At 39.2% G+C, this 62,646-nt stretch overlaps 3 protein-coding genes across 3 annotated transcripts in view; all 3 read left to right on the top strand.

Moving 5' to 3' along the window:
• Nucleotides 1-1,988: 1,988 nt before the first annotated feature.
• On the top strand, nt 1,989-28,323 carry LOC139720543 (low-density lipoprotein receptor-related protein 12-like). The gene is made up of 10 exons (XM_071631895.1): nt 1,989-2,043; nt 2,525-2,681; nt 13,353-13,561; nt 15,814-15,957; nt 16,538-16,908; nt 21,639-21,801; nt 22,601-22,717; nt 24,462-24,560; nt 25,267-25,413; nt 26,424-28,323. The coding sequence occupies exons 1-10, from the start codon at nt 1,998-2,000 to the stop codon at nt 27,629-27,631; spliced, it is 2,661 nt and encodes an 886-aa protein (XP_071487996.1). The 5' UTR covers nt 1,989-1,997; the 3' UTR covers nt 27,632-28,323.
• Nucleotides 28,324-45,971: 17,648 nt separating this feature from the next.
• Nucleotides 45,972-55,514, top strand: LOC139720514 (adenosine receptor A2b-like). Its single transcript, XM_071631867.1, has 2 exons — nt 45,972-46,275; nt 54,535-55,514. The coding sequence occupies exons 1-2, from the start codon at nt 45,972-45,974 to the stop codon at nt 55,512-55,514; spliced, it is 1,284 nt and encodes a 427-aa protein (XP_071487968.1).
• A 3,050-nt stretch (nt 55,515-58,564) lies between these two features.
• LOC139720431 (coactosin-like protein) overlaps nt 58,565-62,646 on the top strand; it is a 24,184-nt gene continuing 20,102 nt past the window's right edge. Inside the window, exon 1 of the mRNA XM_071631792.1 lies at nt 58,565-58,997. Coding sequence (XP_071487893.1) covers nt 58,915-58,997 — 83 coding nt within the window. The 5' untranslated portion in view covers nt 58,565-58,914. The remainder of the gene's footprint in view (nt 58,998-62,646) is intronic.

Genomic DNA, 62,646 nt, shown 5'->3' with positions numbered 1-62,646 from the left:
CAACAACGCAAACTTTAGTGGTTGTTCTTTGAGTTTGACTTAGAATTGCACTGTCTTGCAGGTTAATTATTTGACATTTGTAAGCAAGCTCTTGTCTGGTCTAATGTTAGGGAGATAAATTTATGTATATTTAATAATTTTTGTCGACTCAGTCTAGCACAAGCCTTATGCATGTAATTATTAAGTAGACAACAAATTAAATGTTTCGGTGGTATAAACACACAAAAGAAACAAAGCTTTAAATTATGGTTGTACTTCTACATGAAGTGGAATTGAATGGGCTATCGATTGCATGATATGACCTTGTTTGAAATAGCTGTGGTGTCCGGACTCCTCTGTCAAGTTCTGTTCTGAACATGCAGCTCAAGTGTGGGTCCATGTCCTGTTCAACTACAGTACTGGTAGGCCTTCTGCAATACTGCTCGCCATTGCATTGGTGTTGAGGATTGCATGCACAATTGGCAGTTTCACTTGTGAATATTAACTGGCATTAACTAGAATTAGAATTGGCTGAATTGAAGAGGCTTCAGCACGGTGCTTACGAAAGGTTTTCCGCAAGCGAAGTGTTACAGCTCGCTGCCCCTCGACAACAACGCAGTGATAGCTTCAAGAACTTCCAAGAAGTGTGATAGCAGTGCCACCATTGTCGTAGTTTATCTTATTTCCAGCAACCAGTTACTAACTTCGCAAGCCCTCCAGAATGATGGCCATTTTCATGGACAGCTTTCGATTACCCATCTCTGTGAGAGGTTGCGGCCAGTGTTGTACACGTAAGTAATAGTGTTTAGTAGAGTCTATAATAGTTGAGTCGAGTCTAAAGAAGAGAGAAAATTGATATATTTTATTTACAGCATTTTCTCCCAGCACCATCTGCCTGTGGAATTCTGTACCCATCTCGGCTCCATCTATTGACTCTTTCTGGAGCTTCCTAGTACCACTCATCTTTTGTTAACTCTCCAGTTGAGATGCTTTTTACTTGCACTGTAGTTTGTTCTTTATACTGCACCCAGTGCAGTGTGATGTCATGACTGTTCTTGTGGTTCTGGCCTCGCCAATTCATGTACAGCAATACTCTACAAAGAAGCTGTGCAGTATACAGAAGAAGAAGAAAAAGTACCGTTGGTACAGTACATGGATTCTGGAACAATTACTACACCACAAGAATAAACATCTAAAACAATCATTTTCATGTAAAGTCTATACAAACTTACAACTTTGTAAACTGTGGACTATAAACACAGATGTTACAATATGTAAACCATCAATGACCTCCACTTCATGGTGTGTGTAATCACACATACAACTCCATAGGATATATTCTGCACTTGTACTTTTTGCATCAATTGTCCCATGTATAAACGTTGATGTTTGCAGGTTTAGAGCTTATGGCTTCTGACAAGATTATACTTGTACTTAATGTAAACTTCTGTCTAGAATTCCTGATCCAGCTAATCTTGAGTGTTATTTCTTGCTGGTTACTCCAGTACTACCCTTAGCTTAATTTTCATACATATATTTCCATGTGTATCTCCATTTTTACAAAAGAAAAAAAGAGGCATTTGACAGTGTCTCAAAAATTATTTTCAAGTTACCAAAACTTAATTTGTAGAGGGTTAGAGAAATGAAGTCCTTGGACCAAAGCAGGCTTCATTGCTAGTAATTGCAGATTCCATCATAAATACCAGCTCGCCTTTTGATTCTATTTCTGTCCCCTAGGAAGGCAAGCTACAACGTAGTCTGCATCTGGAGTCTCCCTGAACTTTGATTAAATTAATGTTAATAATAAACATTCACATCTAGACAATTGAACGAATTGTACTGCTGCGAATTGTTGATCAGAAGAATTTCTAGCATTTCAGATATAAACAGACAATGAAGTGAGTTTCAAGCATAATACAATACAACTCTTTGTCTTTTAGTCATTCTTGAAAATAGAATGTTCGATTCATGTACAGGATTAACTTTATTGTTGTGCTCTATCAACAGGACTGTATCAGATGATTGTGTGCCAGCTCCTTATTACATCAATTCTTTGCCTGTCGGGTGAGTTTGACCTTCTTTAGCTTATCAGTTCAAGTTTCAGTATGCGCACCGTCCTGTCACATGCTTGTATTGTTTTGACCACAAAGGAAACCTTTAGTGGTCCAGGGAATAGAAATTAACAAAGCTGACAATGTTCAGATCTTGTGTACAGTGTAGGCGATGTCTCTTTTATTTTTCCCCCTTCTCACAACAATAGATGTACATTTGATTGTATGTTGTATCTGGTGCTGACAGATGTCTATTTTACTACTTAGATCCATATCATCCTTTTAATGACATCATTATTATTGTTTTTATTATCATTATTATTATTATTATTATTATTATTATTATTAATGATAATGATGTTATTATTACTGTTGTTTTTTTGCCATGAGTCACCTATGTGTGTCTTGATCAATGCAAGGTCATCTATCGTCTTCATAATGTTATGTTTGCACTGTACACCTGACCTGTTTGTATTGTTTGATTGTTTTTTCAGTGCCTGGCCAGCCTTCAGTCGAAACCCTGTGTTCCACTGATGGCCGCTACGAGGACGAGGGTCAAATCAGCAGTCCAAACTTCCCTGACTCCTACCCGAACGATATCAACTGCAAATGGCATATCTATCATGAGTCGAATGAGATGATAACCATAAGGTACTGTACCACTCTCATTATATATCCTGGCCATAGTGCCATCACCTGAAAAGTACAGCTTTGACTTAAAGAGGTGCATAGACAAACAAACAAACGAACAAATAGACAAACACAGCGCTTCACTTTTATATTGGAGTCATGAATTAAGAAATAAAAAAGAAACTCAAGTATCTCATGAGTAATTAAGGTTTGCATGAACTGAAAATAACCATATGAAAATCTTAAACTGAATTTTGAAAATGACACAGGTGTATTTCTAATTGCTGTTTCAGCATACCTAGGAACTGTAAAACGAATGTTCGCGTGCCTTTTAATTTTACGAAATTCAAGATTCGCAAAATTAAAATGTACACGAAATTTCTTGTTTACATTATATGCATTGAACGCCAGAGGCAATTCGCGAAAATTTCATGCCACACAAAAGGCCGTGGGCTCCATTCGCGAAAATTTCGTGCCGCGAATATATCGTGTTTTACAGTATATATGTTGCTGTATTCATCACACATATTTACTGTGGCAAAGACTTTACACTGTGCCATAAGGTCATCAAATTTCTAGTCCTCATAATTCAGAATTGATGATGCTTTGCGTCCAACACTGTTGAATTTGAGCAACAAAAACTTACTGGAGACTACAGACTGTAAATTTCCCAGCTATTCTGCATCTTGCTGAACAAGTTTATTTGCTGCAATTCTTCTCTTGAAACCAGTAAAAACTATCCACAAATCTGTCTGATGCATTTATTTCACCATGGCTTACCATACATTGTAAGTGTAACACAGAAGCAATTTGTGGTCTGGTTTTGTTTTTGTTGGTTTATTCTTTAAGTGTTTATTTAGTTGTTGCTTATATACATTGTAGCATCAGTAAACATAACAAAATCACACACAAAATAAATAGTGGTTTGTAGTGTTTCCAATAATGGTATATAAGTCCTTTGTTGTGGTCTGGGAAGGCTTTTAATGCTACTTGCTGTAAAATGAGAAATGTTTGTGTGCATTTTAATTTCGCGAATTTCGCGAGTGTGAAGATTCGTGAAATTAAAATGCATGCGAAAGTTCTTTTGTACACTATATGCACTGAATGCCAGTGGCATTTCGCGAAAATTTCATGCCGCAAAAAAGGCAGTCGGCTCCAATTCGCGAAAAATTCATGCCGCGAATATATCATGTTTTACAGTATTTTAAAGTCTGTCTTTTGTTACCTTAGTTTCTCACCTTTGCAAGAGGAAAAGGGGGACAAATACATTCATATTGTTTAGGACAGTGCACAACCCTGGACAGGTGTTCTTGGATTTTGACAATTCAATGTACAGGTTACAGTACTTACATCAGTTATTTAGCTCTCAAGAGCCAGTTCAGGCTCGGCGATATGGTGCAATTAACTCTCCAAAAGCTTTTGCCCTCACTGACTAATTTGCATAAAGTAAACAACTTGTGTTGGCCAAACTGTAAGAGAAGTATTGCAGGACAATCACAATATCCTCACTTCAGAACATCAAATGATATAATCTATACAACAAATTGAAGGAGAAACAACTCATTAACTCGCAATGTTAGTTATTTTGGGTCTTATTGGGGATAAATCTGTGAAAATAATGTTGAAAATTAGCTTACAAAAAAAGAAAAATTTCGTCGGTAAGAAAAGCATTATTTTCTCACATTTTCTTTATTGCTCCAAAATGAATGACTTGTAGTATGTCCATTCCCTGTTCCAAATGTCTTTTCTGTAATTTGTGTCGCACAGTTACATGTATGTCAGGAAAAAAAATCAAGATTACGGTCAATCCTGACCTATCAAATCTTCGCGCTATGTACACGTAAAATCCATGGCATAAATGCATGCAACAGTTGGCACATTGCAGGGTTCTTCTCAACTCCCTGACAGAACCCAATCACTGAACCTGACAGCACTGATTGGCTGAGCGTGAGCTAATTAACAGCAGGCCTCGAATTAACCGACGGCCACCGACGGCCATGGCCGTCGGTGCCCCTCTCGTTGGCCGCAATGCCTTTTGTTTTTTGATCAAAGTTACGGCCAAAAAAAATGTGCCCTTTTTCTTGGGGCCGTGGTGCCCTTTTAGAATGGAAGTTATTATTTATGACGTATGATATGCCCTTTCTCAAAGTCTCTTTAATAAGCTTGAACAACTTTCCTGATCTCAAATATCATACCTTCAGTTCACTCGCGTCCCGATGTATCTGATTTAAACTCAAAGTATCTTTCCGAGCTACGAGACGACGTGTACGTACATGTACGCCCGACCGGCTTTTACCGTCCCGACTGCCTCCGCAGCGCAGCGGCCGCGAGTATGTACTAGCTAGGCAGCGCATATTCAGATAGAGTAGTAAAGAGTGAACTCCAAGTTCACCAAGAAAAAAGAAAAATCCCACGATGCCAAGGTGTGCCAGACTAGGGAATGGGGAGGGGTGGAGAGAGAGAGAGACCAATCAACAGAAGAAACCGTGCGTACTGGCGCATTCTTGGAGGTCATGAACTGTCTGTCACAGAATAATCATAGCAATCTACACGCGCACGCAAATTCCTTTGCCTTGTGGTTTTGCCAGCCAGCTGTCGGAATGTGCTTTGAAGTTTCATGGCAGCCTGGCTGGCCTGAAAGGGTGTCGAGTTTCAATCAATACCTACTGTTGTTTTATTCCTGTTTTAAAAAATGTTGTTTCACCTGATAGAAACGCGGAGATCGGGAATGTGTTACAGCTGTAGGGAAGAGGTTTTTGTTGTGTGTTGCACTTTGTGTGTGTGTGTTTGTTTGTTTTTCTCGGTTTGTTTTTCTTCTTTCTTTTTTCATAAACACCAAACATGCCCTTTCCAATGTGGCCTTGGTGCCCCTCTGACTGACTTAAGTGCCCTGGCCTCTTGGAAAAAGTGCCCTTTTCTAAATGGCCTTGCCCCTCCAAAATCCTATTTCGAGGCCTGTAACAGAGAATGCATGCATAGACGGAAAATCTAGGTGTGCATATCCAGTATTTTCTCATAAACTTAGTTGTCTGTCTGTTCTGATTATGACCTAACTACTAATTGCGCAAACACAAAATTTTGCAGGTTGTGAGTCTGGGCTATACGGACTAGCAGATACATCAACATTTTTGCCAAAAATTCATATGGAGGATGAAATATCCATATTGGTTATGTGTGAAGTTTCAAGGGATTTGATGGTAAAGTAAGGGAGATACGCAGAGGTGAACTGTTGGAATGTTTTCTCCTTTGCTTCGCACAGTGCTTTGATGACCATTATGGATCTAAAAGCTTTTGCGTCTTATCGCAGAGTTAGACCCCGTTTACAGTGCGAGGCTCTGCCACGGCTCGGCCGTGGCCGAGCCAACCTTCATTTCAGTGTAAACACACAAAAGGCCAAATGCGAGACCAAAATTAGCCGCGCATTTGGCCACGCTCTGGAGGTGGTCTCGGCCGTGGCCAAGCCGTGGCCGAGCCCGGCCTTTTCTCAGTGTAAACGCAAACTGGGCCAAATGTACGGCCAATTTTAGTCTGGCTTCCACACCCTCTGCCTGTACTGTTTCGCTATTCAGGATATTAACCCCTCAACATCGAAAACTAGTATAATTTAAAGTGGTTTTGTCCTGCAAAGGATTTTTTCCTTCGGCAAAGGCCTTTGCCTGAACGGCGACTTCGTCGCCACGGAATTCAGTTGGCAAAGGGTCTGAAAACCAGACAATACAAAATTGTGTTTGTTTACAAGCAGAGCGCCACTACGACAAAATATTGAAAGGTTTGAATCAAAAGCGTGGCCGAGCCCGGCAGTGTAAACGGACAAAATTGCGGGGCTCGGCCTTGCAATTGAGGTTGGGCTCGGCCGCGGCTCGGCCGCGGCTCGGCCCAGCCCTGCACTGTAAACGGGGTCTTAATTGCACCCTATCACTGAGCCTGAAGTGGCTCAGGTGACCTGTTGGCGATTGTTTATCATTTCCTGTGTGCATTATGTTTCACTTTCATTGTTGTTGGGAAAAGTGACATCTGGCTTTTGACTGAGATTGGTTGGAATCATCATAGGCCCAGACCAAATACCCCACATTATCAAATTTTGGTCATGATTTTTGACATTTTCATCTTGAAGAAAAGTGGCTGGAGTTTGACCAGATTTGACAGGAATCATCAATAGGGGAAGGGGATTATAGTTTGTACAAATGGTGGCTTTGCCCAAATACCCAAAATTAGTTCATTTTCATTTTTTTTTTTAACGCATTTTCTTCTTCTTAAAAATTGGTAGATAGATATTGACCAAGCTTATCTGGAATCTTGAAAAGGGAGGAGGGGATTATAGTTTTGTTTTTGTTTTGTTTTTTGTTTTTGTTTTTGTTTTTGTTTTTTGTTTTTTGTTTTTGTATCAATGGTGGTGAGGGCCCAAATGTCTGAAGTTAAGGAGTTGTTGCCCAAGGGGCATGCAGCAATTCCCAAATCTCTAAATTTTTGCAATTAGTTTGCCTTGCAGTACTGTACATATATGTACAATGATGTAGGTGGAGTGCCAAGAAGGCAAAGTGCACTGCTCTGGTGAATGGTAAACCTGAGGATCTCTTCGTTTCTCATAGTTTTAGTTTTCTCATCATTTAAGTTGTGTTTTAAGAGTGTACAAGTACATGTATATCTTACTTTTGTTCTGCATACATTGTAGGTCTTCAGTAGTTGTTTTGCTTTGTTTTGTTTTGTTTTTACAAATAGTGTGTATCAATGAACATGTATAGTATTTTTGTTCAAACAAAATTAAGTGGGTTGTCCAGATATTACAACATTCAACAAGGTAAATAGTGCAGGAAGCAGTATTTGGCTATTTAAATACTGACAGATCAGAGCTAAACAAACACATGAGGTGGTAAGAGGGTCCAGAAGTTTACTTGATTTACAAGTCCTTTGACAACAGTATCAGTTTGAAACATCTATGCACTGGGTGGCACTGGAGTAGATAGGAGACTCACGCCCCCTATCCTACTCAAAAGATATTACAGTATTAAAGCTGAGTTTGTTTGAATAAAGGGACAACAGTAGACAGTATACGCAGTTGGTGTTATGACAGAGTGAATTATGATTGGTTATGAGTATGGGACAGAGATATGCCATGTCAACATAGAGCCACAGCGCACGCGTCTATTGTCTGTCATCAGTCTAGATATGATACACAGCTACGACAGAGACACACTTTTGATATTGTCCTGTGACAGATCATCTCCTTCTTTTGTTTCTTATTAGTGTTTAATTTCATGAGCCTTTATTGCATGCCATGAAAAGTTACCGGTACGAGTATTATATGTGATATACTTCTGTGCAGGTCCCATTCAAGTACTCAGTGTGTAGAACAGTTGAAGTTTCATTCTATCATAAACAGTATATATTTGTCAGGGTAATTCCCGACAAAAATTTGAGCTGTAGATGGATGCAGCCATTCTGTCCCCGTGTCGTGTGCAAGTGGTAGTTAAGTGCTATGCTGTTGGAGAGAACTTGCCTAAAATGGCTTGGTGTGGGACCATTTCTCTGTGAACAATATTATGCAGTGCCCTAAGCACAGGAGTGCGCAAATTTATGCACTCTGTTTGTGTACAATGTTTTCTCCAAAGTTTTGTGCATAGTACAGTCTACCATCAGAGGAAAGAACATGAATGCAGGAAACCCTCACCCCCCCCCCCCCCCATAGTGTACATCTGCCTGTCTATTATGATGTCTTATCAATTTATTTCTCAGTTTCTCGTATTTTGTGGCTGCTGATCCAGAAATAGATTCTTTGTATTATTGTAATACAGGATTTTGTAGGCTTGACTCACATGTCAGGGAAGTAACACTCCAGCAATTTCATTGTTGTGCCACGCCATACATGTAGATTCAACTTCATTTGTATGGCTTATGTGGGCTGTATGGATCAAAGTCCAGTGCCATGCCAGCATTGGTAAAACACAAATGAAACATGAAGACTATAAACCTCTGTCACAAAAGGAAAAAAAAAAGGCTGTGTCATGCATAGTTGATTTGTATAAAAATGGAATATATATGTCATACCCTTCAAACTGTTTTCTTTCTTTTTCAGTCTTTTCAAAGATTGACTACTTGTGTATATTTGTATACTAGTTGCTCTAAAGAAAATTAAAGGACAAGTTCACCTTCATAAACATAAGGATTGAGAAAATGCAACAATATTAGTTGAACACATCAGTGAAAGTTTGAGGAAAATTGGACAATCGATGCAAAAGTTATGAATTTTTTAAATTTTTGTGTTGGAACCGCTGGATGAGGAGACTACTACAGCTTGTGAGTCATATGCGTACAACAGTATAAAGAAAATATAAAAGAAAATTCAACATATTTTCACTTTTTTCGCATAATAAAAGAGCAATTGACTTGCCTCTTTCTAAAGGCAGGGGGAATAATATTACCCATAACATTTATCGGTAACGAGTCAGGGGAATGTGTACTTTTTTCAAAAGATGGAATTTTGTGAAATTCTCTTTATATTTTCCTTATATTGTTGTACGCATGTGACATCTAAGTTATTCATACACTGCAGTAGTCTTCTCATCCAGCGGGTACTGCACAAAAACTTCAAAAATTCATAACTTTTGAACGGATTGTCTGATTTTCCTCAAACTTTCAATGATGTGTTCTACTAATATTGCTACATTCTCTCAATCCTTATGTTTATGAAGGTGAACTTGTCCTTTAAGTAGTCTTTCAGTGCTGTATTTCCTCTGTAGTGTTTGATTCTGTCCTTTCCATGGGCCAAAGACTAGATATACTTCTTTCGTGTGCATTTTATTCAAATACAGTCTGTGAGAGTGTAATGTGCTAAACATTTTGGAAGGTGTATTTCATGTATTAAAGTTCATAGCTTTTGTTACAGGGATGTGTAGGAGTTTCAGCTGTACTCTGTAGGTAGAATTCCAACTACAGTTCGACCTCGATTATGCGGCCATGTCAGGACCGGCGCTCATCCGGATAAGCGAATTGGCCGGATATGGGAGACACAATGTTAATTGTATTTAATATATAGCTGCTGTCCAAGCTGCCGTCCCAGTGCACTGGCAGCTAGGCAGGTAGCGCACCCGCAAACGGTGGTGTTATCTGTGCTAGCCTGTGCAAAATTGTCGTCCCTTCTTCACAAAAATAAAGTATATCTTTATGTTAGTTCTGTCAGGAATATTGTAGGTAAATCCTGTGAGTTTTGTAGAAATTTTAATTGAGTTTAAAGTCACTGTTTTTTCTCAATTTTTGGATGAAAAAAAAAAGTCCTTCACTGCGTGAACGCATCCAGATAATAGAGATGGATAAAAGGAGGCAGGATAATCAAGGTCGAACTGTATTTGATATTGTATGTTGGCCCAAAAGCTCTGACTGGTCCAGATTTTTCTCATTGGAGAGGCAGAGAACGTTGACCGGCTGAGCGATGGCCAGATGGACAGCCCTTGCAGTTCTTTGTGGTTGAAGCTGCACAAACTGAATCTGACAATGTTAGACTTGGAAAAGCCGTCAGTTTCATGCACATTTTTTAAAGAAACGCATGATGTCTGTGTGTGTACATTTCTATTTGAGTGGGGTTGTGGATATATGGAAATGCATAGATCTTTGAATATGATTGAAGTATGGGCTTGTGATCTCACTTTACTATGTATCTGTAGAGCCAAGTTTTGAAAAAACTTTGGCATCAAGCACGAGGGAGGCCCAATGGTGATCATGTCTATTTGTTAACATCACAGGTAATTGAAACCGAATCAAAACAAGATACAGAAACTGGGAATAAGTACAATGTATGAGAATCATTACATAAATGACCTGGACTTCTGAGAAGCACTTTAAAGCCTTTGATAAGGTCCATAAACAAAGAGCACTAAGCTAGGGTATGCAAGAGATTGCAGTTTTAACACTAGTAGAAGTATATCATCCAATTACATGTACACACGTACACAGAGAGGTTACATGTACTGTTGGAATAAGAGTACATATTTACAGGTCATGATAGGTCAGAGATAAAGGAGGAGTTAGCGAGAAGATAGAGCTGAAATGGAACAATGGAAGGTCACAAATCCCCTTTCAGTTCGATTGTATAGATTTCATTTATGTACATGTTTATTCATTGATTTAATATTTTTCATCCAGTATTCATCAGTCATTCGAATTTTTGAGGCCAGTGTATTGTAAAACATCACAAGTAATTGGACAAATGAGGATTTCATGCGAATGCAATATCATTTTTTTTTTTGTTCCAGTATTTACATAAGAATTTAAGGAGAACACATCAAAATTCCACAGAAAGTTTCATGCTGTTAATGCGATTGTGTCACACCTTGCAATGTGTTGAGAATAGGACTAAAAAGTGACAGATTGGATTAGCCTGCTTCTCCATGAACAATAGAGTAATTTGGGTAGTTCTTTAATTTTTCTATAGTTCAAATTGCCCTTTTCCTAGAAACTGGCTGAAAGATTTGATTTATATTTGAACTGAAATATTTCCTGTGTTAGAGACTCTGAGGAGAAGCCATCTTAAAAAGAGACAAGGCAAAATGCAGCCAAGTAATAGATGCTGCTTGAGTGTCTTATCCCCTGTTTTAATAAACCTTACCCTGACAATGTTTAGAGAACAAATATCTCTGCCTCTGGCAGGAAAACTGCAGGAGAGAGCGGGGGTACCATTTTGATAGACAATTTTGCAGAAGTTACTGTGACAATGTCTGAGCAGTGTTCAACTTTGCAGGGACCGTTTTAATAGGCATGGTAAAAAAAACAGTTGCGTGGATGCTACTTGGACGTTGTTGCGGTAATAAGGCTCTGTTAAAATGGAGTGTGTGTAAAGATGCCAGTGCGGTAACAGTATTACAGAGAATTTGTAATTCAATGATGCAAAACATGTCACTTTATAAGCTATTCGTATGTATCTCAAATGCCTCAGTTGAATAATTAGACAGAATCTATTAGCTGGTAGCATAGCAATTCGAGCGTTATTGTGACCCAGTGCCTCATGTAGGGTATAGTTTCAGAATTACAACAGGGCTGTTGATGCTTTATTATTCATTACGTTTGGCATGCAAAAAGTATACTTGTATGTACACTTTGTAGATGTGGGGAAATATGAATCGCAACTGCTGTATCATCACACACGAGTCACATGATCTCCTAATTTAATGTGAACTCACGCCCACCAGTTTTTTTTTTTTTTAAATCTTTTTTAATGTTTTTTTTAAACAACTGGCTACCACACTTCAATGCTTTCCGATTACATGTACCTCAATAGAAATAAACATATTCTATAAATGGATCATCGAAACTGAATCTGGAGCAAATGCACTGAAGAATACATTGTACATGTAGTTCCCTGCACAGCCTTGTATTATGTAGTACAACAAAAATCTTGCCATGGGGCATGATCTGTACACTTTAAATTTTTGGTGGTGTGGTGTATAAATGCAGCATTCATACTTTTGAGGGAAAGTACCCCCAGCAAGTCTCTGCCCTGCTTTGCCCTTCTGAATTAGAAATCAAATTGCTTGAGATATTACATGCAAATGTATCCAGTTTTTTATTTCTCATGCATGCAAAACAATTACTGTAAAACATGATATATTTGCGGCATGAAATTTTCGCGAATTGGAGCTGACAGCCTTTTTCGTGGCATGAAATTTTCGCGAAGTGCCACTGGCGTTCAATGCATATAGTGTAAACAAGAACTTTTGCGTGCATTTTAATTTCGCGAATCTTGGCGCTCGCGAAATTCGCGAAATTAAAGTGCACGCGAAAATTCCTCGTTTTACAGTACCTGGTAAACTCGCATTATCTATTGATGCAAGATTTATATTTCTCTGCCCAAAACATGTTTGTGATTCATCTCCTAATGTTGATACCACAAGAAATGTATTATTACCTCCGCCAAGGGAGGAGGTTATGTTTTCGTTACTATTGGTTTGTTTCTTACACTGTTAATTAGTTTGTATGTTTGTCCGTGTGCAAAATAACTCAAAAGTAGTGAACGGATTTTGACGAAACTTACAGGAAAGGTTGAGAATGACACAAGTAACAAATAATTACATTTTGGTAGTGATCCGAGAATTTTTGGGGGATTTTATGAAGGATTTTTTATATTTTGACAGGTAGAGTCAATGAACTAGGGAGTTCAAGCTGCGCATTTTGAGGTTTTCAAACGCGCACTAAAGTGCGTGCTCTAGTTTTCTGCTAGGGCGAGACGCGCGCCACGCAGCTGAAAGTTTATGATGTAACAAAGGCTTCTATACTGGGAAATCAGGCGATTTTTCAGCATGTATGCCTATGGGTGGAAATGACTGATCTCTATGGAAGAACCCAAAAAGCTTTTCTCCATTGGTGGAGAGGAGAAAAATCTCTTTGGGAAGAGCAAGACCATGGGTGGAAAGTAACTGCTTGGCGGAGGTCTGCGCTCTCAGAGTGCTTTTCTAGTTTTTTTTTTGTTTTGTTTTATTTCAAACCCTTTTGTTGAGTGCCAAGTACCACAGTTTGTCTCATGTTTGTGTCTATATCCCACAGGAATCTGTGATGTACATGTATGGCATAGTGCTCACTGTGTATGGTACATCATTGGATCCATATTTGGTCACAATTGTCAAATTCATAAATCTGTGAATATGACGGAAAGAATCAAATAACTTGATTCATCAATTCTATCTGTATCTGCTTTGTTTTGTCCAGCTTCACGTCATTTGACATTGAAGGGCAAGATGGTACAGAGTGCACAGCCGATGTTTTAACGATAACGGACAAGCAGTCCAAGGCATACTGTGGCGATTCTCTGCCTACCCCCTACATTTCAACTCTGTCGGAGAACAAGCGTCTCCGCATCAGTTTCGAGTCGGACAGTTCAAACACACGCAAAGGCTTCCAGCTAACATACTTTAAAGGTGAGAGTGTGTTTTCTTGTTTTATGGTGGGCTTGATCAGAAGAAAATGCTTGTTCTGAATGAAAGGAGAGTCATCAGAGCAGGCATCAACCATCAGTGCAATTGTTTAAAGCGGCATTCCAGATAATCTATATAATTTCACATCAGGTAGTGCATAAATCAATAGCACCATATACAGATTTGTGGAATTCATTGTGGTCCCTGAGCAGATAAACCAGCCCCTGTACTCTGACAAACCAAAACATAATACTGAACGAGGATGATGACCTAGGAGGTTTGCACCTTCCTGTAATACAGTGTTGTTATTCCATTACAATACAATTTGCTCAACAAGTTCATCTGTGTAGAATTTATGCATGTTTTTTTATTTTGTGCTGTTTACTTGAGCACCCAATCATGCACTTGTGTGTGGAACTGCTGTTTCAGCATCATTGTGATTTGTAATGAATTTTGAAAACATTCTCTTTTTTAACTTTCACATGTTTGTACTTTGATGCACTATATCATCTTTTAAATCTCGGTGTCAGTATGTATGATTTACAAGGATTATATTCACAAGGTTGTTGTATTCATATTCCATGTCCGTTTGTACTCTTGAACCCCAAGAGGGGTCAAAAGAGATGAAATTCTACAAAGTCTACAAATCAATTCTGAAATTTTGTCCCTAATGTAACAGATTTATAGAGTTTTGATTTCAAAAGTTAACAAATTATCTAGAGGTCTCCTTTAATAGAATGGTGGGGAGATAGACATAGAATGTCGTGTAATGTTAAGTATGTATGAAGTACCAGATTGTAGGTTTTTATCTTTGTGTGCTTGTGCTTATAATACTATTCATGAATGTGCTTTATTGTTTTATAGTAAATAGGTAGAGTGAAATTTGCGTTGTGATTGGTTGGATAGTATCACGTGATCGTGCAAAAATTTTGTTATAGTGGCACGACCGTGCCACTATAACGCTTACAGTGCGTGCCTACGCTTTATGTACGAAGAGATTCGCGCAAGGCCTAGGGAGCTAGGCGGCCAATGGACGTAGTAAGACAAGGCCAAGCATTTCAACGTCATGCGCGCGTAGAGCTCTGCCAGCAGGACGCAGAATGTAGGAGTTTATAACCAAGTCTGCTCTGTGATGTGCAATATGCATACACGGCTGTACTAGCGTCGCACGCTGTGTACAGTTTGTACGTAAACTACGGTAGGTTGCGGTTGTTAACTCTGCGTGCAACAAGTGCAGTGCCGGCGGTACGGTGAGTCTTGTTAGATGTAAATTAGGGCCTAGACCTACGGAAATACATGTAGATCGAGGGACCTATTTACTATAATAATTAGTGCATGTTCTATTGATGCACCAGTACTGGACTATAGAACTCCAAATACTGAATTATCCCTCGTGCAGTTCTATTCACCTCAGCCTGCGGCCTCGGTGAAACAAAACAGCACTCGGGATAATTTAGTATTTGTCGTTCTCTAATCCAGTATAGTGCATCATAGAGCATGCACTATTTATATAATATGAAAGTCTGCTGCCAATTTATCTTCATTGCATGTTGTGGAAATCTTGTGCTACATGTATGAGGAGTTCAATAAGCTATGGCAGCTACCCAATGTGTATTGAATCGGCAGTCCTGTGCATATATCGGGAGAGCAGGAAGGAAAAAAAATCTTGTGTGATCACTTTTGTGCAGTTTGTGAAATGTAAAAAAAGAAAGGGGAAAACCCCTGATAGCACCCTTCACTAGCATAGTACCAGTACCACTGATGTTCTGCCGTTGATGTTTGCAAATCATGTGTTCGTACAAGGTGTTATGCGATACAAAACTCGACATTGTAGGTACACTGTACACATTATGTATCTCTATTCTTTATGTATATTTTTCAGTGTGTTACATGACACAAAGCAAATTAAAAGATGTTGTGATGCCCATTATGGCACCTAGGTGCATTTTCTCTCCATTCTTGCAACCTATAATATTTATGTTCTCAGGAGGAAGTTCAAACTGTATTTTGGTTGGCCTTCACATGCCTGGAATTTGCCATAAAATGACAGCATCGCTTGAATGCTTGGATTGAGAGGCAGTGGACTGACAGTCTTGGATGTAATTATTCAGCACACATAAGTGTCATGAAATGGTGGAAAGGCCCATCAAAAAAAAACAAACAAACAAACAAACTTTTTTTTTCAATGTACATAAAGGCATACATTGTAAATGTCTGTTATGTTGTTTTCTTTCTGCTACTATTAAATTCCACAGGTGTCTTTCCTGCGGAATCCTGCGACATCGAAACCCAGTTCTTGTGTCGAACTATAGAGAAATGTATCCCCCGCAAGTGGCTGTGCAATGGTCAAGATGAATGTGGTGATCGAAGTGACGAATCTGTCATGGAGTGTCATCAAGGTAGGGCATTTTTTTGTCAGTTTCAATTAATGAGTTGCCATGATTTCTATAACGGCTAATATCATAAAAATCTTAACACTTTGTTATGCATTATATTGCTCTCTCAGTTTTAATGCAATTTAGTTGAAATTGGGCACATGCGATCAGTGTAATGTGTAATTATGCAAGACACTCTTTTTGTGAGTGTCAACTGTGTTGCCATGGCAACAGCAATCACTCACCCCACCAGAGCCAAGGAAAGCTCTCTATTAGATAGAAGCACTTGCTATTTTTTTTTAATGCAACACAACATGAAATGATGAAATTCTACAGTGTTTTGAAAGCATGATCATTTCTGTGTCTTTCCTATGCCTTTGAGGAACAAACAACAACAACAACAAACAGTTGTACATGTATATTGAGGACCACTGAATGTGTTTGGTTAACACATACATGTAGATTGGTAATTAGGAAGTAGAGCACTTTGTATTAAAGGGCTATCAAAGTACACACTCTGTGCCTACCGGTACATGTTATATTGTGCCCTTGAGAGAGCTTCAGGTGCTTATGTTCTTGTTCTTTTTCTAATTCCAATCTTTAGAGCCGTCACAGAGTCCAGCTACAGGCTCCACGACGGCGGCTGATTGTCCACCACATACCATGTCCTGCCTTGACCAGACCGGTCATCACCAGTGCCTGCCCGAGGACAAGAAATGCGACGGCAGCCAGGACTGCCGGAGCGGCAAGGACGAGCACGACTGCGAGACCGTGTGCGATCACCAGCTCAGCAACGACATCGGCTTCTTCACGTCCCCGAATTTCCCGGAGTCCTATCCCAACGACCTGGAGTGCAGGTGGACCATCGTGGTCTCTGCGGGCAACATCGTTCAACTGCGCTTCGTCAGGTTCGACCTAGAGCAGGGTTACCACACTGACTATGTCTCTGTGTACGATGGCAGCTCCGACAATGCTGTGAGTGGAAAGTGTGAAATTTTGTTTCCTGATTGACTGATTTTTCAGGAAATCATTTTAGTAGACAGGAGTTTGATTCCAGTGATGTATAGCCGATGATGCAAAAACTGTTCCTATCTGAGTTTTGGGGGGTCATTTTTACGCCACACAGCTGGATTGTTAGTGCATGAATGTGAGCTGCCGCTCAATTACATCTTCATTCCAAGTTGGTAATGCGACACTTCTCATACTACCAGCACATCCCTCTATGTAGTGTATGTGTGTGTGTGGGAGGGGGGATGGGTGGGTGTGTATGACCACTCAAATGATGTGCAGTATTGTGTGTGTAGCTTCTCAGGTCAACAGGTCCTCTCAGGCAGCTGCACAACATGCTATGGGAGTGTCTAACTCTTCACAATTTCAAATCATGCCTTGTAATACACCTGATGAGAATCATGTACATTTTGTAAATATTGTATGTGAAGACTTCATAAATTGCTCAATTATGTTTAGATTTATTGTGGTCAATTTATTCATTACATGGAAATCTGTACTTTGTTATTCCTATCAGTTTGTCAGTTTCCTGTTATCGTACATCATGAGTGGTACTCAGAAGTGGTTACTTGAAAGTAACCACTTCTTACCCAGGGCTGCACACTGGCGCCGGTCCGACGGTCAAAGACCGGTAAAAGTCACGGTAACTTTTCAGGAAATCCACAAGTTACCGGTCCGACATGACCAGTAAAAAAAAAAAAAAAAAACATTGGTGGGGTCAGTAGAAAGAAAAAGAGCAGCCCCGATCAGGGAGAAACAGAATGCAAGATATCGCACTGTTCAACAAGTTTTACACAAGCTTTCGTTTATGTCTGATATACCGGTAATTTGTGCAATTTGTACAGTAAACGGGATTAGTTTTGAGCACTAGCAGTCAACCAGTTATTCGCGCTAGCTTGCGCATTTGGCGCTGCTCACGCACTGCATGCAATGCAATACATGCAAAGCATGTACAGTGTAACTGCTTTTTGTTTGCTTGCGATAGGCGGTCATGCCAGACAAGAAGCATGGATAGAAGCGCACGCATTTCTAGGTCATTTTACTCATGATTTTTAACGCATGATCGATCCGATCCCGGCTTCGCTGCAGCGTGGCAGTTATGTTAGAGGTAATTTACTGGTGTCGATTTTTAGAAAAAGTAAAACACATTCGATATTCAGCGATACAGTAAATGGATCTGACTGCGTTTATTTTCATTTTACACAGTCATTTCACAAATGAATATTTTCATTCGCTCAGAATGGTCTCATAATGAAGATAGGCGCAAAAAAGGATCACGAAATCGGCCCTTCCGTGAACTTTTTAAGAACGCATGCACAAAATGTGAAGAGATAATACTAGGGAGAAAAAAAAAATCATGAAATCATGGCAGTCCCGCTTACATATTTGAGGTAGAAATCGTCCCAAAAAGGATCATGAATTCGACCGGCCGCGTCGTATCTTTCAAAAGCTTATGATGTACGAAATGCGAAGTATATAGAGGAGAAAAAAAAATAAAGGAAACATTTTGGTGAGTGCATCATAAAAGATTACAGCCGAATAACAATTCATGAAATCAACGCAATCCCGTTGAAATTTGAGGAAATAATGGGCGCAAAAAGGATCTTGAATTCAGTCCTGCATGCCGTGTTGTTCATCAAAAACGCATGCACAAATGCGACGAGATTGTCGGGAGAAAAATAAAAAACAAATTTTTACCCTTCTGGTGCATGCATTACAAAAGATTACATCCGAAGTAATTCATGAAATCGCCACAATCCCGCTGATATGTGAGGTAGAAATAGGCGCAAAAAGGATCTTGAATTCGGCCATGTCGTATACCTTTTAAGAACGCATGTACGCGAAATGGGAAAGATTAGCGGGGGAAAAATAAAGGACACATTTTCACCCCTTTTGGCGATTGCATCATATAGATTACAGCCGAATAGTAATTCATGAAAATTTCGCAATCCCGTTGGAATTTGAGTAAACAATAATAGGCGCAAAAAGAATATCGAATTCGGCCCTGCATGCAATGTATAATTTTGAAAACGCATGCACAAATGCGAAGAAATTATCGGGAGAAAAAAAAAGAACGTATTTTCAACCCTTCTGGTGAATGTATCACAAAAGATAATAGCCGAAATAATTAATGACATATCGCAATCCCGCTGATATTTGATGTAGAAATAGGCGCTAAAAGGATCGTGAATTCGGCCGTGACGTATAGGCATGTACGCAATGCGAAGTGATTATTGGGTGAAAAATACAAGACACATTTTCAACCCCTTTTGGCCCGTGCATCATAAAGATTAGAGCCGAATAATAATTCATAAAATCATCGCGATCCCGTTGAAGTTTGAGGAAACGATAGGCGCAAAAGAATCATGATTTTTGGCCGTGTCGTGTATATTTTAAGAACGCATTTACGAAATGCGAAGAGTTTATCGGGGAAAAATAAAGGACACATTTTCAACCCCTTTTGGCGCGTGTATCATAAAAGATTGCATCCGAAGTTATACATGTAATCATCGCAATCTCGCTGATATTTGAGGTAGAAATAGGCGCAAAAAGGATCGTGAATTCGGCCGTGTCGTATACCTTTCAAGAACGCATGTACGGAATGCGAAGAGATTATGGGGAGAAAAATAAAGAACGCATTTTCAACCATTCTAGTTGGTGCGCGCATCACAAAAGATTACATCTGAAGTAATTCATGAAATTGCCACAATTCGGCTGATATTCAGTGTGGAAATAGGCGATAAAAGGATCGTGAATTCGGCCGTGTCGTATACGCAAGTACGAAATGCGAAGAGATTATTGGGAGAAAATAAAGGACACATTTACAACCCCTTTTGGCCCGTGCATCATAAAGATTACAGCCGAATAATAATTCATGAAATCATCGCAATCCCGTTGAAGTTTGAGGAAACAATAGGCGCAAAAAGAATCATGATTTTTGGCCGTGTCGTATATCTTTTAAGAACGCATTTACGAAATGCGAAGAGTTCATCCGGGAAAAATAAAGGACACATTTTCAACCCATTTTGGCGCGTTATCATAAAAGATGACAGCCGAAGTTATTCATAAAATCATCGCAATCCCGCTGATATTTGAGGTAGAAATAGGCGCAAAAAGGATCGTGAATTCGGCCGTGTCGTATACCTTTCAAGAACGCATGTACGGAATGCGAAGAGATTATGAGGAGAAAAATAAAGATCGCATTTTCAACCATTCTAGCCGGTGCGTGCATCACAAAAAGTTACATCCGAAGTAATTCATGAAATCGCCACAATTCCGCTGATATTTGAGGTAGAAATAGGCGCAAAAAGTATCATGAATTCGGCTGTGTGGAACATCTTTGAGAACGCACTTACGAAATTCGAAGAGTTTATCGGGAAAAAGTAAAGGACACATTTTCAACCCCTTTTGGCGCGTGCATCATAAAAGATTACAGCCGAAGTAATTTATGAAATCGTCACAATCCCGCTGATTATTTGAGGTAGAAATAGGCGCAAAAAGTATCATGAATTCGGCCATGTGGTGCATCTTTTTAAGAACGCACTTACGTAATTCGAAGAGTTTATCGGGAAAAAATAAAGGACACATTTTCAACCCATTTTGGCGCGTTATCATAAAAGATTACAGCCAAAGTAATTTATGAAATCGTCACAATCCCGCTAATATTTGAGGTGGAAATGGGCGCAAGAAGGATTGCAAATTCGGCCCTGCATGTCGTGTGCCTTTCAAGAACGCATGCACAAATGCGAATAGATTATCGGGAGAAAAATAAAGAACTCCTTGGAGCGCGTGCATCAGAAAATTTCACAGCTAAATAATTCATTAAATCGTCGCAATCCAACTGACCACAAAGAGCAGGTTATTACGCAGCAAGTTCGTGCGCCGATGTTTAGAAAAAGTCACAAACGCATTTGATACAGTCTAATTTTGTTCACTATCATTTTACACTGTAATTCACAAACAAACATTCTAGTTTTTCCTATCTTTTTTTTTAAATTTCTTGTGCAATAGATAATGCAAGTTTTAAAAAAAATTAATCTGTAAAATGTACATGGGTAGGGGGGGGGGTACGTCCATAAAAAACAAGAAAATAAGTTTTTTTTTAAGGTTGTCGTTGTTGACCGGTAAATTTTCTGTTCAGACCGGTAAAAAATGTTAAAACGGGGCATTTACCGGTCCGACAGAGACAGGTTGGACCGGCAGAAAAAATGGGTTAGTGTGCAGCCCTGTCTTACCAATGAAAGTATAAACAGAAAGGGGAAATATTAGGAAAATGTGTGCTGTGTGGGATGCATGCAGTTGGCATACTTACCTCTTGTGTGCAAACACACAAGGGATTTTGGCTGAAATGTTTGCAACTTTTTGTGTGTGTTTGAACTCTCAAAGTTTGTTTGAACCTTATAAACAAGTGTCATATACACAGAAATTTATGTTATCAATCGTAAAGTTCCTAGTTGGAGTCCTGCGGCGGCAGCTGTTGTGTCCATAGGCAAGGCTTTTCTCTTCATTGCATAGTCCTGTGGAAGAGACCTGCAAATGTTGATTATGTGGTTACTTGCTTTAAAACGAACATCCGTTTTTTTCCTCAGTAGCCATTTCACCCAAATCATAAATTCATTTCAGTTCAATTTGCGTCAGTGTGAGACCCATGCCCTGCAGTGTAAATATCTGACTGTCCTTTCTCTGCGATACTGCAGGACCTCATTGGCACGTACTACGGTTACAAATCCAGCACTGATAGCACCAGCACACACTACCCCCCTGCTGTCATAGAGGGCACAGGCAACCGCCTTCACATTGTCTTCATCACCGACGGTTCTGCCCCAAACACAGGCTTTAATGCAACCTACCAGACCAAAGGTGAGATACGTAGTGATTGTTAGAGACATACTATAATGCAAAAAAAGGTAGTTGTTGATGTCTTGCTTTGTTCCTGTTTCCTTCTGTGGTTTCCGTATTTGTGTCTTTCCAATTCTGCTCGTCTTTTCTTTATCTCTATACCTGAAGGGCGCAGGAGGCATGATGTTTTTAGGTTGTTCATCCATCCATCCCACAGCTCGTTATTGTGATGGTGGAGAAACCACAGTTATGGATTTAATGGTTCTCCCCCCCCCCCCCCCAAATACGGTATGCTACATGAAATGTAGATGGACTGATTGGATTTAGGGCAAAAATCCCTCAAGGTCAGAGGTCAAAGGTCTCAGAACTTTGGCAAAATTAACATTTCAGCTTCCACTTCATGTAGAAATGTCCAGTAGTAGTATAATTTGGCATTAAAGGTAGAAATGAAAAGGCATTCGCTTCTGTAAAATTGTAATGGTGAAATGTTAAGGTCAGGGGTCACTGTACTCTTGCCAAGAAAACCTGTCATTTCCAGCCATTTTGTCAGATAGGAATGTCCAGTAATGTAAGTTGGTGGATAGGAAATGAATTACATTTTATGCTCTGTCAGCTGTTTTTTAATGCCTTGGGATCAAAAAATGAAATAGTATTTCATATTCAACAAGCAAAATATTTGTGTACTTTTATTTTCACGCTAGTGTCATGTGCGCAAAATGCCTTAAAGTTTACAAATTTCCGCTTTAACAGAAGTCTTGCCCAGTTGAATCCTTCAGCCTCTTCCATCCTCAATATGTTGTGCTTTGTTGACTTGTGATAGGTCACTGCATCGGCGAGCAGCGGCTCTGTGCAGACGATGATCTGAACTGCTATGCTCCAGACCAGCACTGTGACGGCATTCTGACCTGTCTACGAGGGGAGGATGAAATGGGCTGCAGTGAGTACCGACAAATTCCTTGTGAATTGAAAAGAGGCATTCCAGGCAATTTATATAATTTCCCATCATGTAGTACACATACGTCAATAGTGCCATGTGTAGAGTGGTGAATTTTTTTGTTGTCCTTGAGCAGATAAGCCAGTACTCTAAAACCCCCAAGACATTATACACTGAACAAGGATGATGACATAGGAGGCTCACCTATTCCAGAAATGCAGCAATGTAATTCCATTATAATAGTTGCGTTCAGACGGTGATCCTTAAGCTCGAGGATAGCTATCTTTGAAGATAAGCTCTGGCCCCCTAAATACGACACATGATCATGTTGAGTACAGTGACTACGCTTGTCTTAAAAGGTAGCTATCCTGGGCTTTATTTCATAAAAAGTTGATATGAAAGCAACTCTTGCTGGAATGGCAGTTGTCATGGTAATGACAAGAATCCAGCTTCCTGATTGGCTGTTGCTATGGGAAGTTGCATTCCAGCAAGAGTTGCTATTCATGAAATGGGGCCCTAGAGGGTAGGCTCACTGCTCCCTGTAACTCTGAGTGAGTCTTACTTCTTATCAACAAGTTCTGTCCACACGATGCTTAACTATGAGTGGGAACCCTCCCCCCCCCCCCCCCAGCTTGTTGACAGAGCGCTAATCCTGAGAGATCTTGTGGATAGCAATCTTTGAGTTAACTTCCAAGTTAGCTGTCGACAGGTGCTTCTACATGGTGCTTAATTACGAGCTTATCCTCGAAGATAGCTATCCTCGAGGTCAAGGATCACAGTCTGTGTGTAACTAGCACTGCTTGCTTTCGTTCACCTGTGTGGAATTTATGCATGCTTTGGTTTGTTTCCTTGAGCATCCAATTATGCATTCTTATGTGAAGCTGCCATGTCATCGTCCATGTTCATTGTCATTTGTTATGAATTTTGAAAACATTCATATTCCTCATCCCAATCACTGTAAGTTCTTAAATTCTGGTACCCAGTATTTATTTACTTTAACCAATTTATAGATGGTCAAATGCAGAAGTCTAAAAATCAATCTGCAGGTTTCTTTTAAGTCAGAGTATCAGCTTGGAAGACAGTGTTTGCAATTTCTTGTGAATTCAGTTTTCATGTAACAACTTAAAGATGCTGTTTAAATTTGACATGGCTTGTGTCTTGAACTTGTCAGAACTGAACTCTGCCAACTGAGCTGTATTAGAATGTTAAGATGCATGAAGAAATACTAAAGCAACAAAGGACTGATGTATGAATGTTTCTTTGAGGTTATCTGAGTATTATCTCTGATTCTTTCACCTGCTTTGTAGCTCTTGTGAATCTTGCTCATATAGACAAAAGAGATCATTCATTTTGCATTCTGTAAGTTCCTGAGTTTTGTTTTTTTTTCTAAATGCTGGTGAAGTTTCGATAAGCTTGCTTTTTGCAAAGGGAAACCATTCTTCTCATGCTATGAAAAAATTGCAGATAAATATTTATAGCTCTCGTGTGGGTGAGCGTGCTCGTCAGATATCACCCAACGTAATGTCAGGAAGTTTAGTTTTGTTACAGCTAGATTGTCGATTCCCTTTTATTTTGAAGGCCTTCCATGGTGGTTTTGATTAGGTCTATAGGAGGTGTCTTAAGATTTCCAATCAGGCAAAGTGCAGTGTGTAACTTCATTCATGGTATCTAGTCTCAGTCTGCTGTTTGTGTCACCCATCAATGTGTATCTCTCATGATTTGGTCTCTTTGCCACATTCCTCACAAGGTAACTGCCCTGCCGACAAGATACCTTGCAACCCACACGACCAGGTCATCAAGTGTTACTCCAAAAATGACCGGTGCAACGGGCAGTCACAGTGCAGTGGTAAATACTCAGCCTTTTAATGACACACATATGCATACACATGCACATGAACACTTTGAAACAAATGCGAATGTTCTATTTAGTCCACCTTATTGATGACCAGTGAATTATGCTACAGTAGATTTTAGTATTCAGAAAGAGTACCAGTAATTAAATTATAAATGGTAGGTTAGCAACTGTAAAACATGATATATTAGTGGCATGAAATTTTTGTGAATTGGAGCCGAAGGCCTTTTTGTTGGCATGAAATTTTCGTGAATTGCCAATGACGTTCAATGCATACAGTGTTGACAAGAACTTTCCCATGCATTTTATTTTCACGAATCTTGGGGCTCGCGAAATTCATGAAATTAAAATGCACACGAACATTTCGTGTTTGAATTTGCTGCATGAAATTATAAAGATCAAAACTTGTACAACATGGTTTAAAACTCAAGTTACGTTTTTAGTAATCATATGATATAGATTTGACTAGCAATAAAGGTCTAAACTGTTTGAAAATCATTTTATCAACTTTGATAAGAAACCATAGCCTACCCATGGATTTATGATCATATGTATTTAAGATTTTAATCACATTAAAGAATACTTGCCAGATATAGCTTTGGCATGTGAGAATGACTGCACACTGTTTGTGTATGCTTTAAGGAAGGAAAGTTTTGTTGATTGACTGCACTTTCTGCATGTTTTCCCATTTGCTGTGCAGAAAACTATGATGAGATGAACTGCTCAGCGACTCTGTGCAACTCCCACGTGGGGCTCTTCCTCTGCCGCAGAGGCAGGTGTATTCAGGAAAGCTGGATTTGCGACACGAACGTGGACTGTGAGGATGGCTCTGACGAACAGGGCTGCCGTGAGTAGTGAATTTATCCTGTCTCGAAAGCGCTTAAAAAGAGAGCAACTCAACACCATATTCAAGCATACCTTCACAGATAGAGTAAAATTGAAGTGACAGAATAGTACGAGTTCAAGTAATATTGGACCTGAACACAGGCAGATGTGGAATGTCAAAGTTGCATGTCTTTTCATAGTGTCATAGTGATACAGGTAGCAAACAACATATGCAAATTAAGTGAGCCAGAGGCTGAATCGTGCACAATTCAAGTACATTCACAGTAACTCGCTTTGGGGAAAAACTTTTAGGTTTGTAAACCTGGAGTGTCTGAGTTCAGCCCATCCTCCATGATTTAGACTACGGATAAATGAACAACGCAACAATTGTGGAAAAGTCCTGACTGCAGTAGGTCATATACAGTTGTACCTCTCTTATCCGGCCTCCCTTTATCCGGATCTCTCTATTATACAGACGCAATCTCGCCGTGATTTTTTTTTAAATAATTACCTGAGGAAAGGGGGATTCCCAACTCCTTGAGAACTCCTACACAAACACACATGAATTACATATTACTTCCAACATGATTAACATACATTACATCAAATTTCTTTCCAAATTGCTTACCTTCAGACATTTTAACATCCCCAAACATCCCCAAATGTAACAATGAAAAGGTTGCAGTATACACATTACTACATGTGGTACTACAATGGGCTACATCAGTACATGTGTATGTGTATGTACATGTATAAAGCATTGAGTCTCCCGTATCCGGCCAAATCCCTTATCCGGATGAGCCCCGGTCCCGACTTGTCCGGATACGAGAGGTTCAAGTGTACTTGACTGTAATGCGCATATTCATGGATGACACATTCTCATTCAGGGATGTGATGCTTCGCAACTTAAAGAGGCTTTCATAGTAACATGTCCTGTGGGCAAAGTGCAGTGTATGTGAGATACACAGTGCATCTGAACTCCGTGTGATCGCTTTGTTCTGATATCTGTTTTGTTTGTTTGTCTTTCTGTAGCTATGTCAACCAAAGTCATCACTGCAGCAGTTGTTGGTTCCATAGTCTGTGGGTTGCTCCTGGTGGCTGCCCTGAGCTGCACCTGTAAGCTGTACCAGCTCTATCACAGCGACCCCCATCCTCCGACCCACACATCGCCCCTGCGTGAGATTGAGGACGAGCTAATGAGGCGGGAGGCCCCGCCTTCCTACACTGCCACAATGTCATCACCTCACTTCGACGAGGCCCAGAGGGCTTTTATAGAGAGTTTGCAAGCAGCTGCCCAGGCGAGGCAGGCGAGGGATGCCAGGAGGACAAACCCTCATCCTCCAGGTCAGCCTTCGAGTAATGTCACTCAGCTTTTGCCAGAAAGCCAGCCACAGCCTCATGAAAGCCGTGCCAATCAAGGAAACACCACACAAGACACAGTATCTGCTGATAGTAGTGCAGTGGCCAGTCAAGGGCAAGGCAGAGACTTGCAGCAGGAGACACAAGTGGCTCCTGCGAGTGAAGACAACTCGTCTCCGTACACAGAGATCGCGGAGCTGCGCCAGCCGAATCCAGTCGCCGACACCGCCAGCAGCTGCACCACTGACACGGACTCGGACACCAATGCTGAGGCAGAGCTGGAGCAGCGGGACTTGGACATCATCCGGGCAGCGACAAATATACGCCGCATCCGGCTGGCGGGCGGGATGCAGAACCTTGTGGATAGGGTAACGGAGCAGCAGAGGGGGGATGCGAGTCAGCGGAATGGGGAGGGTGAGACCAGGAGGCGATCCAGCAGTGGCTTGCAGAACATCATGGAGAGGATAAATCGCGGCAGAGAGAACCAGACTCGAGGGGATGGTGAGCCTGAGACAACCTCAGAGGCAAATGCCAGCACCAGTCAGGAGGTCGCAAACCAGGAGAACGACGAGCCACTCGAGGGCTCACCGGAGGAGAATGAGGGGCATGAGTGCTCTGAAGATGCGGTCTTTTCATCACCGTCCCCAAGTGAGGTCACTGAGCCAGTGAGCAGCAGCGGTGGTGATAGCCAGCAAGTCCCAGATAGCAATGAGGAGCAGGCAGCTGAGGAGGCTGCGATGATCCACACCTCCGAGGAGCAGGCTACCCGTGCGAGAGCAAGCAGTGAGGACGATGCACCACTAAATCTGTCAGACTCAGACTCCATTGAATTTAGTGGCTCTGGCCTCTTTGAGGATGATGATGCGGCTCTGCTATCGTAGAACACGGATAATGTGTGATGTGAAATTAGGAAGGAGATGAACCTCAAACTTATTTTCATACAGGACAGAGACAATGCTTTCATAAAGATTGAACCATTTTGCGAATAGTTTCAGATATATACTAGTGCTTTCAAGGACAGAATAATTCATAGTGTGGAAGGAGTGTGCATGGATCATGAAAAGTTCTCACAAATTGATTATGTGTGTATCCAACATGTGTATAAGTCCATATTCTTCTGCATTTCTTTCCACCCGTCAATTAAGTTTGCTGATACTTGGATCTTTTTTCACTCACAATTTTGTGGATTGGGCACAACATACATTCTGAGCATACTCACTGCATCTTTTTTCGAATCCTGCTGTCTCGTTGTCTTCTACACGCATGTGGGTAGTCCAAAGTTTGCCTTGTGATTAGCCGTCAGAGTGAAACTCAAATGGACATGTTCTACATGTGCAGACATCCTGTAACAGTTGAAGACCTGTTTGTCAAATAGGTGTTGACTCCAGAAAAGCATGTTGTCCACACTCCTTTGTGAAAATAAGAGTCTTGAAAAAATTTTGGAGTCATTATGTTAAAGTGCATGGCTTTGTGCTTTCTCACTGTGGAACAGTCTGATCATAGGGCAGGCTTATACGTCAAAAGCTTTCGATGTTTGTTGGTGTTATTCAAGACTAACCTGTGTATTGTCATACTCATCTGACCCCACCCCGGTTTTTTTTTTTTTTTTTTTGGGGGGGGGGGGGGGAGGGGGAGGATGTTGTTTAGACTAGCGGCAAACAAGAATGAGCGATATAAGAAGATTTCATATACTGGTAGCCAATATCTCTCCCCTTTCCTATCCCCCTCCTGCCTTTCTCATGTGTTCATCATGCTAAGGAAACTCACAAGGTGGCCAGTCTTTGTTGGTATGTTTTCTGTCTTTGGAATGAAAAGGCCATAAAGACAAGGAGTGACAATCACAGAGTAGATGGAGAGATTTCTTTCATATGTTCATTTTTGCAGCACACTTAGACGTATCTGTCTTTTTAAAAACCCCTGCATAAGTGGAGGCATACAGGCCTTGCTGCCAAGAGTCATTAGTGTGAGAGAAGTGTTTATGTATATCTTTGGATAACACACTGATTATTATTTGTGATAAAGTGTAAATGATGCCATAGTATGCTTTTTCAGCAGGATATCATTTTAACTTGAGTACTAGAAAACTTTTCAAATATGTATAGTATGTATGTTTGGTACCGTTTTGGGTATGAAGAATGTTTTCTATAGCTGTCCACGAGTATAATTTCTTTTGCGCAAGAAAATGTGTAATGCTTTATAATATGTGGTGTAAAACATCAGTTTGTTTGTTTGTTAAAGCATTTGACACTGTCATAATGTTATATTATAAGCTTGTACAAGTGGGATGGGCTCATATCCACTGGTTGCCTCCTTATGCAATAGAAAGAATTTTTATCTTGCTGTATTCTCTGATGCATCTTGGCCATTTAACAATAACAAAACAAGTCCCCCCTTGGAACCTCGCGGGAATGTCTCACCCAAACTTCAGAGAAAATGCAGAGCATTTATCGAAGTAGCGGATGGAATAACAGCAAAGTGAAACTGTGGGACTCTACCATTTGCTTTGATGCCACGTTGGTAATTTGCAGCAAGGAGAAACTTTCTCTGACCCACTATTTCAGCCAACACTTGTATCTGAAACTTCCCTGCAAATATTATAAAATGCAAATCTTAATTCTACCCAGAAGTTATTTTTGTATTTATGTAGGGTGATATGTCCCACAGCTGCTTTTAAAATCAAGCACTTTCACATAGACTTTCATAAATAATAAACATGGAACACCCTTCCAGAGAAGGGTGCCAAGCAGCAAATTTTGTGGAAACAGCATCAAAGTCAGCGGAGTTTGAATGCATTGGTGCTTTTTATGATAATAGAGTACATTCTTTTGCAGGTGCTGTCACGAAGTAGTTATATTTCTCTCTAATCTGAGCTTAACCCAGAATCCTCACTTTGAAATGTGTGAGTGTGTTGTAATAAGATCTATTTTATATCCAGTTCATACCAGAAGTACTTATGCATTGACAATGTAAAAATGAGACAGCCACACATAAATCCATGAATTTTTTACAACTGTAGACTTTTTGTATGTTTAGCCTCGCATAGAAGTCATCAGTGTATAGCAATGACTTCTGGGAAGGAAAGAGAGTTTTATATTTCATGCAAGGTAGAGGTGTCAAAAACAGGTGTCAGGTGGCCGTGTAAGTGAAACAAAGTTGCTCAGGTGCCTCCTCCCTGCCCCACCCCCCCCCCCTTCCAAACTCACTTTCCAGCCACCTTGATTGATAGAAACACTGTGATCTTAGATTGTATGTCTTTACTGGTCATGTGGATCAGTAAGATATCGGCACTGGATGTAATGCGCCATGCAGAGTGGATTCCTGGGGGCATTTCATCATTCAAATGTTTGGTCAGATATTTTTTCTGACAAATTTGCTGTCAGTCAATCAGATGCAAGTATTTCTGTAGCTTATGACAGTTTGTCAGGAAAAGTTATCTCACAAAACACTTGATGAAATGCCCCCCCCCCCCCAGATACATCGTCACCCACCCACTCCTAAGTGCCCCCCCCCCCCCCCCCCCCCCCCCCCCCCCGTAAAGGGGATTGCCCCCTCCCCTACATGTTGTAGAGTGTGCACACTGCAATCTGCGGGTAGTCTATGTGAGGTGCAGTGCAGTTGTGATTAGAGCGTGCAAAGTGCCTTTCCAACTGGCAGAGGGGTTGCAGGAGGCATTCATATGAAGAATTCCAAGGAAACAAAAGGTAGTAGATTGTGTTTGTTACACTTTTAGACATTAGTGGGGTGGCTTAGTGACAAATATACTGATAATCGTGACACGCCGGACAAAAGTGTCATTTTTTCCTCAGACATTTGTGTATATATGAGGATCAAAATTAGGGGGTGCTCCAAGAAATCCGCTAACAGAAAAAATGAGAAAATGCCCTTAATTTGTACATAACAATAATGTCTGAATTCAAAGACTATACACGGGGCATTCGCCAGGTTTCTGTACAATGCAATGCAATACGATGTACATGGTTGCTAGTCTTAAAATTCAGACCCATAATACGACATATTATGTGCATGTTTACAGTAATACACCATTTTTACTGGTTTTCCTATGGTAACAGGTGGTTAGTCTGTGTTGCAGACCTGAGGGAGGTGTGTTGGAATAGTCCAGTTTTCTTAAGCACCTTTTCATTAAATAATTTGATATAATTTCTGGTAAAGGATTTTTTTTAGTACTCTCTACCTCCTGTAGAGAAATGGCAAAGAGTGACATGTGACTCTGGCTCAGATACTTTAAATCTTGGGCAATGACTGAGCCAGGTGTAGGACTATGTCACAGCTCATTTTTTCTCCCAGAACTACTAGTTTACCAGTAGAAGAGCTGCATATTCCATTGAGAACTTAAGGTTTTGGGTATTGCCCTACATATTTCCTTACAAATTTAACCCGTTTCCTCCAAGATTGTGTGAATTCCATAGGTTTAGCGCAGGGATTACCTGGTTCCCGTAAGCAATTTTTATAGTCCGCACTTCCCCTCTCTATATGTTTCTTATTTCTTATGGGGTTATTCAAATGTTTAAAAAGGTTAAAAGTCTGTTTTCATAGATGAAGTTGAATTTAGACAATTTGAATTTTTTTAAAAATATATTGATATTTGTAATTTCACTCATAAAGACTTAAAACGGTTTGAATATTTTTGGTCTAATAGCTATGTATAGACATGTTATTAAAAAGTAAAAGCAATGTTTGATTGGTTCACATTATCCAAAGAGGGTGGGATGTAGTTGGCTGGTGAACAAAGTCTATGGGGAAGTTTAAAAAGTTGATAGAAGTAAAACAAAATCGGCATAGAGCAGAATCTAAATCACAATATAATATGACAAAATTCCCGACCCCAAAGGCGGTTGATTCTATGATGCTTTATGTCAAAATACATTCCACCCAAAATACATGTGATTGATAGGAGGAAAAAGTATAGTACATTAAAAACAATATAGTTCAACTAACCCCATTAGTCCAGCAGCATAATGAAAATATGATTGTTAAGTTTTATCGCCTTGTCAATTGAAGATGATGTTACATAATGACAATTATCAAAGGCAGCTAGATCTACTAGTATATCAAGAAACTAAAAAGAAGGGGTGGGGTGGGGAGAGAAGAATGAAGTAAGTTATTAGTATCTGTAGTTTTGGTTTTCAGTATATTCATTTTAATTTCCTTAATGTCCGTTAGGTCATCATGGATTGGAGCATTTGTGTACTAGTAATCTGCCAGGAACAAACACAAGAAAAACTTAAAGGTCCTATATATACACATCTGGGAGAGTGACTTGAAAAAAATGTTCAGGATATCACATTTTATGCATAATATGTGTAGGTCTGGGGGCATTTCATGAAGCATTTTGTCCGACAAGTTGTCGGACAAATTTGCTCTCTGCCAATCAGATGCAAGGATTTCTGTAGTTTGTAACAGTTTGTCAGAAAAATATCTGACCAAACTGCTTCATGAAATGCCCCCCCTGTTGTATCACAAGACATCCTACCATATACAGTTTTTGCAATCAAAGCAAACATATAAAGAGATATCAGTATTTTTCTCATTAAAGCATAAATGCAGACGGTTTAGTCTGGAAACATGTTATCATAGAAATATTGTTCACATTTTGTGTTATTAACAATACTTAACATTGATTATACAGTTTCATTTTTTTTTACAGAGGTTCTTTCTATCCGTAACTCACACCTAAGAATAATTTTCAAGCACTAATTTTGGGTTTTTACCTTTAATTATCCACAAAAAGGAGGACTCAATGCATAAAAGATGTATGCTTTATTTTTGGAAAATGTTGAGGAGATCAGGAAAATTATATATATTGGATGTAGATTTTGGACCTGAAGGAGCAGTTGAAGCATTTTTAAGAAACAATGCCTTGTGGCATCGTTCTTATCATCAAAAATTAATAATGACAAATTCAAATGAAAATTGGAGGGGGGAAGAAAAGATGAACATAATGACATGAGACAGCTTGGTAAAGATCAAACGCTAAAATAGACAATGCAGCCTCTTTTCTCAGTTCATACTTATCCAGAGTGTGTGCTTTCTTTCCAGTACCGGTATTATTATTTAGATAGGTTAGGGGAATCCCTTTGAATTGTTTTATACATCATTTTAAAGCTTACAGTCTGCTCTTTCGGAATCTGTCCTTAAAGGACAAGTCCACCTTCATGCACACGTGGATTCAGTGAATACAACAATATTAGTAGGACACATCACAGAAAGCTTGGAAAAAATCGTACAATCCGTTCAAAAGTTATGATTTTTTAAGGTATCTGCACAGTCGCGGCTTGATGAAAAGACTACCACAGTGTATGATGTCACATGCGCACATTCTAAGGAAAATAAAATGAGAATTTCACAAAACCATACTTTTTGAATAAAGTTCACATAGTTTCTTTGACTTGCTACTGACGTATGTCAAGGGTAATATAATTCCCCCTGCCTTCTGAAAGAGAAGTCGAGTATCCTTTTGTAAGCGAAAATAATTTATGTTGAATTTTCTTTATTCATTCTTTATATCGTTGTACACATGTGACATTACAAGGTATAGTAGTCTTCTCATCCAGCCTCGACTGCATGAGCAGAAACTTCAAAAATTCATAACTTTAGAACGGATTGTCCAATTTTCCTCAAACTCTCACTGATGTGTTCTACTATTGTTGGTGCATTCACTCAACCCACATGCTATAAAGGTGACAAATCTTTGTCTGGCGACTTTTTTGTTGATCAATTATACCAACCCTGATGGAAATCTCTTCAAATTCATAAGTTCTGAAGTCTCCTTTAAGTTTAGCCAAAATCTATATATGTAGTTGCCATAGCAACATACCACTTAACACTAATGAAAAGTATTTCAAACCTCTATACATCCCGTCGATCAGTTGTACCTATTCAAATAGAATCTCTTCCAAACTGGAAAATAGCCTCCTGTAACTAACTTCAATCAAAAGCCCTAGTTTTGGGTTGCCATGGCAACGTACAAATCAACAATTATATTTAACCCCTGGTTTATACTCTTGGTACCTTCTATACAACGTTCATATCAAATTTTGTGAAAATTGAATCTTCCTACCTGGAGAAATAAACAAAAACGTGATTTTTAGAAAAAGTTCATTGACCTTTGACCTTTGACCTTTGGAAAATTCACTCCAAATTCAATCAAAATATTTTACTTGTTCTCAATATTCTTCCTGCCAAGTTTTATCCAGATTGGATATTCCTGACCTGAGAAATAGCCAAAAAACCTATTTCACAAATAAAGGTCATTGACCTTTGACCTCTGACCTCCTTCCCAGCATCAATTTTCTTGGAGCACCCTATTTTTTGAGAAGGTACATCATGAAGTACCTTTGGTGAAAAAATCATGCTTTTGTCCGCCGTGTCACGATAATTTCACTAAGCCACCCCACTACATGTTCTGCCAGTGATTGTGATACTTTACCTAATTGTGTAAAGAGCAAATTAAGACTCTGTGCTGTTACTATACGATGAGAAGGGGGGGATGTCAATGTTAGGATGCAATCGATGAATGTTTGTGCTCATAATTCTTAAGCAATAAGGTAGTGAGAGATGTTGCCTTGAGTGAATATTGCTTTATTGATAATATAAGCCTTTTTTGTACATTTTTTCCTACTAGGGGATGTCGATGGAGGGAAGTGTGGGGGTTAATATGACAAGATGACGACACAAAATGCTTGGCTATCTGTTGGGTTTGTGGAGGAAAGAAATTGTTAAGACTCTCTCATACAGCACTACATGTAGTATCTCCACAGCTTTGTGTAGTGTTAAAGATTGCACACAAATTACACTTGTATAGAAACATGGTGATGATTTTTTTTTTTAAATTGGAGGATGGTTGGGATGTTGATCATCATACTTTTAAGATGGAGGAATGTTTTAACATGGAAAGAGAATTCACATTTTCAAACACGGTATGCTTGCAACATATGTTTGACTTCCACAACCACGAGAGTGCATTCCCAAGAGATGAGAAATACGGAATGAGGAGCTTATAGTATTAGCTGGGGGCTGTTGCACTTAGCTCTAAAATCAATCCTAAGTTCAATTCAACTGATCTTGCAGACAATTTTGGGATCAGTCAGTATTCAGAAGTTGGGAACTGTTTCACTCATCCATTTGGGAACAATTTTTTTTTTTTTGTGCCCATGTTGACTCATTCTAGAATACATTGTAAATGTCTATGTATCCTCAACTAGATCTGATCTGAATCTATCCCAACTTTTGGTTCATTGCTTGGCTCGATATATGTAGTTCCCATGTTAATAGTGAAACAGGGCCCAGGTGTCCTTCCATCTATTTTTTTTTTTTTTTTTCGAAAAATGTCCTAGGCTGTGTTACTCACTAAAGCTGCCTCAGATTAAAACACACCAGTGGACTCTCATTGTACATTGCAAGGTTGTATAGTGCATGGCAGCGACCTTCTAATGTCTAAAAGCTGATGCAGAAAGTGTTGTAAGGAGTATGCAATGTGGGTTTTGACATTCATCTTCACTTTCAAAATTTATGTTTACATATATGCTTTTAAACTATTGAACATAACTTGTTATGTGTACTGAAAAAAGCAACAACACTTTTTACACTGTCTAACCAGAGCTCACATTGTATATTATTACCCCACCTCATCCCCCCCCCCCCAATAAAAATTCAAATTGTATTTACATGCTGCTTCTCCTAAGAAAGTGTACTCCAGTCATAATTTATATTACATCTTCTCAGTTACAAGTGTGATGCTGTGACCTTTTAGATTCCTCTATCTTTATTAAATTGCAGATTTTGTTTACATCGCCTATACATGCATACATTGTATATTTACTCTAATCATTAATATAATTGCATATTCTTGCATATACAACTTCCTGATCTATAGGATTCTGCTTATTCTTTTTGTGACCTGTACCTAACGTGTGGTTACCACTTTGCTCTTGATATCCTCCTAATGCAAATGTCATGATGTGGCAGTGATATTGTTGTCACGGAGGTAACTTGCATGGACGATGTTAAAACATCCTGGGGTCCGTTTCATGAGAGTCTTATGAGAGACTCACTAGTATGAGAGACTTCATTAAATGGACTTTATTTCTCTTTGAAAGTCTCTCATAGCTGCATATGAGCGACCTTGGCCATTCTGAGATTTATGTAAAGACTTTTATGTGATGACTTCATGAAATGGACCCCTGGTCATTGGAAGTCCAGAAGAACAGAAAATGTTGCTGGCTACTTGGTGTCAAAGTCCTCAAAGTGGTGCTGGTGATGAAATACATGGAAATTTGCTTTCACATTAACTCGAGGTCCAATGGAGAGGCCTCCACGCTACGTCCCAGCCATATGTGATCAACAGTACTATCCATCCGTAATTCTATTATATTTGCATGTATAGTGTAATGTACATAGCTGATTTCATATTGTGCAGATGACAGGGGGTAACAATGGATTTATATTGTTCCGTTCACTTGTGTCATTATCTTTGATAAAATATACGAGTTATGGACACTTTAGTCAAAGTACTCTGCAGATGCCAAGGAGGCCATGCAAATGTCAGTACATCTTCTCCACACTTTTTTTTGTTTTATCCCCCCAAATTCAGTATTGATATTGCTTATGCACTTCTATTACAAAGCATAATATATATCTGAATATATCCTACCTCTCAAAAATGTCCTCATCTTTTCCTCCAGATTCTCCCAAGATCTACTAGCCATCAAGGTGTGAAGTGGGTTGATTGTTGAAAAAAAAATTGAAGTAGAAATCTTGACGTATGCAAGATTTCAGTATCTCTTATTTTATGTATAGTATTTCCTGGCACGTGATTACTGAATAAATGCAGTAGTACAATGTAGTAAAGTGGGGTAATGAATTCAAAATACTGCAATTCATGGCAAAGGTTGAAATGACATGTTGTTTTTATACATTCTGTCCAGAGAAGAAGAAAAGTGATTTTGAAATGACATATTGCTTTTATACATTCTGTCCAGAGAAGAAGAAAAGTGATTTTCATTCTCCAAAATTCTTTGGCAGTACTTAATTTAGAATACAATGTCTTGGTGTAAAGTGGTTCCATGCTCAGGCATTATTATTAATTTTTCATGTTTTATTTATTTATTTTTTTTATTTTTTTTGAGGGGGGATCTAACAGGATTTGACATTGCTTGAAGTATGAATATTCATTTGTGATACACAAGATGTACAAGTCACAATTGTGTTTTCTCAATGAATCAAGTGTAGAATTGGTCTCGTCAAAAACCTACCTACCTTTTTTGTCATTAAATAGTCATATTACATGGATTTTTTTTTTTAGTCCTATTTTCAAATTCTCAGAAATGTTGACAATTTCTTCTTTTTTAAGTTAAGTCGTGGACTACCCACTTGGTTTGAATACGATGAAGGTGAAAACTACACCAGCGTGTACTTTGTGATCAACTCTCATTTACGTTTCTTTCTGAGGCTTGCGCGACTTACTTACGATCTATGCAAGTCCACCCCACCCTTACAGAGTCACAATTTCAACCCAAAGAATTCAACAGATTACCCCCTGATATTGAGGTAAACATTGATGAGTGAGAGCACAGATTGGCTCATCACTAACACTGCTTTGGAGAAAGAAACATGCACTTTGTGGGCAAGATACACAGCCTATACATCAAATGCACGCATAAACACTTCCTGGGTGGAGTTATTTTCCTGAAACGAGTTTCCTGGTCAGTGTTAAGGAGACTTAGCAGTGGATCCTTGACTCTTTTGTTTCAGTCTTCAGCAGTGTTTCTTGCCCTTGGTAGATTGTTCAAGCCTTAGATGCAGCCATTACTGAATATGGTTTTTTTTTTTCTTCTTTTTTGCACAGAATTAATTATGTGAAATTTGTGTACAACATTTCGAAAACATGATTAAACAGCAATATCAGCTACACAGTTGAGAGCATAGCATGTATTCACAATTGTTTGAAACCCATGTCTCAGCGTTATTCAGTTATCAAAATCTGCTTAACCGTTTTGGATGCTAACATTTTTTTCTTTTTTTCTTTTTTTTTTAAATCACCACTTTCATCCAGGCATCCGTTGGCAGTGATTGGGTGCTAGGGCTTTTCTGTATAATAAATGTTAGGCGACCCAAACTTTGACACACTTCTTATGTCCCTTTATGGCCAACTTTCTTCTTGAATCCATTTCCATGGTTATGTATTGATAAAAGTGACCCATTGAAAATCAGAAAGATAAAAAAAAAAAGACAGCGATGTAGTCAAATGTGATGTAGTAGAATGTAGGTCCTACAGAGTTTTACACACAGACACATAAAGATTACCCTTCTAAAAATGTGTTTATTCCCAATTCAAGTGATATACATAGTCCAGGATATCTGTGCAGCAGAACTAGAGAGTAAGAGCACTATATTGACTATCAAACAAGAATTCCAATTTCGGCAAGATATATACCAGGTGCCATTGGCATTTTCTTGACTTTGTATGATTTTATGTTATCTGCACAACTCTGAGTGAACAAATGAGGAGTTTGTTGAGATGCTGTTTATTCTTGAAGAGCTCTCTGCTTCATGTTCCATAATGTATTCTGATCAAATGGAATATGATAATGTACGTGTGTTCTTATCTCATTTGTGTAAAGCTCGCTTGATTGCTAATGATTTGCTTTGTTTTAGGTCCATCATGTTACTGAGTTTCTCTGCATAGCTATAAAGTTTGTACACATGGATGAAACTATGGGATATTGGTTCCTTTCACCAGAGGATAAAAAGAGAGTATATATTTATATATTTGCTGTAGAATATTGTGATGCATCAGTGTGATGGTCTACAGAAATAGAAAGTTTTGGAAATTTCTGTACCAATAAAACAACTTTGATTGAGATAAATTTTAAAAGACTTTTATTTTGTCTGTGTGTGTGTAGGTTTGGGTTTTTTTTTTTCATGTTAATGTGCACGTATTTCACCTTCTTTCCTTCTTCAGGTCTGTAGGCCTGTATTCCCACGTGCCCGATCATAATTAACTGTTCAATTGAAAACAAAACAAAACATACATATAAACAAATTCCAACACTTTCATGGATAACCAAATATCTTTTATGATCGAATAACAAGAAGAATTAATGTGTTTTATGAGTACAGATGCAACCCCACTGAAAAAAAGAAGACAAAGTATGTGTCTTACACAAACATGCTTTCTAAATTACTTAATTATGTATGTGAATCAGATGACTATGATATTGAAACTGGCATTAAGGCACTTGGAAAAACAATAAGAAATGCATGTACAACAATACCTCTGACATTTCATAAATACGATGGACTCATGTCTTCAGTAAAACACCCGCCCGTTTGGCTTAAATCTTTCATGATTTCTTTTCCTTGATTGAAATATGAAATCTACCACACGAATCACTCCATCTATAACAGTGAACTCTTTAAAGGGATAGTATAGTTTTGGTTGACACTTAATTTCAGGTTTCTAACATTTTTTTTTTTTTTTTTTTTGGTGAGATAATGAGAAACCTCGTATGAAATATGAAAGAGCATGTGATTCCAAGAGGAATTCAACGTTTATTTGATGAAAATTGGTTTTGAAATGGCTGAGATATCCAAAACAGAGTGATTCTAGTAAAGTGTGGGTCCCACACTTTATTACGATCGCTTTGTTTTACTTTGTTTTTGGATGTTTCAGTCATTCCAAACCCGATTTTCATCAAATAAACTTTGAATACCTCTTAAAATGGTATGCTCTGTACTATTTCGTAAGTGTTTTCTTGGTATCTCGCAAAAAGTTAGAAGCCCAATTTTTATCTCCACCAATACTGTACTATCGCTTCAAACTGCCCGTTTCAGTAGTAGTAGTAGTAGTAGTAGCAGCAGCAGCAGTAGTAGTAGTAGTAGTTGTAGTAATTGTTGTTGTTGTTGTAGAAGTAGTACACAGCAAAAAAAAAAGAAAGTAAGCACTTTTTCAAGTTCATCTTTCTCATAGACTATCTGGCGAAAAATGGTGTTTTATATACCATGTTAAAGGTAATTTAATCAAGGAGGTATGAGAGAACACCTTGATCTAATTAGCTATCAACCTCGTAAGTCAATGAAAAGGTTAACTTTACGCATGAGTAAACAAATTCGTTTTTCTCTTCCAAAGCACAAAAGTAAAAATTGCAAAATGGACAAGTTGTTATTCAAGCGTATTTGCTCTTCCATATAATAATGAGAACAAAAGACAAATTCAACACAATAGAAATGCAATTAAATTACAAAAATCAACCTATGATCTCTATAATGTCTCTGTAACCCTCCAAAGATAAAGAAAGGCAAAAATAATGGAGGAAAATGAACAATCTTCAGTCAAAAGACATGAGAGAAAAAATTATGGTAACAAAGAAAGTTAAATTTGAAACGTTATTCCAAATCAAGAAAATTTGAAATAATATTTGGTTCTTGAATTTGTCTCATGCACTCTTAAATTCCTTAATTGAAAGGTAAAATGAAGAAATTCTGTCGATTTTATCACCTTTACGGCTTACTCCCTATGTCATTTAAAGTTTAAATTGATGGAAAATGCTTATGTTCCACCCTTCAGTTTCCCCACCATGTTTTTATTTTGGATATAAAGGCCAACAAGGGAACGGAAACTTATTTCTGCTGTTTCATTCTTGTCTCTCATTGCGTTAAATTGGTCTTTTGTATCATTGCTATCTTGGAGGGCATTTGCAAATGAATTTCAATATGTTCAATTCTGCAATTTTTACTTTTCTGCCTTTGAGGACAAAAACGAATGTGTTCACTCATGCGTAAAATTTCCCTTTGTATAAATCTACCAGGTTGACAGCCAATTTAATAATCTTTGATATGGTATATGACACATTGATTTTTATCAAAACCTTCTATGAAAAATATTAACTGGAAAAAGTGTTTACTTTCTTTTTTTGCTGAGTGCATGTATTTAGATACACCTAAATCCAAAACTGTACATATATGTGCCGCACATGCAACGAAAGAAGAACAAAGTTCTGATGGAATTGATAATTACCTGGTTTGAAAAATAAAAAACAAAAACAAAAACACGAAACAAAAACGAACAAAACAATTTCCAAATAAGTAGATCTCAAGATAATTCATTCATCGCCTTCAACTTGTTTTGTGTCAAGTAACACGAATTCACAAGGGAAGGAATTAAGAAGAATAGTGCCAATAGTATACAGACCTCATATCCTTGTCATTTTTCTACAGTTTTTTAAAGAATCATTAAAGCCAAATCTTAAATTTGTTAGAATTAGCGATACATGTATATTTGTTTAGATTTCCTAATTTGCTTTAGAGTATATCACAACACAACGTACGCGCTATTTGCCTCTGTTGAGACTCGATACATTTTTACATACAATAGGTATCTTCCGGGATTTCCGGGGTGATTAACCACGATATACTTCTCTCGAAATAATCCCATGACGACATAGATACGTGGAAAAGCCTTGTAGAAGTAGTGGTTTACGAGTTATCCAACTTATTCTCATTTTTATTCATTGATTATTTTGATTCATTGCATGCATTTTCTGAGGTATGCAATTGCTGCCGCTTCCTAATCTACTTGATACCACCATCGCGTGCAATATTAGCCTACAAGCTAAAATTATATTGGTTAGCAGCTGCATGCGACAGGTCATGTGCAAACTCGCGTGATATTCATCTCTGGGATTTATCTTTTTTTAATGGAAAGTGCCCATACAAGGTATAACGAGCCAGATAGGAAAATAAAGAGAGAATGAGAAAGAGAGAGAGAGAGAGAGAGAGAGAGCAACGGAGAAAAATAGGGGGGGATCGAGAGAGTCAAATGATATAATGAATGAGGAGATGGAGTTGTTCACACGCCTGTTATAAACTCACTTCATGTATATTTCAGGTAAACTTTATACACTCCTTGTTATATCTTTCGTTAGAGAAAGGGGGTGGGATGAAGAAAGCGAAATTATTATGAGTCATGAGATGGAGTTGTTCACACACTCAAATAATACTCGCATTTCAATTACACACCCTTTTTATCTTTTTGATTATTTGATTTGATAAAGTTGTTCTACATAATATCACACATGCATATAACCATGCAGTCGATGGGCAGTACAGGATATAACGTCGTAACCAAGAGATACGACAATAGTTAGAATCATGCAATGTGAGGTACCTATTAAAAAGTAAAGTTTGTATTGAACAGGTCCCTATAAAAGCGAGAATGCTGAAGTCTTGTGAAACAAACAACATGCAACTTATATGAGTACGTTGGAAAGAAGGAGCGGGACGTATATAGGGGAAAAGAGAGCAAGAAGATAGAACGAATCAAAATAAGAAAAATATAACATTATAACGAGAATATATTACATCATATACGGAGATAGCCACGTATAATGCGCATACCAAGATTCCTCGTTACCCTAGCAACGTATGTTTTAGTGACTTCAGAAAATCATTCTTCCGGAATCTAATTACTCTCAAAACCAATGGCCATGACGGTCGTCCTCTTTCCCTTTCCTGAACAATAAATACTGTGCAATCCTGTCTTAATTGATAATACGATGTCAGAACAGTTTGCCACATTTTACAATCCTTATTGAAATAATTTTTGGTACAAAATTGCACTTTGTTGAATTATGTCATTCTATTTCGCTAAGTCTCACTCTGATCAGAATGACTATATTGATGTTCGAGATGCAGAAATGAATTGCCAAACAGATTTCCTAGTCGCTGCCACATACAGTACCAAATCAAATTGGAGAAGATAGGAAGGGTATGGCTGGCAAAAATGAGTGAAAACCCAGAAAAATAGAGCCGAAAAAAAAAATTACAAAGAAATTATCTTCATTAATGTTTTTCTTTTGTACAGGTTAGAGTGTATTCCTGTGTCCAGATTTGTAATATCTTCATCTTTTTCACCGATAGGCTGTCGAAGATGACGTCACTGTTAGAGATAAAAATATTCTTTGCAAAAGAGCACGCTTTTCTCCCTTTTCCCTCACATAGCCTGTGCGCGCGCAAAGACAGACAATAAGTAAACAGATAAATTATGGTTAACGTCGTGATGGTGGGATGTAGAAAGCATTCTTTACCACTCGTCATGGTCAGAATATCATTTTCACCTCTCGTCTCTGTCAGAGTCAGTAGATGTTTAAAGCTCTTTCTATCAGAGCCTTTGATTCTGCTACAGCACGAGGTTGGTAGAAATTCAGGCAACGTCTCGGGTATGTATACAGTTCAACGATTTATCTTTTGACGTAGTCTTTCAAACCTATAGAATCTGTAGTTGTTACGAGGACGACATGGTGATAAGTTGTAATGCTAAGTTTTGCAATATTGTTTGTCCGTCTTGGCACATTGTAATATTTGGGTATGTGTGATCGCGCATGTATACAGTATGGAATAATTTGTGTTATCCATCCACATAATTATATATGTGTTTCTGTAATGAGTGTTTTTCTGTCACCACGAAAAATTCCATGGCTGATGTCTGTTTGTTTGAACTTGCGTGAATCCTACAAAGTCTGACTGTTAGATCATGACACTTTGCGTCATATTGTGGTAATAGGGTCCGTCTTTTGGATAATTATTGTTTCTGCTCTTTTTTATTGACTGCTGTTGATATTGGAGAGTCAATCTGTGACTGACAAGCTTGACTGTACATTGAGTAAATTAAAACAACAAATAAGCTATGATAATTGTTATATATCATACCAAGGAGGTTTAATAGCTGGAGTTTCAACTGGGTGTAATTATTCAAACAGTTGTCAGATTTCTATTGATGTACAAAAGAATTCCACAGGTGCACTTGTGCCTTTGAAGATCGATGTTCCAAGTCGCCGTCTTGCTGAGCAATCTGAAGATTAATTTTGGAACGTTATCATAATGTTGGCCATATTTTGCTTATTCATTTATTAAATGAAATGAAATTTCAATTAATGATAAAGCATGTAAAACAAAAGTCATTTCCGTCCAGAAATTTGCGCAAAAGAGTGAATCAGAGCTGTATCAAGTGAAAATGTTTGAAACTGTACCATCCTAGAAAGCTGGTTTTATCATTTTTCCGCTTAATTTCCACAAGTGAAAATAATATGGAATAATCTTCAAGTATAATTCTTTATTGATAGATATATCACATTAGTGCCCGGGTATGCCCAGTCGAGTAATTTTCATCTTTATTTCAGCATTTTTTGCTCGATTTCTATTCGCGCATCCTCGTGTCTGCACCACCTCCATTTTATGAGAAGGGATAGCGAAAAGTAATTACCACCACAAAGACATAATTATCTTCCTTTGAAAGTGGCTGGTGATTATGCAATAAGACACGAGTCAATTGTCTTCGTATCTGCGCGGCAGACCCTGTTTGGCACATGCTTCAAATATTTTTGAGCGGCGGCTTCGAACATCTAGCAAAGGGAATAAGACGGTTGTGACTCCATTCTCTAGAACCTCCTTGATCATACTGAAAAGCTATACCGGGTGTCCCAAAAAAAGCGGAACGGCGGATTTTCAGTACCTTGCGTTCTAAAAGTGATATATTTTTTGACAACATTAGAAAGAGCATCTTCCGCAGAAGACCATGATACCAAAATCATTAAATTTGGTTGAGCACTTTTTATTCTACGCCAATTGCTGTAAATGCAGTCATTTTCAATTTTTTTGCGACTTATGAGATAATAATTTGGGTGCGACACGCGTTCCATACGGTGAATTGTGTAAGCTCGTTGATCCATGTCAACAAAAGATAACGCTTTCATATTGGGAGCGCGCACACACATACACACACACACACACACACTGTTTTTTCCTGGCCTACACAATATTCACCGTATGGATCGCGTGTCGCACTCAAATTATTATCTCATAAGTCGCAAAAATCCGGCGAAATTTGACAATGACTGCATTTTCAGAAATTGGCGTAGAATAAAAAGTACTGAACCAAATTAAATGATTTTGGTATCATAGTCTTCTGCGGAAGATGCTCTTTCTAATGATGTCAAAAGATATATAACTTTTAGACCGCAAGGTACTAAAAATCCACCGTTCCGCTTTTTTTTTGGGACACCTGGTATAGGAGAGTTGAATGTTATTGAGTCATTTCACATGGCAGCCTGTATTATGGCGACCTTTAAGAGGCGCAAAAAAGCTTCTCCGTCACGTGACCGAGAGCTTGCCTGCACAGAAACTATACCATTTTTGTGTGTCCTTTGTTTTCATCAATTGCAAAGAATGACATTTCTCAAAGTTTTTTTTTTCTTTGATCAAACCAACCATATAGATGAGCAACATAAAAGGATGAAAATGGACAGAAATATTTAAGCAATGGTTCATAGTGAATATGACATGGCTTGTTATTTTTTGAGGGGGGAGGGCCTTTGGCTTTGACAATGATTGCGATGCGTTTTATCTGATTTATGCGTTAATTTCTTATACTTTGCATTTGCTTTGTATACTTTGTATAATACATTGTTTTTATCTATAGATAAATTGCATGTATGTATTTGATATGTACTGGACCCCTTTGAAAATCATCGTCTGCTGACAGGGCGTCCAACCGGCTAGTGGAACAAGACTTTATATTATCATAGCATATATCATAATCATCTTAGGTGATTGTGAAATCTCAACCGTATTATTTTGTTTCCACTCAGATCCTGCAGGTTTTTCTTACTTTGCGAAAAGATCATTCCCCGGGCATAAGGTAGGCTTGAAATAACAGTAGCGAAAATCTTTCTTCCTACATGAGAATGTGGAATTACGAACATTTCGCGCATAATTTGATAAGTGTAGAATAGTGGAGGAACGTCATGTCCATTGGTAAAAGCAGTCGTTTCGAGATGCAATTGAACGCAATCGTGGATTTAAAAAAAATGCATGAGGTGGTCATTCAAGTATATCGCTGAAACTTAGATTTTAAATTTCCCTATCTTTTTCAGGAGCGATCATGCGATGTAAATCGTACATCACGTTGGGTGCAATTTCCTTCAAATAATATTATGTCTCAGAGAGAGATATGCCTAATACTGCGTCAACATCATGCCCACAGTATAGGTCCAACTCTAATCATAATAAGTAGCGTTAATCTCAACTTTCAATACAGAGTGTGTAGGCTTAAAGTATAGTGTGTGGAGGGTGGGGTGGGGTTTTCTCCTCCAATATACATATTACTCATAATACTTTCTGTATTTTGATGTAGTTTAGCAACGAATCATGCGCCCAGAAGTAAACCGCTTGTCGGTGCGACTCTTCACCAGCACCCTCGCGACGCTGGTCCTTGTGAACTCATGGCGTTGTCCTGGAAACCTCGTTCGGGCAGCAACATCCACTGCTGATGAGGAAGACTTTGAGACGACAGGAGTTACCAGCACTGATACCATGACGACCAATAACCAAGCCGTAATGTCGGGTACTGTGTTCCAGAGTGAGAACCAGAGCTCGTTTCTCCTGTCCACTCTTACTCCGTTTACGTCCAATGAGAGCGATGTATTGAGCTCCACGAGTCTGTTCCCACCAGGTAAATATTTCTTGGGCAATTACCATTTGTGAGCCAAGCTTATATATATATTTTTTTCAGCAGTCTCTTTAAGTTTTCAACAGTCTTCTGAACATGGCTGAAGGAATTAAAACTGCTTCGACGAATTTGCAACAATGTGTTTTATTTACTCTGCGTATCTCCTTCACTATAATCACTGTTCTTCCAGAGGGCAAGCAATGTAATAATACAAGTCATGCAATTTAGTTATTGTGTTAGAAATCAGCACACTCCAGATGCTGATTCAACTTCATCTCATCTTTTTTTTTTTCAAATGAACCGTGATTTAAGCCATATAATATTGTTTTGAGTAATATTGTTGGTCTTCGTTACATTCCATGCCCTTTGTTCATTATTGACCGAAGTGTTTTCTCATTGTCATTTTTTTCCTTCTAATAGCTCATTATATGACTGTATTGCGCTTTTATCTGTATTGTCAACATTGTGTATGTGTGTGCGTGTGTGTGTGTGTGTGTGTTATCCATTAACTGGCTCTTTTTGTATGCTCTTCTTTAGGAGTATAGACATGGGGTGACATCTTTGTATTACGACGAAGTACAGACGTGAAGCATCTTTTTATTGTACGACGAAGTACAGAAGTTGGGTGTCCTTTCAATGTCGAACCATGATGCTTGCCATGCGTTATGAATATTACATGTCTGTTCTTTGTCACATTTTACAAACGTGCCATTTTGCTTGTTATTCCCGGATGCGAGAACACCGTATCCAGCCACAATATGACTGGGTGCGGTGTTCTCATATTTAATCTACGTCTGCAAGTAGTTGGATGAATAAGCACGTTGAATTGAATTGCTACATAATAAAAATATCACTGCGCAACTGTAGTCGGGCGACAAAGTTTCACTCGTGCTTATGCATTATACTAGTACATTAAACAGTGGCGAATCCAGATGGGGGCGCAACCGGCGCACGCCCCCTTTATTTTTCGTAAAAAACAAAAGAAATAAAAAGAAAAACCATGAAATGAAACCCGGAAGTAGCACCAGAAATATTAGTCACGCCCCCCCCCCCCCCCTTTACAGAATTCCTGGATCCGCCCCTGTTAAAGCAATGTGCAGTCACCTACTTACTTATCCACTGTAGTCAATGAAGCAAAAATCCATTAGACGTTTCGGATTTCATTTTGATATTCCTCACCTAACATAATATCCTGATCATCCACATTCCAGAGCTTTTCCTCAGGTGTTCCTGAAATATCAAGCAGTACATATAATCTTGAAGAGATTTCTGCATACATTTGATTCAAATTCAGTGTAAAGGGAATACAATTGTACAATGTAGTGACATTGCTTAAAAGTGTTGCTCACAATAATAAACGTTCAAACGTGAAGTCATAATAAAGAATCTATACAAGAGAAGAAAACGGCATCTCTGAGGAGGACGATATATACTGATTCCATGTTATATATTCTCTTCGATGTGAAACTTCAAGCTCTTTATACTGTGCAAATTGCATATTATACTGCAAAATATTTCACTTTTTACATCTAATCAAAGTCAAAATAGTTAAGATGTCAAGTATGCTTCATCTATTCTTCATTTTTTTTCCGCACATGTTCGCTTGTATTGTCTTCAACAGCTTTTCCATAAAATGTCTTCACTAATTTATGGAACACATTATTACATGCGAAACGCATTTCATAAGTGTTGCTTTTCGCACAAGTGTAATACAAAAGGGTTTAATGCATTTTCAAAGTTTTATGTAAGATACCATCACATAGACTAAAATTCAATCTTTTTCGATATTACACTCATTTCATAACTAGTTTTTTTAATATATTATTTTCTTCGTTTTTCAGCAGCTTCAATCTCAAATTCTTCAAGTTAATAAAATGGATATATCGGTTTTGCATTTAACTCTTCACGTATATAACGTACTTAATATACTTGTAGCTATATTCTTATTTGTTTTTGTTTGAAAATGCGTACACACAAATTTTGCAACATTTTTCATTGTTGTTGTTGTTGTTGTTGTTTCACAGTTAGTAAACTGTTTTGACATAAGTATCTACATGATAAAACAGTGCTATCGACATAAAGGAGTTTACAGAGCACCATAGAATAATGATAGAACAAACAAATTGTCCTCTTTACACGAGAATCCGATATCCGTCAAAATAGATTTGTCGTCTTTACAAAGTTGTCTATATATACAGAGCCGCGTCTTAATTCTTCTATCCATAACACCAAATCTAAAAGTATGTGAGAAATCAACTGCATTATCAGTTATTCAGATGAAATTAGGTGTTCAGGCAGAAACGGTGATCATATACGTCGATGAATTCTCGAGACAAAACACACGCACACACACACACACACACACACACACACACACACACACACACACACATACACACACACACCAACGGCGTAAATCCGTACTGCGGAGTGGGGGGGATGATCGGCGATAGTCACCATCACCATGATTACAAGCCCATAACCGGACCGGCGCAGCCCGGGGGGGGGGGGGGGGGGGGGCCCACACACACACACACTTTACAGGGATCAAATGTCCCACTCTTTTCCATACAAAATGGGAGGGAAATGGCAGCAAAAATGGGAAGACTTTTTGTTCCTGTTTTTGTTTGTTTGTTTGTTTTTTGGTTGTCAGCTGACTTTCGGCGGAAAATCAAACTTTAAAAGTATGAAGACTTTTTTGTTGTTGTTTCTCTTGTCTTTTAATGTTCTTTCTTCTTGACTGACAGGCGATTTTGACCCCCCCCCCTTTCAAAAACGTAGCGCAGTCCTGAATAATGTCCAAATAAATTCAATTAAATGCTAATAAGGATATCCATTTCTTTGTATTGTATTCTCCAGTTTTCTTGATTTAAGTCAATAAAGCAATCATCCCAGGGGCATCGTTCTGTTTTGATAATGGGGTGTGGGGTGGGGGAGGAACTTGCAGTTTGAATATCTGTGCGAGGGAGCGGAGCGGCCTAGCGGGGGGGGGGGGGTATCCCCCTCCCACACGAGGAAAATTTGGCATTCTGAGACCTGAAATTCAGGGATCTGGTGCACACTTTGGGTGAAATTTGGGATTTTTTCCTATCAAAGAACAAGTAAGAAAAAGAAATGTTCATAGATAATTGAATGACTACATCGTGGTATTTCAGCTCTTGCTCCGCCTGTGCGACATCACTGTGAAGGCCTACAAAATAGTGGGGCCTATCACCGGCGTAGCCAGGATTTGATCTTAGGGGGAGCGGTTAGATGCGAGGGAGCGATGCGAGCGAGGGGGGAGGGTGTGGGAGGGTGGTATCCCCTCCCACAGGGTGAACTTTTTGCATATTGATGTTGTAAATGGTGCAATTTGATGCATTTTTTGCGTGTTTTATCGACTTGAAACAGTCCAACATGTTTAAGGTAGCAGTACATTTCATGTAGATTATTATTGAACAATTTTGCCTATAAAATGGTATCATTTAGATGAACTTCTTGTATTAATTCTTACACTAAAAATCATGAACGCGATCATGAATTTGGACATTTTACAGTCCCAAAACGGCTGTTTATAGCTACATTTTTTTTGCTTTGGAAATTGAGGGGGGTGGGGGCGCACCGGGCGCAACTGCTGGCAATTACTGGCAGCAACATCAGGAGAATGACATAACGATTAAATGCGAGCGAGCGAAGCTTGCGAGCGTGAAAATTTTGACATTTTACAGTCCCAAAACTGCCGTTTGTAGCTATATTTTTTTCGCTTTGAAAATCAAGGGGAGGGGGGCGGAGGTGCACCGGGCGCAACTGCTGGCAATTACCCGGCAGCAACATCAGGAGAATGGCATGACGATTAAATGCGAGCGAGCTTGAAAATTTGGACATTGTACAGTCCCAAAACTGCCGTTTGTAGCTATACTTTTTTCACTTTGGAAATTAAGGGATGGGGGCGCACCGGGCGCAACTGCTGGCAATTACCCGCCAGCAACATCAGAATGACATAACGATTAAATGCGAGGGAGCGGAGCGAGCGAGCTTGAAAATTTTGACATTTTACAGTCCAAAAACTGCCGTTTGTAGCTATATTTTTTCGCTTTGAAAATTAAGGTGGGGGGGGGGGGGCGCACCGGGCGCAACTGCTGGCAATTACCCGACAGCAACATCAGGAGAATGGCATGACGATTAAATGCGAGCGAGCGAAGCAAGGAGGCTTGAAAATTTGGACATCGTAGAGTCCAAAAACGGCCGTTTGTAGCTATACTTTTTTCGCTTTGGAAATTAAGGGGGTGGGCGCACCGGGCGCAATTGCTGGCAATTACTGGCAGCAACATCAGGAGAATGACATAACGATTAAATGCGAGGGAGCGGAGCGAGCGAGCTTGAAAATTTTGACATTTTACAGTCCAAAAACTGCCGTTTGTAGCTATATTTTTCGCTTTGAAAATTAAGGTGTGGGGGGGGGGGGGTGTGCACCGGGCGCAACTGCTGGCAATTACCCGACAGCAACATTAGGAGAATGGCATGACGATTAAATGCGAGCGAGCGAAGCAAGGAGGCTTGAAAATTTGGACATCGTACAGTCCAAAAACGGCCGTTTGTAGCTATATTTTTATTCGCTTAGGAAATTAAGGGGGGTGGGGCGCACCGGGCGCAATTGCTGGCAATGACTGGCAGCGACATCAGGAGAATGACATAACGATTAAATGCGAGGGAGTGGAGCGAGGGAGCAGAGCGAGCGAGCTTGAAAATTTTGACATTTTACAGTCCAAAAACTGCCGTTTGTAGCTATACTTTTTTTCGCTTTGGAAATTAAGGGATGGGGGCGCACCGGGCGCAATTGCTGGCAATTACTGGCAGCAACATCAGGAGAGCGAGCTAGCTTGAAAATTTTACAGTCCTAAAACTGCCGTTTGTAGCTACATTGTTTTTTGCTTTGGAAATTAAGGGGGAGCCCGGTGCGCTACCCCCCCCCCCCCTCCCCCTCCCCAGGATCTGCCACTGGTAGTCAAGGGTGTCGGTTTATGTTCATGATTGGGGGAGGTATGACTAGCGAGGTGGCGTCGAAGTGACCAAGCGGGGGAAGGATGTCGAAAATCTGCACTGTAGAGCATCACCTTATTGTTTGTGTTTGTACAATATATTTTCCATAAAGAAAGTTCGAGATTTGTCCTCATCTCGGGAATTGCTTGGGGGACAAATGATTTGTCTGCCCCCAACATTTCCGTTGGGGCGGGGCAAATGCCCCTTTCCCCCCTCCCCCCCCCCCCCCCCCCCGATAGATTCGACGCCCCTGATCATCCCTGGGTATGCCCATAGATGTATCAGAGTCATCATCGTTTCAGGAATGATTCAGGAACTGGAGGGGGGGGGGGTTCAATTATGGCGGTAGAGTTTTTGTTATTGTTTGTTTGTTTGTTTTCGTACAAAATTTGCAGATGGTCCCGAGTTGCTCGCTTCATAGCATGTTTACATATAAGCCTATGCTATTTGACGTTGTCAACGTCTGGACCATATTACCTTATGTCGATATTACTTTCTTCGCGAGCGAGCGCTTGAGAAAATTATGTATACATTATCCTACAAGATAGAATAGAATACTGTTCAGCTCTGTTACCTGTCTGAAGGCGGGCGTACGAACGTCATGCAATATGCCAAAATTGTTACAATCACATTTCTGCTTCCTCCATTTTTTTCTCAAATTTCAGGGGGGATGATTGTACAGGCCATCCCCCCCTCCTCCATTTCTGGGGGGGGGGGGATATATCCCCCCCCATCCCCCCCCCCCCCGGGATTTACGCCCATGACACACACACATGATTATCCTTACAATAACATGCATAGCGTGCAGAATTAACTTTGAGCTGATATTTTTTTTTTTTTTTTTGTGACGAGGACAATTTCCTTCCCTTTATATACCCGTATAAGAGCATGTTTGAAGTCCATAACTACCGGTGAAAATATTTGCCTTGTTTTATGATGTATTAGCACTGTATTATCGCATTTCACTCTCCCTTTTCTGCCTGCCGATGATTGTGAAAGCTTATGTTAACTTTCGTCTGGTGCCGCTATATTTAGACAATTAGATATATTTCTTCCGAGTCTTCGATGCACTCTCACCCCACTCTACTGCACGATAAATACCGCATTAGCCCTTTTTACGACGTGTTTGCAAAGTCATCAATCAAAATTACAACCACAGTGCTAAGAACACCAGGGTTAATAGGTTACACCTCCTTACTACTGTGTTGTCAAAATTATATTTGAAATAATTATAAAAATCTATATATCCCGTTTTACAGTGAGTACATATAGCATTAAGTATCAATAGGCAGAACATGAAGGAATATCCATGAGAGATGATGATGATGATACTAATAGCAAATCATGAAAACAATAAAAATGTTAATAACAATGTTGCAAATTACGATGTCATTGTATAGTAAAGTCTTCTCTCCTGTATATAGTGGAAAGTGTAATTCTGATGATCAATGAAAGGTCTTCGTGCTCCAAAAGGCTTGTCCATTGAACTTTGTTCTTGATACCATATAATACTGTTTGTGAAGAGGTGATACAAAAGCCACTATTTTAGTGATAACACTTTATTAGGGGCCTAAAATGCTCTCACAGTGATCGCTGTTAACCCGTCGAAATTTGAATTATGTCAGGGAATTAAATTGAAATATAAATAATTCCCAAACATAATTATTATCAAGCGAAATTCACTGCATCACTAAATTCCTGGCTCAAACGCTAATCGGGCACTCTCCTGGAATTGTAGATTTAGTGGACTTTGTGGACGGAGACTTAATGACGTCATATCCTGTAATCCCGTTCACGTACACCTGATCATTGAACAGTCGTCCACTAGTTCTTTGTGTGTGTGTGTGTGTGTGTGTGTGTGTGTGTGTGTTTGTTTGTTTGTTTGTTTTCGTTTGTGTGTTTTTTTTTATTTTTGCACTCTACGCCGCAGAAAGCGCAGACGAATAAAAACAAAACACTTGCATCTTACCGTATGGAACCTACGCGCTGGGTGCGCTGTAATGGCTGGGTGGATAAGACTCCTGGGACTCCCAATCGGAGGACCCGAGTTCGATTCTCGCCCAGTGCTTACGTCCTTGGACAAGATGTTTTTACCCACCTTGTCCATCTCGACTCAAGTGTATAAGTGGGTACCGTGCAACCCACGGTAACCCAGGATAGGCTAGGATGATAATGGCAGGGCCCTCAGGTAGAGCAGAGGCAACACTGAAGAGGCTACCCTGGGCAAATAAGACCTTATTATTATCATCATTATCATGATGGGGTCCATGATCTTTCGAACCAAAGATTGTCCGGAGTTTACCACTCCCCCCCCCCCCCTTCACCTAGATTAAAAATGCTCCGCACCCTTGACCTTTACGAGCCCACTGCACCAGATACCTGTGGTCAATGTTTTCATCCAAATCTTCTTCTTCCTCTTCCTCCTCCTCTTCTTCTTCTTCTTTCGCCTCGGAATATTTTCAAATCCGAATTGGACAAAGTATGTCGTTTCCTTTTACACGTATTTAATAATTGCCATACTTTTGGAACATCATATGGCAACACTTTTCATTTGCTCATCCGAAACATGACTGCTTCTTGTTTTGCTTTTTTTTTTCATTTCACTGGTAGAAAACAGAAGGAAGTTGCCATCTACGAACTGTTTTGATGATATTGCTTTAGAACGTTTTTGTACTCTAAAGAAATGCGAACCATTTTTTTGTTGTTCTATGAATATCTCTTGTGTAACCAGTGAAAATGCACCTTCAAATATGAACAACCACATTGGACAACCGTTGTGCTTTTCAATTTTTAGGTAAAACACTGATGATTAATGAGACCTTCTCTTAACCTTTGACTCTTGCGACCCAATGCCTCCTACTTTGTTGAGGCTCCAGAGTGCTATGTGGCTTTATATTCCCTCGATTGCAGTCGAAGCCCTAGTCATGCATTATTAGTTTGAAAGCAGCCTATCAGAGAATTGTGGAATAGTGGAATTATCCTTCCCATCATTACAATTTGATGGAAAAGAGGAGGAAAAATCTGAAGTTATATGGCTTCTGATAGTGATGTATGTTCAAGCTTCAAAGTTATGTTTGACTTTCATAACGGAGCTTAGTTACACATGAAAAAATTATCGTAGAAAGGTACTATAATCTAAGGATTATTTTGACTGCGTGTACATGTATATTGCAGATTATATTCGACGCATAATGATATGTGTAGCCAGAGTTAAACCATCAACGCCATTCATTTCATTCACAGTGTCTTCGACGGGTGAAACCTTTGGGGACACCAAGTTCTCTTGGGCGCCTATTCCGTGGAGCGTGTGGAACGTCGTTGAAACCGTGTCCGCTGTGGTGGGAATTGTAGGCAACCTACTCGTCATTGTAGTCATTCACAAGCGGCGGCACAAAAAACGCTCGACCGACCTCCTCATCAATGCCCTCGCTGTGGCGGACTTCCTCACTTCCCTGTTCATGCTACCAGTGCCCCTGGCGAGAACGGTGCCTGCAAATGGGCCGTGGGGTTGGGTGTACTGCCGGCTGATCTTCAGTATGTACTTCATGTGGGTCTGCGTGACTGCCTCCATCTACACCCTCGTCGCCATATCCATTGAACGATACATTGCCATCGCACATCCAATACATTTTCATAGCATGGTGACCAAGCGGCGCGTCAATGGGGTCGTCTGCGTTGCCTGGCTCATCGGATTCGTGGTTCCAATTCCATCGAGGTTCGTCTTCATGGTCGGCGAACAGACGAACGAATGTATTCTATCGTACTCAAACTCGACATTGGTCGTCTTCATTCCCTTGTTCCTCGGCGCCACCCGTGTCTTCATCCCAGTCGTGGTCCTGGTGACGACACAGTTGGCCATTGTGAACATCCTCCACCGGCAGTCGAGGCGCTTCAAGACGATCGCGAGCACCAACACGACGCTGCCGTCGTTCCATCACGTTGCCAAGACGCGCCTTGTAAGAATGATGCTTGTAGTCATGGGTTTTTTCGTTCTCTGCTGGAGTCCGCTCTACATTTATTTCGTACTGACCGGATTTCAGAAGATACAGTTGACTGATGTCGTCAACACACCCATCTATGAGGGTTTGACTACCCTTGGTTTTTACAACTCCTGCGTAAATCCCATTATTTACACATTACGTAGCACGAAATTTCGCGCGGCCGTCAGAGATATGTTCAAACACGCCAGCGACGGCAAGTCCGACAGCAGCGAACTCTTCTAACGAATAGTCGCTTTTTGGCATCCAGTCACTGCAGAAATATAATCAGCTCTGTGATTTGCATCATAAGGTTAGACCAAGGAGGTTCGAGAGATGGAGTTACAACAGACTGTAATTATTCAATCAGCTGTCAGTTTTCTATGGATGGACACAAAAATTCTACAGGTGCATTTGTGCCTTTGATGTTCGATGCTTGAAGGCGCCATCTTTCTGAGCAATCTGAAGATTCATTTTTAACGCTAACCATCTTTCTGAGCAATCTGAAGATTCATTTTTAACGCTAAAATAATATCGAGTATATGCTGCTCGTTTATATATCAAATGCAATGAAATTTCACCTAATGATAAAGCATATAAAACAAAAGTCAATTCCGTTCGAAAATATGTGCAAAAGTGTAAATCTGAGCTGTATTTTGTGAAAGTGTTTGAAATTTTACTCTCGTGGAAAGCCGGTTTTATCACTTTTCTCCTTATTTCCGCCAAATGAAACTAATATGGTATCATCTTCGAGTATAGTTCTTTATAAATTAATATGTCAGATTAGCGTACAAGCACGTACTCTCGAGTAATTTTGATATCCATTTCAGCAATATTTGAGCAATTTCTATTCGCGCACCCCCGTGCCTTTACCATTGTCTCCCGCCAATCGTTTGTAAGTAGGGATAGCGAAAAATAATTACCATCACAAAGACATATCTTCCTTGGAAAGTGGCTGGTGATTATGCAATGAGACACGAGTCAATTGTCTTCGCATCTGAGCGGCAGATCCAGTTTGACTCATACTTCAGATATTTTTGAGTGGCGGCTTCGAGCATGGGATCAAAGCGAATAAGACTGTTGTGACTCCATTTCTCGAACCTCCTTGGTTAGACTTAGTAATCATGACCGTTCTCTCATAAGGGAAAGTTGTACCTATGGACACCTCTAGATAATGATTCGCAAGTGAAATTTCTCTTTTGAAGATTGTCAAACTTTTTACATCTAGGAAATAGTTTGAGAAGTACCGACAAAATCAGGCACAAATTTTTAAGAATCAAATAGTGAAACTGAGAAAACAATGCCACAAAATTTAATAATATTTATAATTGGCCTATTTAAAGATTCTGTACCCGGATTTGTTTACGAACAGCTACATTATACAGATGATTTATTTCTGCGATTGAAAAAAAAAATGAAAAAGAAATGTACTATGAAAGTGATTATTTTTCAAATTCGTGGCAGTAAACAAGTGCATGGTTTGACAGCTTATGTTCAATGTCATTGCTAACCTAATGAAATTGTATATTTGCTTGAAATTTATTTGATGTTAAACGATAACAGACAACTGAATTATGATTGGAAAAAAATAATCAGCACATATTATAAATTTGGTCGAATCAAATTGTTTGAAAAAAAAAACACAAGAAGTTTCACAAGATGCGTACGGCCGTATCTTGGGGAATTTTTGTAAAGGAAAGTATAGGACCTATGCTCCAAATGCTCTAGATTTGGCGATTCTGTATGTGTTATTTGAATTATGAAATGTAAGGTAACGTGTGTTTTTTTTTCACTTTTCAATTATCTCTAGATATGACATTAAATTGTGTCGTAAGCAACGCATATACTCTGAAATACTCTGAAAATTAGAGAATGGTTTTGGGTTGATATTAAAATCATGCCTCTCTTTGAGTCATACTTTAATAGAATTTAGATGCAAAATCAATTCAGTTGTATGTTATTTAGTCACCTGTTTGTTTTGCTGCAATTTTGTTCTTCTTTTATGTGTTGTCTTTCATGTTATTTGCAATTGCTTAGTAAGAATCATTTTGTAAATCTTTTTAGAATAACTATTTAAAGGATTTTGGCCTTTGTTTGCCCCTACAGTTGAAATAATTCTATTTCGTCTCTTACTCTCTCTTTCAAGTGTGTTTGTATCTTTGTATTCTGTAAGTCCTTAATTTTGTATCAGTTTTTGTATCTTAGTTTGTTTTGATCAAAGTTTCGTGAAAGAAATAGATTTTATTTTGAATGTGAAAATTTGAACAGAGACATTTATGGTGATTTGATGATGTCGTGTCATTACGGCAAATATATGTTATTATCTTTACCTAATTTCCTCCTTTATACAAGAAATACGAAGAAGAAATTATATGCTTCTCATCGAACTTTAGAGTAGTGATTCGCTGTAATGATTATTCAATGATAGGGTACCAGTAGTTGAGAATGATTATTTTGACAACTCCATTTAAAGACCAATAAGAGAGATATGATACAGTATTGACTGATGGTTTTTAGATGGTTTATAGTGTTTTGTGAGCGAATATATATATATATATATATATATATATATATATATATATATATATATATGTGTGTGTGTGTATGTGTGTGTGTGTGTGTGTGTGTGTGTTAATATGTATATGTATATGATATAATCTTTATATCTCATATATATATATATATATATATATATATATACATGTAAACATATACACTGAACTTATCAATGTTTAGCACTTCTTATAGGCCTAAGTTAGCTTGAGAACAGAATGCAGAGTCTATATCAAAATTGCTACTCAAAGAGAGTATTTCCGCTCAATATAGGGCGCCACCTAATGCGCAGGTTGCCGGCACAACCTTGCAGCACTCGTTACACACCGTTATTGTACCCAAGCGGTCATGAATAATCATTAACATTTACACAGAAAATATATTGCCTATGATGCTGCGTTGTGTATTATTTCAGGATCAGTAGAGCATTTAATGAGTATTGTCCATCGACCAAACGAGAAGATGCATTGTTAATTTAGATATAGGGGATACCCATTTAAAGACATACATACTTTTGAGTTCGAACACTCAGATCACGGACGAGAGCATCCCGTTCCCATTACGGTACTATACCAAGCAGTGATTCCGGTCTTTTAGGTTGTCCATACATGGACTTCCGCATATAGACTCATGTCCCTTATCATACACACGCATTCGACACACTGCCGGGCAAGACAAGTCGCACATGTTAAAAAAAACCGAATCCGCAAGTTGACGCCCCTTTTCGCATGTCGTGCGCAAGTAACTCGGTGATATCAAAAATTTGTGTTCTTCCGTATAAGAATAGCGCGTGTAAGGGACCTTAGTGCATATTTAGTGTATCGATCGGATGTCTAATCAGTGAACCTTTTGTTCGGGGATTGTGACGTGATTTCAGGACTTTATTACCGGCGTTTAAAATAGCGTTCTGCCGCATTCGACGAGTACTCTATTACTGCCGCAAAACCGGCCTACTGAGGTTCTGCTCTCGGACGCTTGGGACATAATTTGCCCACTGCTGTACCGTCTCCCCGTAGCTGACGACGTCTGAGGCGGATCTTTTAATTGGCTTAACCACTTCTCCAACGGGGATCACTCCACAGCCGATATCAACATGAATGAAAAGGTGTTCGAGAACGAGAACGAAGTGATCGAGGCATATACACGCGTGAGAAGCGACGAGAACGAGGAAACGTGGTAAGAAAACTGAAGATGTCTTGCAATAATTGAATGTTACTTCTTATATTTTTGTCTCATAATTTTGAATGGCAGCACCAGAACCATCTGGACGACTGCAGCCTGCTGCATTACAGTATTGGCTCCTTAAAAATTTTATCAAATTTAAGAAGCTTTTCGCAATTTCTACAACTTCATGTCTATCGTTATAGCAAGGAGGTCTGAGGCTCGCCAAATGCACTAAGCCTCTATGTCTGTGTGTGTGTATGTGTGTGTTTGTTCTGTTCTCCTTTTTATAATAGGTAAATAGACACTTGCATTATTTTGTCATCATCAATTTCTCAACTGATATTACTGTCGGCTATAGACTTTTTAAATGACAATAGCGCACGATATAGGCATAACCTTTGAAACATGAACCTTTTTTTATGAGGCCTGATAAAATGTTATTATGTTTGTTATAACTTTTTTCTTTTGCTAAAGAAGTAAAAGGTTACCCGCTGTTAGAGGACACCTGAATACACACAGACACAGACACACACACATACACACAGACACACACACATATAGACGTTAGATGTGTACGAACATGTGTGTGTGTGTGTGTGTGTGTGTGTGTGTGTGTGTGTGTGTGTGTGTGTGTGTGTGTGTGTGTGTTGGTGTTATAGGTAGGCGCTAGTGTGCGCGGGCGATATTCTTTGCACAGCCTGTTACGCTTGAACGATCTGTGAAAGAGTTGAATACTAGAATTATTGTCTTTATTGACACCCGTCCTTCACTTTATCTTCTTTGTCTCTCTCACTCTCTCTGTCTCTCTTTCCATCTCTTTCTCTCTTCCACTCTCTGCCATGCTTACGGGCAAAAGGGCAAAGTGAAATAGTGCAGTACATTAAGAAAGTGAGCTTTGATCTATGTATATTTTTAAAAAATCATCCTCATCCACACACACACAAAAAAAACACGTTACATATTCAATTAACCACATCAATGACATGTTTTTATTTTTTAATTATTCTGTCATGTTTTATATAATTCTATCATATGTATATGATATATGATGTATTGATGTAATATATTATGAATAATATATATACATATATATGTATACATATATATATATATATATATATATATATGTGTGTGTGTGTGTGTGTGTGTGTGTGTGTGTGTGTAAATATATAATATGTTATGTTGCCATAGGTAGGAAATATCGAATGAAGCAAGATAAAGCAAATCAAACAACTTTCGCAAAGCTGAGGGATACACTTTGACTCCTTGTTTTATGGGTGTCGAGGGGTTAAATGATTATGACCAAAATGTGTTCAAAAATCTTGGTCCGATAGGAATTCTTAACTCTTATCAACTGGCCAATTTCATTAATAGCTTCCATGAGAAAGCGTATACTTCCTCTTACTCAGCGTGTAAACAAACCTATCTTCTTTCGTTGCCCCTCGATCATTCGGATTTGTGGTCCCAAATCTCCTTGACTGCTTTCCAACAGGTCATTTGCTGCCTTCAAAATTAAAGTGGGGACAGCAACATACCAGCAAGCTGAAACTGGTTTAATCCTTTCTGTACCAGGGACTTTGGACAGTGCGTGCAATGCTATGAGGTTTTCTGTATCAATTGGCACTCAAGGCACATAAGGGGTTAACCCTCACAGAACCACCACTCCATAATGCCATAGATGTTGTACACAAACAGATTGTCGATAGCAATAAGAGGGTGAATGAAGAGCGCGTTGAGGGAAACGGACGCATGTGCGATCGATGCCCACTTGAAGCACTTGAACGGTATACGGCTAACAAATCGGTCAATGTAAAATCTCACTTTTTCTCAGCGTCAGCTCAGAAGGAATGACTGATTCCACGGTAATCGTTTGCCATAAATGTTTTTATAGATAATTTATCATAAATGCCATAAATCATGTCGGACCCCTTTGTTTTGTTTTATTGTAATAATGTTATCCACACTACAGGGTGGCAAGACAGTCAAGCTTCGTACTTATTTTTGGTAATTATTTTGTATGGAAATTAAGATGTACCGTATGTGATCATATTACAGGTGTATGAAATATAAAACGAAAATTGTTGAAATTGTTAAAGAAATAACCATTTTAGTGTGTAATGCCATATTTATTTATACAATGTTCTGAACTTGCTGAACATTGATGTAATTGTAAAGCACGTCATGCAGAAAATAAATCAAATCAAACTAAATCAAATAGTTATTTTAATTTGTTTTATATTCTATCTATTCAAGTAGCAATATAATGGGATCAATTCAGAGCATGCAAAAGTCACTTTTCCTCGAAATTATTTTGAATGAAAGTGAATGAACATAAGCAGCAAATCATAGGATACCTGATATGAGTTAAATCAACCTTAATGATACATTTAGTAACTTTATGGCGGTTTGAATGCCAGTGAATTATCTCACATGGGTTCCTTTTAAAGCCGCAAGAACAATCCTAAATTATGTGGATGATAATAATATATGAACACGGTCATTCCCCTTGCCACTCATCGTAATAATGATTATGATCAAGTGCGCTTAATTGACACTTGAGTGTAGTGTGTGTTTCCTCCTCCTCCCCCTCTTCTTCTTCTTCTTCCTCTTTTTCTTCTTCTTCTTTTTTGTGTGCTGTAACTATACTCAGTAACACGACCTATCGTCCTTCTTATACAATGATAATGCACAAGTTGACCCGCAAAATAAGGTCGACCACCCTTTTTTCGTGTTTTTGTTTTCGAGTTTGATTTCAATTTCATCGAACCATGACGTAAATTTTATGAGCTTTGTGAGTGTTATCTAATTATCCTCGTCGTGTGTCTTTTAATTAGGGACTTGGGATGTTGGTGTTGCTGTATTTCATGCTCCCCCGAGTGTATATTTTCACCGGGGTGTGCATTAACAACACGTGACGTCTGCCATTATGACATCATGCTGTGGATGTCTGCATGTGTGTACTCATAGTCGTGGCGTGACTCATGCTCGAGGGGGGCTTTCTACCTTGTCTTAGTCACTCACGATCTCTCTCACCCCGCAAAAACCGAGCTATGTGCCAATGAATGACTGTACATCGTCAACAAATCAAGACCCCCATCCCCTCACACACACACGCACACAGCTAATAAACGCCATTCTCTCGTAACATCTACCCTGCATGGCACGCTTATATATACATACAAACATATCAAAACACACTTATCGATCCGGGACATGATGAAACAAAATATCCGAATGCCACTCGAGGTCTTCCTGGTCCTTGCACGACTGTTCGAGGTCATTGATGTCCATCGTCGATGAGCGGAGTCTGTGCCCCGTGGGATGGGGGTGTGGGGGGGGGGGGGGGCTATGGCACGGTCCTCTGGTTTTTCAAAGAATTTCTTAAGGGCTTTTTACACTTGTAAATTTTTGCTTAGCCCCGGACCAACGGTGGGGCTAAGGGGGGGGGGGGGCCTTAGCCCCACCGTTGGGGCTAAGGGGGGGGGGGGGGGCCTTAGCCCCACCGGGTACGGGACTATCCTTAGCCCACTTTCTGTTTACACTCGTTTTTGCCAAAGTGGGCTAGCCCCACCGATAGTACGGTACTATCTGGCCCTGCAAAATAGCAGGGGTTAGCACCGCAATTGCGGTGCCAAGCAAGTGAGTGTAAACAGAACGAAAA

Source organism: Diadema antillarum, unplaced genomic scaffold (assembly GCF_040938485.1).
Source record: "Diadema antillarum isolate AM-2024a unplaced genomic scaffold, OU_Dant_1.0 scf00000128, whole genome shotgun sequence".
Classification (NCBI taxonomy): domain Eukaryota; kingdom Metazoa; phylum Echinodermata; class Echinoidea; order Diadematoida; family Diadematidae; genus Diadema; species Diadema antillarum.
The sequence above is the reverse complement of the archived record's forward strand: the minus strand, read 5'-3'. Positions and strand labels throughout refer to the sequence as shown.

What these genes read in the sequence shown, in the direction of transcription:
- LOC139720514 (XM_071631867.1), top strand. Translation starts at nt 45,972, where the DNA reads ATGCGCCCAGAAGTAAACCGCTTGTCGGTGCGACTCTTCACCAGCACC. An exon ending in CACGAGTCTGTTCCCACCAG is followed by an intron (nt 46,276 to 54,534) that starts GTAAATATTTCT and finishes TTTCATTCACAG; the next exon opens with TGTCTTCGACGGGTGAAACC.
- LOC139720543 (XM_071631895.1), top strand. Translation starts at nt 1,998, where the DNA reads ATGATTGTGTGCCAGCTCCTTATTACATCAATTCTTTGCCTGTCGG. An exon ending in AATGAGATGATAACCATAAG is followed by an intron (nt 2,682 to 13,352) that starts GTACTGTACCAC and finishes TGTTTTGTCCAG; the next exon opens with CTTCACGTCATTTGACATTG. An exon ending in ATGGCAGCTCCGACAATGCT is followed by an intron (nt 16,909 to 21,638) that starts GTGAGTGGAAAG and finishes GCGATACTGCAG; the next exon opens with GACCTCATTGGCACGTACTA.